Here is a 72,089-nt window from a genome sequence, read left to right as displayed (position 1 = left end):
TATCATGCATAACGGGCCCACACTCATTAGATTGGAATACATTGGCCTAATCAGTCATCAGACCGGAATACTAACATGTAACAGGTCCAATCAATCTTCGAACTGGAATACCCGAGGTTTGTCAGCATGCCGCCTTAACCCAACCGCTCTTCTCGAGCCTTCGTGCCTATGGCTTACTGTCGGCTCGCACCAGGTATCTTGGCCTACAACATATAGCAGGATCACCTCAACCTATCCCACCACCATATGACTATCTCACATAAGATATCGCGAGAAAAACCTAACTAAATCATTTATAAGTATTGAATGAGTACAAAAAATGACTTATTTTGCAACAAAAAAAAAATAAGGACTAAATGTATAAAAAAAATATTAAGGGCTAAATGTGTACAAAGTGAAAAATATATTATTCAATTAAGTCATTTATACCGGCTAATCAGGAACAACCGGTCATAAGGACTAAATGTGTACAAATCAAATAATATATTACCCTTTTAAGTCATTATATATATATATATATATATATATATATATATATATATATATATATATATATATATAGGTCAAATAAAAACTATAAATAACGTGACAACATAAAAAGCTACTTTTATATTATTATGTTGTAATGAATTTTGTATGCACAACTTTATATCATTATTTTGAATAAATGAACACTTATAGATTAAAACTAAAATTAGAATTTACTACAAAAATACAAATACATAAATTTATAATAAAATAATAAAATTCTAACGAATATATGAATAATCAAACGTTAATATTATATTAAAATTACTTCAATAATACACATATACAACATTCATTGCAGAATAATAGTATAAACATAATATTATTACGTTTTCACAGTATTTACTGTTATATATATATATATATATATATATATATATATATATATATATATATATATATATATATACACACACACACATACGCACACACACATATACACACTATGGGGACAGTCGATAAACACGAAATTTTAAAAAAAGGAAGGGTGAAACTCACATTTTACAAAGTTGAATGTGGGGATGAAAGAGATATTTTTAAAAAATAAAATAATGAAAGATATTATTTTACAAAGTAAAAGATTATACAAAATAGAGAGGTTAATATAGATAAGATGTTTAAAAATAAAATAATATTTATGATTCTTTGAGCGAGTCAGCGGTTAAAGATTTGGAAAATTAAAAAGCCAAGAAAATTCACTAGGTCTATAACCCGTCATAGACCACGCTTGCAGTCCTTATTTCCTTTCGAAATCGTAGCCTTCGTTGTACTGTGCGACAGTACCGATATCCTCCTATCGGAGCCGGCTTTCAAAATTGTCCATCCTTATAAGCCTTTTTAAAGGTTTATAAATTTGCTGTATTTGTATGCATAATTATTTTTCTTTTAATTTCTATTTTAAATAATAAAACAATATTAATTAAATATTGATTTAAAAAAATGAAAATATATTAGACACAAAGTCTATTATAAAAACCTTTAACAAAACATATTATATATTGGTCTTACTGGATCAACTATCGTTTTTTATTTTAACAATTTATGCACGTCCTTTTAGTATCTATCGGTGATAAGAGAAGAAGACTAGCTACACCGACATCAGGTTCGGTCCAAACCGATAAGAGGCTCATGGCTAAAGAGGAAAAAATACACCCCGCAAATTACAATTTAAAAGTTATATTACCAAAAATCATATACAAAATAAGAAAATATATGAAAAACTTACAATTGAGGTTCTTAGGCTTTAAAAGAAGATACTTGACTTGTTCAACCTTTGTATTTTTATTCAACAATGCAACTGATGTTGGTATAAAGATGAAACTACATAAAGTTACAAAAAATATTTGTACGAATTTTTATAGATGCAAAATCACTAATAATAGTATCAACTCAGGATCAACATTATCCAACATAACATGACAAAGATATAACATAGCAGAACTGTTTAATACAAATCAATGATTAAAGTTTATATATTCAAATGATATAAAAGAAATGAAAACACATGATGATTGACATTAGGCGGATGTTGATATTGTTCGGTTTTTATCTCATAACCACCGAGCATTTTAAGAAAAAATTTTATTTAATCTATTTTTTTTACTTTTTAGTCTGCATATAAGAATATAAAATAATATCATTATAGTATTAAACAAAACCATTTTAATGTTTTCCCAAATTATTTCAAACTGTATACTAATTCAAATATTTGATGCCCAAAATACTAAAATAGACTAAAAGTCTAAAACACATGTCTACAAGCATCCTTCTTAATAAATGAATTTTAATCTCATGAGTTTTGACACTTATCATTTTGAGGTATTTTTGAAACAAATATTATCCATTTGTCAAATTTTAATTTATTTCAATTTTAAAAATTAAAGTCATATATTTATATATGTAAAGTATTAAATATATATATATATATATATATATATATATATATATATATATATATATATATATATATGATATTAAATGAGATAATCTTATAAAAACTCAACATATTTTCATCAATGTCTTAAAAAACCACTATATTATTTTTTTTGTATGTTAAAACCCTTATATTTTTTAAAATGTATCATTTAAGGCATTGAGCTCGGTAAATCCTAGATAATCAAAAATGTTAGGTACTCGATTCTTAACGTTTCTATTGTTACAATTCATTAGATTAAAAAAAATTTAAAAATATGAGGGTTTAAATGCACTAAAAAATGATATAATGGTTTTTTTAATCCTTTCATGAAAATAGAGTAGGTTTTTCTAAGTTCTCAAAACCTTAAATAAGAATTTTAAAAAATATAAGGGTTTTAGTGTACTAAAAAAATAATATAGTGGTTTTTTAAACATTTGGTGAAAATATGTTTGGTTTTTCTAAGGTTTTCCCATATTAAATTGCAATAAATATGTTTCTTTCGTTCTTATTTTAAAGTTGTACATTAAAATGTATTTTTTGTTTACACTTTAATTTAATGTTTATTTTTTTTTTTAAATCAACCCATGTAATACACGGGTCTCATACCTAGTTAGCAAATAAGAAAAGACAACATGTTATAACTTTACAAGGCTTAGGTTATTTCCATTGGATTAAACCTATAGAGAGTTGTATAGATTGTCATGAGAAAAGAAAATATAAACATTCAATTTAATTTTAAAAAAAAAATCATAAATTTTCATTATAATTCTATTGCACCGTTCAATGGTCATTCAATTCTATACTCTCTCTCCTTTATATTATATTTACATTTAATGTATTAAACTCTCATACAATTCCCATTGATGGATGACCTTACTAACAACAAAAAGAATGAGCATGAAACCCATTGCCATTACTATAGGACCGCTAAAATAAAATAAAATAAGAAGAAATTAAACACAATCATTGTTAACAATAAATTTTTTTTTTAAATATCGAGACAAGTCCAATTTTGACTTTATTAACGAAAAATATCTTTTTTTTTTAATTTATAATTAAACTCGAGGTATAAGTAACTTTTGCAAAATGGCTCTTATATTCTGTTAACCCTCATGTTTACTGATTTTTTTGGGTTTAATTGTAAATAAAAATCAAAGATGTTCTTTTCATTAATATGATCAAAATTTAAAGTAATTTTTAGAGATTTCTCAATCATTTATTTTATATATAACGAGTAGATTCTATAACTAAACACATTTTATTTCATCATTGTTTAATACAATAAAACTATATAGAATAGAAAGTCGATAAATTAATAGTTGATATAATAATTCCTTTAAGATAATATTTTTAATGGATTTTGATTGGGGGATGCAATGTTAAATTAATAATTCGTAAAAAATTATAAGATCATTCATAGACCCTATATAAAAAAATTTAATAATTTATTATATACTACTTATTACATAAGGAATTACTTTTGGGGAAATGACACTTTAGCTTTCCGATCTTTTGTACATTTACTCATTCAGTCCTTTAAGTATTTTATATGCTTTATAAGGAACTAAACTTGTTTTTGTCGGGTCTATTTGCTCACTTTGCCACATAGACCCTACCCATCCACAAACATCCAATTTCTGAGGCATCATTTTTCTATAATATCTCTTTCTCCTTCCCATTCACCTTATGTACATTAATGGTGGCCTGACTTTTAAGGTCTATACCTGAACGATCAACAAGCAAAGCAGCCATATGACGTTCTTTAATTAGCTGATAAAGCTAGCGACTTTTCAACTACTTTCTATGGTGGGTGCAGTAACCGGAGCTCGTTGTCTCTCTCCACACCCATTTCAGTCAATCCCTCTTCTGCAACCACCGTACAGACCTCAATCAGCGAAGATTTTACATACATTTTATGCATGAGAATCGAGGAAAAAAGTAGTTGCAGCAAAATCATAAGGAGGAAGTTGGCCCTTAACTAGAAACAACTCTTACTTTTATCTTTTGGTAGCGACGATCGTCCGATGGAACTTCTGGTGACATCGAAAAGGAAATCCAAATGTGGCAACAGTGGATGAGACATGCAAGAGAATCAAAAGGAAGATTTGGAACTCCAGATGTAACCATACGGTGAAATTACTAGGTGTATTGCAAGATCTAGAAGAATCTTGGTAACACTATGTACTAAGTTGTATGATAAGGGCGAAAAGCTCAAGGGAACTATCCAGAGATACGAAGATGAACTTAAACGAAGAAATAAACTCCAACCAAAGAAGGTTTTAATCTTTTCTGCTCCCTTTTATATCAATGCAACCTTATAAATGTTATAAACCGCACATTGGGAACTAAATTTGATTACCATCCACCGACTGAGTATTCTGAAGTTGATATATTTGGTATCTATAACTTATTCCAGCTTGAAAATTAGCGATTTATTTAGTGGGTGGGGGTTATTGGTATTTTATGTTTATATGATGGTTGTATATCATTTTTTCTATGCATATACATTCTACTAAACTACTTTTTTTTGTAGGTGCTTCCAATAAATAAAGAATGGAAACAAAAATTGTGAAGATAGAGAATGATGGTGAAAGGGTCACAAGGAGGAAGAAGGGTTGATTTTACTTTTTTAATTAACTAAAAACCACTCCGTACATGGAACTATGGAACTGGTAATGATAGGTCATATGGACTAAAACGACAGATCACTTCACAGTTTATTTCATCATAATGCATGGAAAATACTTAACGGTCTAACCGGGGAAATGTGCAAAACATCATATGGCTAATGTGTCATTTCTACATTAGTTATTCATATTTTAAATGATGTCTATAAGTTATCTTATAAATTTAACGAATTATTAATTTAATATTCTATCCGCAAATTAGGACCCGTTAAAAAAATATTATCTTAAACAATTTATTAAATAACTGAGTACTAATTTTTGTCGTATATTACTTTTCACAATTATGCTAGCATCATAGATTTTTGGCATGAAGAAGTACCATAGGCCTCCAAGGTATGTTAGTTGTGTTTTGTGAGGTAGGCTATATCATAGATTTCATCATTGTTTAATACAATAAAACTACATATCATAGGACTCAAAGGTATGTTTGATGTCTTTTGTGAGTTAGGCTATAACATTAAACAAATTAACAATACTAACATAAAACTAAATACCATAGACCTCCAACATAAAACTACATAACATACGGCAAACTAACAACACCGAGATAGAATTACATATCATAGGCCTCCAAGATATATTCAAAGCGGTTTGTGAGTTAGGCTATACCATAAGGCAACTAACAACACTAACATAAATGTTTAATTTTCTTAACACCAACATAAATGTTTATGTTGGTGTTGTTAGTTTGCTTGATAATATTGTCTGCCTCAACAAACACGTCCAACATACCTTTGAGACATATGATAAATGTTTTATTGTATTAAACCATGACGAAAATCTATGAACTATCTTACAAAACACATCCAACAAACCTTGGAGATATATAGTAATTCTTGGTAGCAAAAATCTATGATGCTAGCTTAATTGTAAAAAAGACCTAGGGAAAAAATCTATGGCAAAAATAATATTCTAGTATTAATAAGTTTATTAAGATAATATTTTTGGTGTGTCATGATTTATAGATAGAATGCTAACTAATATTGTTAAATTATCAGTTAATTTTTAAACTTCATTTAAAATATGCATTAGTAATTTCTTATGTAGTATCATAGTATGTAATATATAAGAATTTATTAATTTATATTTTATATGAGGTCTATAAATTATCTTATAGTTTTAGCAAATTATTAATTTAACATTCTATCTCTGAATCGGGACCCGTCAAAAATATTATCTTATAGTTTTAGCAAATTATTTATTCACATTCTTAGTACATTTTTTTGGCATTAAAAACACTTTGCGGTTGGCATCATTAAAAGGAAGATTGTTGGTGTAAGTGTACATAATCCATATATAATTGTTAATTAGAACCAACTAAACCCATCTAATTCTAATTACATAAGAACCATTCGACTAAAAACTATTATTAACAATATTACTTAATTTTGTAAGTTACCATCTATGCAAGATGTGACTCAAGTGAAAGCTCATATAGATATTCTGGAGGAACTCTATATGATTCAAGATTCTCTTGTTTTTTCCAAAATTTTTGTTCGTTTTGTTGTTGAAATAATTTTTGTACACATTTTATCATTAAAATTATTCACGGTGTTTCAAATATATCATTATGACATTCGATACCTGATTATAATGATTTATTTTGAACACAATCTTTTCATTAAATTCCTCAAATAGAAATTTGTCTAACACTATAAAATTTTCCTATAAATGAGAAATGTAAAAAAGTCTTATATAAATTTAATGACTTTCTTATTTTTAAGAAATTAATATTTCAAATTAAATTATTATTACTAAATAGCTATTCTAAATAAATTACAAACTAAACATTGATTTCTTAACGTGTTAACAAGATAAATTCCACATTTAATAATACAGATAATGAATTGTAAAGAGGACAACCTTTATTCCATATACACATTTACTCAAGTTAAGTTTTTTTATGCACATTTTAGCATTGAATTATTTTTGGCGTCCTGAACATACCATAATCACCAGATATTGCAAGTCATAATAGTATAATTTAAACAAGATTCACAAGTTCAATGGCTTAATGAACTAAAATATACACAAAACAAATCATTATCTCTTTAAATTCATATAAACAACTTCTTTAGTATGACAAAACTGAACAGACGAGAATGCAAACATATAATAGAAAATGGCGATGAAAAATTGAGTAGATAGATTCATAACATGATTAGACTATCATGCCTCTAAATAATTTTGTCCATTGTGAAAAATGAACAGAAGTTCCTTAGTTTTTATTATTAACTTTTTTATTGTGTTTTTTTGGGATTAGATCACAACCATTAAATTCATATTCATCGAAGCATGCCATAAAGTGGAATATTGAAATCTATCTGTCAAACGATTTTATTAATTCCAACAAAATGGAAGACACAGGAATACATTGGACCTATATAGAATTCAAAGGATTTTATTAATTCCAACAAAACGGAAGATACAACAATACATTGGACCTAAATTGAATTCAATTATAGTTCTGTCAAATCCCAAAGATTCCAAGGAACATAAAACCAACATTTTAATATTGAGTTATTGATATAAAAGTCCTTAAGTTTTTCAGTTTTGTCCCTGATTTTAGGTGTGGTAATACCTAACATTTGGGCTCTTTTTGTCAAAATTTGCTTTTACTAGGCTAATTGAGTTCTAGTCGGCAACCTTGCTCCTCATAACCCTTCTCCTTTGAACCATTGTGGAAACCCAACTCCGATCACCGCCGTTCATCACCACCCACCCCAAGCAAGCTCCGGTGACAGTGTCTTTAGGTCTAGATGCCATCACCGCCCTTGATTGGTCATCACCATCATATACTTCACCTCTTTACTCTTTAAAAAGGTAAAAAATGAATCAGATCAAAGGGGTTTAGGGGAAGCTAACCTCCTCATGTCGTGATGATTTGATAGGAGGTGGAGGTCTCACCAGAGTAGACGACCTCCTCATGTCACTGATTACACACTTCACCTAGAAAATCGATTTCACAAACCTCACTAGAAAAGACGAGCTCCTCCTGTCGCCGATTGAACACACTTACCACCTCCTTCTTCATCTAAGGTACCATGATAGGAGATACAGGTGGAGTTCCGGATTGACCTAGTCCCTGGTGCGGCTTCGATAGCCAAGGCACCATATCGGTTGGCTCCTCCCGAGATGCAGGAGTTGTCTACACAGCTATAGTAGCTGTTAGACAAAGGATTCATTAGACCGAGTAGTTCGACCTGGGGAGCCCCGATCCTATTTGTGAAGAAGAAGGACGGGTCGCATCAGATGTGTATAGATTACCAGGAGATGAACAAGGTAACGGTGAAGAACCGTTACATACTCTAGAGGATTAATGATCTTTTCGACTAGCTACAGGGGGCATATTGGTTTTCCAAGATAGATTTATGTTTAGGCTACCATCAGATGAGGGTTAGAGACGAGGATGTTCAGAAGACTGCTTTCCGGACTCGTTATGGCCACCACGAGTTCGTGGTGATGCCCTTTGGGCTCACTAATGCTCTTGTCACTTTCATGGACTTCATGAACTGCATATGCAGACCGATGCTGGATCGGTCTGTGATCGTCTTTATTGATGACATATTGTTTACTCTAAGACGCAGGAGCAATATGAGGAGCACTTGTGAGACGTGTTGGATACCCTGAGGAGGGAGATCTTGTACGCCAAGTTCTCCAAGTGTGAGTTTTGGTTGCACGAGGTGTAGTTTCTTGGGCACCTCCTCAATCAGAACGGTATTTTGGTCGACCCGACCAAAGTTGAGGCTGTGATGAGATGGGAGGTTCCGAAGTCTCCATCTGAGATTCGGAGTTTCCTTGGGTTAGCAAGCTATTCCCGGAGAGTCATACAGGACTTTTACAAGATAGTAGTACCCTAGACCCGACTGACAAAGAAGGTCGTGGTCTTCTGTTGGGGGCCAGAACAACAAGCAACGTTCGAGACACTGAGATAGAGGTTGTGTGAGGTGCCTATATTAGCCCTGCTAGAGGCATGGAGGATTTTGTAGGATATTGTGACACTTCCATCTCGGGCTTGGGCGCGGCATTGATGCATAGGGGGCATGTCATTGCTTAGGCCTCGAGGCAGCTGAAGCCTCACAAGGCGAACTACCCGACACATGATCTATGTTGGGGGCAGTCATTTTCGCCCTCAAGATTTGGCGGTATTACCTCTATGGGGTTCGTTGTACCATATACACGGACCACAAGAGCTTTAGATACCTCATGGATCAGCTGAATCTAAACATGAGGCGTCGTCAGTGGCTAGATATGGTGAAGGATTATGATTATGAGATCCTTTACCACCCGGGGAAGGCCAACATTGTGGCCGATGCGCTTAGCCGCAAGGCGGCCTTGATCAAATACATTTGCTTAAGGATGACGGTGGTGACTTGACTGTTGGAGCAGATACGAGAGGCGCATGTTGAGAGTATGAAGGAAGAGTGCCAAAAGTGTGAGCGGATCATAGGCCAAGTGGCCTCATTTGACTACGATAGCTGTCGGTTGCTGACCCTGCATGGGAGGATCTGGGTTCTATACTAGGGAGGAGTACGACTGATTCTGATGGATGAGGCCCATAACTCTAGCTTTTCCATCCATACCGTGGTGACGAAGATGTACAAAGATCTTCGCCATGATTACTGGTGGACCTGCATGAAGCGGGACTTAGCCTGGTACATCAAGAGTTACCTGACATGCAGGAATGTCAAGGCAGAGCACCAGAGGCCTCACGGAAAGACGCATCCGTTGGATATCCTTGTGTAGAAGTGGGAGGATATTACTATGGACTTCATCACGAATCTTCCCAAGACCGCACGAGGAGTGGATTTGATTTGGGTCATTGTGGATCGGTTGACCAAGAGTGCCCATTTCATCCTGATCCATGAGAGAATTTCATCCGAGAAGCTGGCCAACATATACATCAGAGAGGTAGTAGCTCTACATGGAGTGCCAGTTTCTGTGATTTCTAACCGAGACATGCAATTTACTACCAGATTCTAGAAGAAATTTCATGACGAGTTGGGTACTCTTCTTCAATTTAGCACGACCTTTCACCTGCAGAAGGATGGTCAGAGCGAGCGGACCAACCAGACTCTGGAGGATATTCTGCAGGCATGCGTCATGGAATTTGGTGGTAGCTAGGATACCTACCTTCCCTTGGCAGAGTTTTCCTATAATAACAGCTACCACGCGAGTATCGACCGTCCTCCCTTCGAGATGTTATGTGGGAAGAAATGTAGAACCTTGATATGTTGGGGTGAGGTTGGACACAGTATCATGGGGAGTACCGAAGTGATACTCAAGATGACGGAGAGGATACATCAAGTACAGAGCAGGCTTTAGACTGCTTAGAGTCGGTAGAAAAGCTACACCGATAGACGCCGATCGGACCTGGAGTTCTAGGTCGAGGATATAGTTCTCCTGAAGGAGTCACCATGGAAAGGTGTCATTTGGATCAGGAAGCAAGGCAAGTTGGGCCGCAGGTACATTAGTCCTTTCAGGGTTGTAGCCCGAGTGATCAAGGTGGCGTATAAGCTGGATCTGCAGCCGAGCTTAGTCAAATCCACAATACCTTTTATGTCTCCCAGCTGCGGAAGTGTCTGGTAGATGACTCTGAAATGGTACCTCTAGAGGATATTCAAGTGGACGCTAGCCTAAACTACATCGAGCGACTGGTAGCCATTCTCGACAGGAATAGACGTAGGATCCGAAAGACGAGATGAGGGAGCATTACCCCGAGTTATTCCCGACAGCAGCAGCAGGCTTCCAAGACGAAGTCTATTTCAAGTGGGGGAGATTTGTAACGTACTAGATTTTCAAGGTATTATTCTTATCTATATAAGGTTAACAGTTCTAAAGACATTTGGGCTTAGACCTTTGGGCCCTTGTAATTGGGCTGATGAAGCACCCTACATGGAGCGTACCTTGCCATGTACACTCAGCGTACTCAGGAGATTGGAACGCGGAAGCCATGCACGTACGCCCAGCGTACCAAGAGTACGTGCAACGTACGCATGCAGAATCTAAAACCCTAAATTTTAGGGTTTGATCCCTATATAAACTACCTTATGCCTTTGGTTCAGCCTCCCTCTCACCCTTAGACAGCCACCATGAAAACCCTAACCCATATTTTTGTGTTCTTGTGATTTGGTAGCCACTTGAGAGCATTTTAGTGTGGTTTTGGTGTTCTGGAAAAGAAAGAAGTTTGAAGAAGGAGCATTGATTCAAAGGGAGCTTGTAGATCCAGGAGAATAGCACAATTTTTGACTCATTTGATGTATCAAGCTTCAAACTTGATCATTGCATGCTTAAATTTAATTTTGGGGTGTTTTATGTCACTTTTAGACTCCATTGTTGAGGTTTCTTGTATCTTGATAGTTTTAGACCATAAGAGTTGTGCTTTTGGGCTCTTAGAGTCATAGAAATCGGACCTATATGGTTAAGCCACAACCATGCAAGTGTTTGTTGGTCATAATGTTTGTTTAAAGACCAAAATCATGTTTTGATCCCCAATCATGCATGCAAGCACATAAAGTTTGTGACTTTATGGATTAGGAGGTCTTAAAGGACCTGGATCTACATTCTGGATGTGAATACTTAATGGATTAAATCACAAATGGAGCCCCAAGGAAGCTGGCCAGTACGCTAGGCGTACACCCTGGTACGCCGCGCGTATTGGGTCAACTTCCCGCCATTGGTCAATGCCAGCGTGGCCAGGCGTACATGCTGGGTACGTCGCGCGTAAGCATGCAGAGTGGCAAACTTGGGCTTTTGAGCCTTAGAAGTTTGGGCCTGGATAGTTAGGCCCCATGGCCCACTATGGAGCATAGTTTCTAGGCATAGGACTAAGACTTAAAGTAGTAGGCCTTTTGTGCCATATTGGGCCACTTGAAATTATTTATTTTGGGCTAAGGATTTATTAGGCTTGTGATAGGCCCATTTGAGGAGTTGGGCCCATTTTAGAAAATTGGGCCTTTAGTGGGCCATTAGTAGGATGGAAAGATTAGATGGAATTGGGCCTTGGGTATGGTCCAAATTAGACCAAGGGGTAAAATGGTCATTTTAACCTAAGAAGTATTATGAATTTTGACTAAGTGTTGTTATGATAAATATAGTTGGGGAGTCATTGGAGCAGCTGTGAGAGATTGCTTTCCGTGATATTCGATACTTAGCTTTATGAGGTGAGTTATCTTCCAGTAGAAGTGTGTCGAATGCACTAATGTTGGCCCACTAGTAGTTGATTATAGTAGAGATGATTGTCTTTGTGATAATTTTCTGGTATACCACTATCTATTATGTGTTGTGTGCTACTATGATATGTTTTATGTGATAGTGGTAGGACGGGTAAGATAGACACCTGTATCGGTTGTAAGGACCGACAGGGTAGGTCGGGCACCTAGGTATGCCTGACAGTATATTATGTTATGTTATTATGTGGTAGTGGTAGGGGTGAAATAGCCCCCGTAACCAGTTGAAATAAATCAGATAGTAGGTCGGACACCCAAATATGCCTGGCAGGGTAGGTCAAGCACCCAGATATTCTTGGGAAGGGATAGGTAAGGCACCCTGGTATTCTTGACAAGGGTAGGTTGAGCACCCATATATGCTCACAAGGGTAGGTCGGGCACCCAGATATACCTGGTAGTATATTTATTGTATTGTATGTGGTATGATGGGAACTCACTAAGCTTCGTGCTTACAAGTTTCATTTTTGGTTTCAAGAACTTCCCCCGCGAAGGGAAAGGAGCCGGCGCGGTAGCAGCGTGTGACAACCTGAAATGTATTCCGTCGCTGTAACCCTTTTCCATTAATAAAATTTATTTTTATTAAAATTTTCCGTTAACTTTTGCGTTAAGCAAATAAATTAATATTTTTATTTTATTTTATTTCAAAAGTGTTGAAACGAAATAAAAAATCGTGTAGCACCCTCGAATTTATTTGGAAAATTTTTAGTTTACGACTAAGTCGGATTACGGCCATTTAATCGGGTAAAATTTTAAACTCCGTTTAATAGCTGTATTGGGTGGATCCCCACCTGGCCGAAAACTCAAGCCCTATATAAGGGTGAGTGGACCTCCAATTGAAGCTTTTCCACCCTCATAACACACTCTCTCTCTACTCTCTCTCTACAACTCGAGTTTTGATCCAAAAACGCCCCTTTCGAGCTCCAAAATCATAAGTAATCTATCCTAGCTTGTTGTTTAACTTGTTAAGCATGCAAATCTGTGGTTAAATCATCCAAAACTCTCAAAAAATTGTGTTTACGGTTGGGGAACATCTCCCAAAACCGTAAACTCCCATAAGGGGGTTTTGAAGCCCCAAAACCCTTCCAAACCACTTCTAGTGCTTAGCTATGACTTAAGGACTTTCATGTACGAGTTTAGAACACCAAAATCTTGTCATTTGGGGAGTAAACATGAGTTTACAGCCCAAGAACATTCTTGGACCGTAAACACCCTTTCTTAGACCGTAAACACCTTTTAAGGTGTTAAATTGCCCCTTAAACACCTCCTATGGCTTGGAATAATGCATAGAACCTTGTATTCTTTCATTTGAGACCTTAAATCATGCAAGTTTGGACGAAGCATGAGTTTACGGCCATAAATCCATGTGTTTACGGCAGTAAACTCCCCAACTGTCCTTCAAGAACCGTAAACCCCTTTTCCAAGGTCATTTCAAGTCTCGATCACTTCCTAAGCCATTAAATCAACCCTAGAACCTTCCCTTGTGCAATGTAAGACCTTTAATCACCCAAAAACACTCCACCCATGAGTTTACGGCCATAAACTCATGAGGATATGGTCTTTGGGCCGTAAACACCCCTAAGGGTTTATACTTGAAGAGTAAACTCCTTACCAAGGCCCTACACTCCTTAGATGCAACCCGTATCGCTTCCAACACTTGAGATAAGGTGTTTTATCACATCAGGAGTGTATTATCTTACTTAATTAGTGGTTCAAAGTCTAATTAGATACAATTATGTATCTCCTCTTGTTACATAGGATCCTCGAGCGTGTTCAAGCCCTAAATTGGCACTTAGCATCTTACCCGGAGCATTCTCGTCTGGTGAGTTCATACCCCTACACTTTTTCTGAGGTTTTCATGTTTTCAGGGGGGGATACAAGCAACTCATAAAGGTTTTCGTAACTTAAAAACTGATGTAATTATACGATTTTCCGACAAACTTTAAATACTTTATCCCTTTTGTAATATGCGGAGTATAAGGGAGGTTTTTTTTAATATACTTACATGGTTTTCAAACAGCATGAGAACTTATCAAATCATTCAAATTATTATGGGAATAATTTGGGATCTTCGTTACTTGTTGTACGGATTCAGAATTTATGCAAAGTCAATAATATAAACTATGTCTGATTTAGTTTATCCATATTTAATCTAGAGTACCACGTTAAATAATTACTTTGTATTTAATTATTATTTATACTCTACTTTATTTCAAACGATTTCGAAGCTCAAGAACGATCATTTATCCCGTGAATTAGTTAATACTAGCTTGTGAGACTTGTCCTCGTTATACCCTTCGGGGTACCAGTAAATCCTCTCCGGAAGTATAACCAGAGTCTCCTGGAGGGAGAACGTGAAATTTGTAGATAGATCCATTCGGGACTGACAATCCCACACCTAAACTGCTAGCTACAGTTAGGCGGGCACGCCTGGGGTGACAAATTTTGGAAATCGATCGACGCCTGAAGAACGTCAAGGAGGTCACGGGTCAAATTAGTATGGTTATACGACTCACAATACGTATTAAACTAACTAACTTGGTTCACATATTTCTTTCTTTCTTCCATAGTTTTATTTATGTAATAAAGCTACCTACTTTCGTACTGGAGGGTATTCTAGGGATCTTAATCTATAGTTTTATGTATTAAAACTACCTACTTTCGTACTGGAGGGTATTCCAGGGATCTTAATCTATAGTTTTATGTATTAAAACTACCTACTTTCATACTGGAGGGTAATCCAGGGATCATAACTTATAGTTTTCTTAACTTACTAGCGATAGCCAGGGCTTTTCTTGTCTCACAGAAATCGACTAACATGTTAGAAAATATGGGATTTTCTGGGAAAACATGCATATGTATTTCATAACTCAGTAACAATGGTTTTCGATATTATGGCACTCTTTATCAAATGAAAGGAAGCATTTTCACAAGATTTATTAACCAATTTTCCTTAAGAAACATGCTTATGAACTCACCAGCTTTATGCTGATTTTTTTTTTTTAAAACTGCTTGTATTCTCAGGTTTCTGTTAGACAGGTACCCCCGCGTTCTTTTGGAGAAGACGGAGCATAAAGGAGTCTCGTCTTTACTATTGATTATATGTTGATGTACATAAACTATGTTTTCCATACTTGTAAACAAATGTAAATATTTCTATGTAATGTAATGTTTTGTGTTTACTATGCTTACTATGTACATTGGTTGTGATACTTTACATGACGTCCTCCGCCCGGAACGTTTCCACCATCGGTTTCGGGGTGTGACACAGCACATCACACACACGATTTCTACATATGAGATTTCTTGGGATTGTACTCTGACATTGTTACTATGTTATGACATATTTTTGAGACTGATGATCTATGGCTTTTGATGAAATGAATTAACTTGACGATGTTTTCTACAAATTCTTTTATGAATTGCTATATCGAAAATGAAATTTTTGGTCCGTATTTTGGGGATGTTACATTTGCATCTCCAATAAGCATCACTGGAAGCATTCTAAGTAAAATCACATCTTTATTTGCATTTGGGACCTTGAAGTAGTTAACAATGTCCAAGAATTCCTTGATGTTCTTTAATGCATCATAATGGTCTTTCCCAAACAACAGGATATTTTTAAGCATGGCAAATAATATGCCCCTTGAGTTTTAAATTTGCGGTTGCAGGAATTTCGGGTGGCACAAGACCCAGTTCGTTGTCGTTACGCTATAACGTCCCAAAATTTAAGACCAAAATTTCATTTTTTTTAAACATAAAACCATCATCCAAAATGTTTTCATAAAATCATAATCAAATTAGAATATGTCAATAATTATCCAAATACATCATAGTCAAGTAAAATGCGGAACAATATGGTGTGTGCGATACAATCATCCCGAGCTCTTCCCCTTTGATCAGGAAGTGCGTAAAACATAAACTAAAAACCGTAAGGATGAAGCTTAGTGTGTTCCCCAAGATACCCCATACCATACATATCAAACATACAATGGGACATGCCCAACAACCCTCGGGCCCCGCCTGGAATCGAGCCTTGTTTGGAACAGATCCATCAATAATATGAGATAGGCCCTGCCTCATCACAATCATCAGACTCCCTCTGGCATCGGGCCCCACCCAACATTCATACAGACATATAAAACACATGCAAGAATCACTAAGATAAATAGCATACAATACACTCATCTGGCCCCGCATGTCATCGGACCCCGCCGGTATAGATATCACATAACATACATGAAAGAGTCACATAGATAACTAGCATCCTAATCCTAATAAACCATGGCACAACATTTGTGCCTTTAACTCAAATAGCACAGTGAGGAAACTCACCTCAAACTGCTAAATATCAGATAAAAGCTCGGACTGCTGATCTGGGAAATCTCCGCATAAAATATCATTCGTTAATACCCAATTAATAATTGGTCCATCACCCATAACTAGAATACTAGTCCAACTGTCAAACACTCAGGGTAAAAGACCATTTTACCCTTTCTTTACTTGGCCGAAAATCTGAGGCCCAATCCAATAGCACCAAAAAGGCCAAAACGGCCCAAATCCCTAAAATATACCTGAAACCCCATATGAGCCCAAATCTGAGAAGGCCCAAATCCTAGAAATGGTCCAAAGTTAGAAAGACTAATGGCCCAACAAGGCCCAAAGCTCCATTAGTCCAAATATGGCCCAAACCACAAAGTTACCAAAAGTCAACAACAACTGAGTACGCCCGGCGTACTTAGACTTACGCGCTGCATACTCCATAAATCGCCAGTATACGATGTGTTCGAGCTAGGTACACCTAACGTTCTACCAAGTGTGCATGATCGGGGACCTGGCTGCATCTGTGCAATGTACGCTTGTGTACGCCTAACGTACTTGCCCATTAAACACTTTTCCCATTAAGTGCTTAATGCTTGCAACCAAACGTCCAAACTTCAGATCCAAGTCTTGTGAAACACCATAATCCATGAAGTTATGAACTTGGAGCCTTTGCATGGCTCAAAAGAACCTAGACCTTACTTTTAGCATTCTACTTTCAACAAAACAACCAAAACACATGCATGGTTAATCCACAACCATCAAGATGCTAACTTTATTGACTAAGGACCTCAGAAACATCAACAGAAGCAAATCCTAACTTCTAGAATGGAAGAAACCTAGTAGATCTCACCATAGGACCAAAAAGAGACCAAAACCTCATAAAGACTAGGTCTAAGCATACAAGAATCAAGTTCCAAGCTTTATACCTCAATGAAGCTGGAAATGATGTTAGAATTATGCATCTACAAGTTCCCCTTTAATCAAAGTTCCTTCCTCCAATCTCTACATCATCAACTCTTACCAACACAGATGAAACACACGCTCAAGAGGGTCAAACCTCTTTAGAAGAGGCTAGGGTTTCGAAATGGCAATCAAAGGGCTATGGAGGCTGAGGAATGAGAGGATGAAAGTTCATTAAGCTGTTTAAATAGGGTTCAATTGCTAAAATTTAGGGTTTGTCCCCTACATTCGTATGCCCTGCGTACTATGAGTACGCCCAACGTACTCTAACTTATCTGGAAATGGCAAAACTACCACTTAGGGACCAAATCTGCATAACATTTACATACCAAGGGTCAAAAATGAAAGTATCTTAAATCGGGTAATACACCTTTCCCCCACTTGAATCAGACTTCGACTTCAAAATCCACTGCCTCAAATAACTCTGAGTAATGCTCGCTCATCTCTTCCTCAGGCTCACACGTCTATTCGGACCCCATCTAGTGATGCCACTGCATCTTCACCAACTCCACAACCTTGTTCCTCAAGGTTTTCATATTCTTGTCAGGGATGGAAATCGGTCTTTCAATATAAATAAGGCAATCATCCACCTGAATATCCTCCAATAGAAGCACCACAGAATCATCAACCAAACATTTCCGCAGTTGAGAAACGCGAAACATGCTATGGATCTGCCTAAACTATTTGGGAAGCTCCAAGCGATAAGCAACCCGACCCACTTGGGCCAAAAAACATGAAAGGATCGATATACCTGGGTCCCAACTTGCCCTTCTTGCTGAATCGGATAACACCTTTCCAAGGTGACACCTTCAGGAGAACCATATCCCCAACCTAGAACTCTAAATCTGATTGGTGCTTGTCGGCATAAATCTTCTGCCTACTTTATGTTGTTTGAAGTCTACTCCGAACTTGCTGAATCAACTCAGTTGTCTGGAGTATCACTTTAGTACTCCCCATGACTCGCTGACCTACCTCAACCCAACATATCGGGGTCCTTCACTTCCTCCCATAGAGCATCTCAAAAGGAGGTCGATTAATTCTGGCATGATAATTGTTCTTATACGAAAACTTCGTGAAATGAAGATATGTATCCCAACTCCCACCGAAATCCAATACACATGCTTGAAGCATATCCTCCAAGGTTTGGATAGTCCATTCACTCTGTCCCTTAGTCTGCGCGTGGAAAGCCATGTTGAAATGCAGACGAGTACAAATCCTCATGAAACCTCTTCCAAAACCTGGAAGTAAACCAAACATCCCTGTCTGAAACCATTGAAACTGACACCCCACGCCATGCGAAAACCTTCCTGATGTAAATGCCGACCAAATTCTCAACAGAGATACTCTCCTGAATCATAATGAAATGCACTATCTTGGTCAATTGATCCACGATGACCCATATCGAATCCACTCCGTGCACTATACATGGCAACGTCGTGATGAAATCAATGGTAATCTCTTCCCATTTCCAAATGAGAATGTATAATGGCTGCATCCTGTCGTGAGGTCGCTGATGCTCGGCCTTGACTTACCTGCAAGTCAAACACCTCTCCACAGACCAAGCTACATCCCGCTCCATACATGGCCACTAATAACTGGAACGTAGATATCTATACGTCTTTTTCGCTCTGGGATGAATAGAGAATCTTAACTTATGCGCCTCTTCCATCATAATCCACCGCGCACCACCCCAGTTGGAACCCACACTTTCCAATGAAGGGTCAATAATCCTCGACTACAATAATCAAAGGAAGCCACTTGACCCACAATGTGCTCACTATTTCGGTGCTCTTCCTTCATAGCCTCAATCCAAACCTCTTGAACCTGATCTAAGAGTAGAGTAATCATTGTCATCCTCAAACACATATCCCTGATCGGATCTGTGACCACCTTGTGGCTGTGAGCATCAGCCACCATATTGGACTTCCTTGGATGGTAAAGGATCTCACATTCATAATCCTTCATTACATCAAACCACCAATATTGGCTCATGTTCAGTTTTGGCTGATCCATCAAATACCTCAGGCTCTTGTGATCCGTGTATATAGTATAATGGACCCAATAGAGGCAATGCCACCAAATCTTGAGGGTGAATGCCATAGCTCCAAATCCGAATCATGCATAGGATAGTCTGCCTCATGAGGCTTTAACTGCCTTAAAGCGTAATCAATAACGCGACCCTTTTATATCAGAACTACACCCAAACCCGTGATCAATGCATCACAATAAACCATAAAATCTTCAACACCCTCAGGAAGGGTTAAAATCGATGCCGCAAACAATTTCTACCTCGGTGCCTCAAAAGTTGCCTACTGCACATGCCCCTAGAGAAAAGTGACTGTCTTCTTCGTCAATCAAGTCAGAGGAACCGCTATCTTGGGGAAATACTTAATAAATATCTGATAGTAACCTACCAAACCAAGGAAACTCTGAATCTCATATGGAGACCTCGAAACCTCCCATCATATCACTGCCTTGACCTTGACCGGATCAACCACGATACCATTCTGGTCGACAAGGTGCCCCAAAAACTACATTACGTGCAACTAGAACTCACACTCTGAGAACTTAGCATACAACCTCTACCTCCTCAAGGTCTCTAATACCTCCCTTAAATGCTCCTCATGCAACTCCTGGGTCTTGGAGTAGGCCAAAATGTCATCAATAAATACAATCACAGACCGATCTAACATAGGCCTGCATACACGATTCATGAGGTTCATGAACGCGACTGGAGCATTGGTGAGCCGAAAGGGCATCACCACGAACTTGTAATGACCATAACGAGTCTGGAAGGCCATCTTCTGCACATCATCCTCTCTGACCTTCATCTGATGATATCCCGAATGCAGATCGATCTTGGAAAACCAAGATGCACCCTGAAGCTAGTCAAACAAATCATCAATCCTTAGGAGTGGATAACAGTTCTTCACCATTAGCTTATTCAACTCCCGGTAGTCGATACACATATGATATAACCCATCATTCTTCTTTACAAAAAGATTGGTTCTCCCCAAGGTGAACAGCTCGGCCGAATGAGTCCTTTGTCTAACAACTCCTACAGTTGTATAGACAACTCATGTATCTCCGAAGGTGCTAACCGATAAGGAGCTTTGGCTATCGGACCGGACCGGGAACCAGGTCAGTCCAATACTCTACTTGCCTCTCTGGCGGCACTCCACAAAAGTCATCCGGGAACACATCAGGATATTCGCGAACAACTGAAACATCATCCATAGTTGCCTTACCCTTCTCTTGGGTATCCATAACATAGGCGACAACAAACTTGCTGAAGATAGCGCCTGACCCTAGCTGTTGAACATAAAACCAGCCAATGCTAAACACCCACTCCCTGAATCACCAACTTTCCCCCATGGGTTCGGATACGCACCAACTGCTGCTCACAATCAATCATTGTCCCATTAGGGCTCATCCAATCCATCCACACTATATGCTTGTTCTCAAGCAGGGAAATGGGAACCAAATCAATCGTATATCGCTCATCGAACAACTCCAGGACACAACCCTGATAAATCCTAGATACTTGTACAGGACGATCATCATCAACCTCAACCTCTAATGGACAATCTAGCTCCCCCGAAGCATAGATAAACCTCTTACTAAGCGCAAGAGATACAAAAGATTGGTTAGCCCTGAATCAAACAATACCAAGGTAGAGATTCATTCACAAGGAATGATCCTAAAATAAAACACACAAATATAAGAAGAAAATCAACATAAATAAAGAGGTAAGGAGAAGATACATACCTCTCACCACATCTGGTATTGCATGAGCCTCCTCGGCTATCAGCTGAAAGCCCATGCTCCTCACGACAGGCGCATCCGCCTTGCCCAGGCGATCATCAGTAATCCACAAAGTCACTGGAGCAGATGTTACCACTACTCCCGTTGCTGCTAAACTTATGCAATTGGCCTTCTTATGACCCCTTTGATTTCAATGGAAGCAAATCTGATCATATAACTGGGTGTTGGTGGTGGTAGTAGTGCAATTCCTACTAAAATGATTTGTCATACCACACTTCAAGCAACCAAAAACACCTACCCTGCACGCCCCATCGTGTGTCTTGCCGCACTTACCATAGTGGCCCTGACCCTACTGGCCTCTCGATCTCGAATAAAAAACCTTTAGCCTCTTAACCAAAGTCTCTGGACCCTAAACATGATCCAATTTCCTCTTCTTTCCATTTCCAAGTCAATCTCTCTCTCTCTCTCTCTGTATCTCTCTCTCTCTCTCTCTCTCTCTTTCTTTCTCTCTCTCTCTCTCTCTCTCTCTCTCTCTCTCTCTCTCGCTCTCTCTCTCTGGCTCTCACTATCATATCCTCTAGTATCTTGCAACTAGGTCGGCTCATGAATTGTGTGATATCGCTCCTCAACATCTCATGGTATCTCGCCTTCTTCATTTCCTCATTCGCCACCTATTGCAGAACCAATAACTCCTTCTCATGGAACATAGCGGTGACCTCCGCTACCATTTCAGTAGTCTGGCGAAGGTCCTGGAACTCCCTCGTAAACTGCTTAACCTGTATCACATGTGCGAACTCAACCCGTAATCTTGTCATAAAATGCCCCCAAGTCACAGAATTAACCGCCTTGCCTCCTAGGGTATGTCCAACGTCCTGCCACCAATCTCGGGGTCTATCTTTCAGAAGACAACATGTAAGTCGGACCTTTTCCTCCTCAGGACAAAGGCTAGATCGAAAGGCGTTCCCGACATCCGTCAACCAATGCCTACTTGCTATCGGGTCCTTCTTCCCAAAGAAATCTAGGGCTCCACATGCCTAGAACTCACGAAAAGTCAAAGTACGAGCTCCCATCACCGCTACCATCTCAGAACAAAAAGCGCCCAAGAGCTCATCCAAAATCTCCATGATACCCTCCTTGAAAGTGTCGAAGATCACAGGAGTCTACTCAAGAATACTATGGGTTATCTCTGATGAAATGAACTACTGCATCTGATCATTCTCCTCAAGTAACCACCATACTGAATATAGACCATTCAAACCATCAGAACACACACACACACACACACACACACACACACATATATATATATATATATATATATATATATATATATATATAATCATCAAGTAATCCCATACTCTACAAGCTTCATGGTATCATTGCAACTTTCCTTGACTTGAGTATGGATCCTCTGCTTCCAGTAGTACGGGCCCATTCTACCTTCCACATATATTCGTACTTTTCTTAAGGATTGCTCTGAATCCTCCAAGTTACTCCTTTATCCACACATACGACTCTCAACAAGAAAATGTTCCCAGCACCAAGCCTCTTCCTAGGTTTTCCTAAGGTGAACCCCACAATACTCTCCGCCGTCAGCTGTAGAAGGAACTCCCCCTAACACCCTTTAATCAGCTCACGATTATAATTACATATCACCAACACCATATAATTCTTAAATGAAAGGCCTCACACTACAACGGTTGGACTTAGACAAGAGCTGCGCAATAGAGTTAAAACCTAACCTTCTTTAATTATCTAGTCTCAGTAATATGTAACTTAGCACATTCGCTTACTAGTGAGCTGAAGTTAATGAGAACTCCTAAAAGGACAAAGCAAGAAACATTCGAGCATCGAGTAGTTGGAAACAAGCATAATCTAAATAGGCCATCTTATCACTGACTAATCAGTACTAGCATACAAGTCTACAAGTCCATAAAGCAGGCATATAAAGGCATCTCTCCTAGCATTCTATCATGCAATCCTAAGCAGATCCTTAGCCCTAATCTAGCATATGATTCACAGGTTCACAAATAAAGCATAGCATAAAACATCTTTGGGTATTTTGAGAAAACTTACTTGAGCTCGGTCGATTACATGTACCACACCCCTTTCTTTTATTAGAAAACTCTTTTTATAAAACATTTCCTTTTTTGAAAATCTACTAAGTCTTCAGTTTGAGTTCAGACACACTTGAGAGTATGACTAAATCTCTCAAACCAAGGCTCTAATACCAACTTGTAACGTCCAAAAATTTAAGACCAAAAATATCATTTTTATAATAACAAAACCATCATCCAAAACGTTTTCATAAAACCATAATGAAATTAGAGTATGTCAATAAACATCCAAATACATCGGAGTCTAGTAAAATACGAAACAATATGTTGTGTGCGATGCGATCATCCCGAGCTCTTCCTATTCGATCTGTAAGTACCTGAAACATAAACTAAAAATCGTAAGCACGAAGCTTAGTGAGTTCCCTAAGATACCCCATACCATACATATCAAACATACAATGCACCATGCCCAACAACCATCAAGCCCCACTCGGAATCAAGACCCGCTAGGAATAAATCTGTCAATAATATGAGATGGTCCCCGCCTCATCACATTCATCGGGCCCCGCCCGACATTCATACAGATACATAAAACATATGCAAGAATCACTAACATAAATAGAATACAATACACTCATCAAGCCCGGCCCGACATCAGGCCGCGCCCGATCTACATATCACATAACATACATCAAGAGTCACATAGACAACTAGCATCCTAATCATAATAAACCATGCACCGACATTGGTGCCTTCGACTCGACAACCACGATGAGGAAACTCACCTCAAACTGTCAAATATCAGATAAAAGCTCGGACTGGTGATTCGGGAAATCTCCGCACTAAACATCATCCGATAATACCCAATTAATAATTGGGCCACTATCCATAACTAGAATCCTAGTCCAATTGTCCAACACACATGGTAAGATACCATTTTACCCTTTCCTTTCTTGGCCAAAATATGATGCCCAATCCAATAGCACCAAAAAGCCCAAAACGGCACAAATCCCTAAACGATACCCAAAACCTCATATGGGCCCATTTCCAAGAAGGACCAAAGCCTAGAAATGGCCTAAAGTTAGAAAGGCTAATGGCCCAACAAGGCGCAAAACTCCACTAGCCCAAATATGGCCCAAACCGTAAAGTTAACAAAAGTCAACAGCAGCTGAGTACGCCCAACATAATCAAACTTACGCCTTGCATACTCCATCAATCGCCAATACATGTTGCATACGAGCTAGGTATTTCCAGCATTCTATGAAGCATGCATGATTGGGGACTTGGCAACGTACACTTGCGTACACCCATCGTACATGCCCATTAAGCACTTTTCCCATTAAGTGCTTAATGCTTGCAACCAAACTTCCAAACTTCAGATCCAAGTCTTGTGAAACGTCTTAATTCATGAAGTCATGAACTTGGATCCTTTTCATGGCTCAAAAGAACCCAAACCTTACTTTTAGCATTCTACTTTCACCAAAAGGAGCTAAACACATGCATGGTTCATCTGCAACTGTCAAGATGTTAACTTTATAGACTAAGGACTTCAGAAACAACAAAAGAAGCAACTCCTAACTTCTAGAGTGGAGGAAACCCACTATATCTCACCATAGGACCAAAAGGGTCCAAAACCTCATAAAGACTAGATCTAAACATAAAAAAAGCAAGTTCTGAGCTTTATACCTCAATGAAGCTGGAAATCATGTGAGAATTCTAGATCTACAATTTCTCCTTTGATCAAAGCTCCTTCCTCCAAGCTCTTCTACTTCAAATCTCACCAACACACACTAAACACACACACAAGAGGGCCAAATCTCTTCAAGAGGGGCTAGGGTTTCGAAATGGAACTCAAAGGGCCATAGAGGCTGAGAAATGAGAGGATAAAGGTTCATTAAGTTGTTTAAATAGTGTCTAAACCCTAAAATTTAGGGTTTGTCCCCAGCATGTGTACGCCCCGCGTACGAGGAGTATGCCCAACGTACTGCAAATTTTCTGGAAATGGCAAAACTGCACCCTAGGGACCAAATCTGCAATACTTTTACATACCAAGGGTCTAAAATGAAAGTACCATAAATCAGGTACTGCATACATAACCTTTGCTTGTACTCCCCCATTGTCATGTCTACTATGTCCACCATTTCTTCAACCTCGCCTTTTATGTCTTCCTATGATTCGTCTTCAGTTTCTGACTCGTATCCTACTTCCTTCTTGTTTGGAGTTTACTCAAAGTATTTGTTCATGTCTGATTCAATAGTGCTAGCTGATTCTTCGACCATTTATCCTTCTTTTTACTGAAAGTTGATTCTGAATTTTTGAGTGGTAGAAGAATTGGAGTTTTGGATCCCCATGTTATAAATCACTATAACAAAAAACAAAATAAAAACAAAACGCATAAAACGAATAAAAAGTAAACTCAATGTTAGGTGACCACGAGGTGGTCAAATATGCCCACGACGTAGCTTCTGAATAGACAAAAAATTAAAATTTAATGCAGAAAAATAACTTTTTACGATTTTTACCCCACAAAAGGATTGAATAACTAAAAACAATTAAACTAAAAATCAAATAAGTCGTTCCCAGAGAACGACGCCAAAAAATTGATATGCATGAAATATATCTATCAACTTTTAAATCTATAACCTAACTTAGCTAATTTATGCACCAATAGGGAGTGTACCTAGTAGGATTATAGAATAGCTTAGGTAAGTCAGGTGTTGAACACAGGACACATAATTTAATTAATAAAATAATTACTTTTAAGTAAACTTAAGAAAACAAAATTAAATTGGGGGTTTTAATTATTTTTCAAGATCAGAAGAACTTAAATCAAACTACTGTCAACTAAATAACTATTAAAACTAAACAAGTAAGAACACGACTTTTACTTCAAGATTTAAAGAGTACTTTTGTTCAGTTCTGATTTCCCCCTCTCCTACGGTTGATTTCAAGTGGATGCATTATATTGATTACCAATTCATTAATTTAGTAGTTATTATGATCAAATACCTAGATGTACCAATTTATGAATTACCATGCAATGATCAAGCACATGCTAAACACAAAAATCGATATAAGAACAAATTGGACCATGAATGATAAATCTAATAGTTACTTTCCTATGATCATAAATTAATAATAATTATGCTCTCTAACACAATTAAAGTTACTAGCTTTAATTACCTAATCTAACACGTGATTAATCCTAGCTCTAGCAATTTAATGATCATAAATCACTAGGTAAACAAGGTCATGCACATAGAATGATCACCTACTACACTAAACTCATATCAAGGCATTCAAAGTCAAGAACTAAAATATGATAGGGTTTGATTATCAAACACAAATAATATCAACATAAAACATGCATAATTCAAAATGAACACACAAAATTCGGGTTCATCTTCAATAAATAGAAGTATGGGATGATTAGCCCATAACTAACGCTGAAACAAACATAAAATCTACGTTAACTAGAAAAGACATGGTAAAATTTAGCAAACAGAATGATTCAATGTTCATCTTCTTTCATTTATTTTCAAAGCTTGAGTCTAATTCGAAATCTTCACTTCAGAGGGTTTTATAATGGTTTTTAGTGGTAATACCTAGCTTAATCCTCAAGCCATCTTCTCAAATTCGACCTAATGTCTGAATATATATAGTTTCCTAAAATCTGGTCGTTGTGGTGTGGGAATAGGAGCCACGTCGTGAGCATCTTTTAAATCTGGTATGCGGCAAGTCATAGAAAGCTTCTAAGGCAAGACAGGTGGTCACGTCGTCACCTTTAGATCGCCACGTGGTGGGAATTAAATTATGCATGACCTCTCTTCTTTTTCCATGTTGTTGCTATCTTTGACCTCCAAGTTTTTAGCTCTTGTCATTTTTGGTCCTTTTCCTTCAAGAATGTTCTGTTTTAGCTGTAAAATATAATTTAATTCCATAAGTACCAAGTATCTTTACATATTACCAAATAATTGCTTAAACGTATTATGGATAAAAAATCAAAGCATATTGTCTATATTAGAGCAAGACTAATGTATGTTGCTTTTTGGAATTTCACTTTACTTTTATCCATGGGTGTAGAACTCGTTACTCGGTACTTGTTCGGCCAACTACTGAGTAGCAAGTACTCGGGAGTACTCGGGGAGTACTCGGATTCGGTAATTCATGTAGAAATATTTTTAGGGAAATTATATATGTCAAAATCATAAGTTAAAATCATAATTTAGTTGAAATATATAACAAAATTAGATACATGTGAAGACATAAAACTGAAAAACACATAATGGTCTCACTTCGTGAATAATTACTAAAACATTTAGGATATATATGTAGTAATAATCACATATATGTGTTTAAATAATAAATCATTGAGTATATTATACATATTAATCACCGAGTTGACCGGGTTTTAAACACTGCTAAGTCTAGTAGTGGACCGGTCGGGGAGTACTCGGGATTCTGTAACTCACCTCAGTAGGGTGCCGAGTAGTGAGTATTCGAAAGAGTAATCGACCAACTCGGCGAGTTTTACAACATTGCTTTTATCATATGATAAATGATTGTTTATATCTTTTAAAATTTTGGAATTTATGTTGATTACGAGCATTTTGGTAAATTTTTATAAATGACCAAAGACGGAATGCAAGAACACCTTGCGATTGTTGTAATGGGCCAGCTCAGTATGATATGGAACTTTCAAAAAGTGAAAGTGGGTTGCATAAATTCTATAGCTAGCATATATTCTTGATTCTAGATAGGGACTTTAAACGAGAGATAAGAATTACACTTAGTATGTAAACTTCCTATTTCATGAGTTATTTCCTTTTTTCATGCACACATATTCGATTCGATTTAAATGCAAGAAAGAGCCGTTTATTTATCTATTATAACATTCTACTTTGATACCTTTCTATTACGTTATTGTACATCCATACGATTGTATTTGCTCAAAATTTTTAACATGAAAATAGAGTGAGTTTCTTTTTTTTTTTTTTTTTTTTATTTTTATTTTTTTAAAAACGCAGTCCTCATTTTGTTGTTTCATAACTATATTACGATTTTATTTGCTCAAAATTTTTAACATTAAAATAGTTTTTTTTTTTTTTTTTTTTTTTTTTTTTTTTTTTTTCTCGCAGTCCTTGTTTTGTTATTTCATAACTATATATATTGATCTGTATTCCAAATAAAATGGTTTTATAAGGAGTTTTTTTTAACCATGGCTTATATCAATTTACCATGGGTCTAGTTTTTTTTTTTCTTTATATATAATTATTTGGTGTTTTGAATTTTATTTACGATTTGGATTCTTTTCTATGTGTTTTAAGGGAGAAGAAGAGAGTGGGGTACTGGTGAGAATCGAGATGGGAATGGGTTGGGGAATGTGTTGGGTTGGGATGGTGGTTCCAAGGCCCTATGATAATATTCTAAAATTAAATTAAATAATATATTTTTATAACACAAATATAAAAAGTGTTATATTGTAATGGAGTATGGACTATATATCTAATAAATACCTTAAAGGTAGGGGTGCAAACGAGCCAACCTACTCGCGAGCTACTCGGGATCGGATCGTTAAAAGCTCGACTCGAAATCGATTTTAAACGAGCCCGAGTCGAGCTCGAGCTTAATATTAAGCTCGTTTATTAAACAAGCTCGAGCTCGAGCCTATGTCATTAAGCTCAATTAGGCTCGCGAGCCTTAACGAGCCTTTACATAATATAATTTATTATTATTTATATATATTAAAATAAAAATATATTAGAGGAATTACGGATTTATGGTATTAGTAAACGAGCTCGAGCCGAGCTTAAACTTATTTAGGCACGTCAGATAAAAAATGAGTCGAGCCCGAGCCCAAGCCGAGCTTGGGTAATTCTTTATGAGCTCGAGCCGAGCTTAGTACAAGAAAACTCGAATCGAGCCGAGCTCGAGCCTCATATAACTTAAACGAGCCCGAGCCGAGCCTGGCCAGGCTCGGGCTCGGCTTGGCTCGTTTGCACCTCTACTTAAAGGGTTCGTCAATAGTTATACCAGGGGTTCTTCGACGAAACAGTGGCCGTAAACGACAAGGTGAAGACGAATTTCCTTAGATATTAGCAATGAAAATGACAATGACAATGAAGACAATGTACAAATTAGGGTAAGATGACATAAAAAAATGGTCACTTCTTTTATTTTTCCATTTTAATAAAAATCACTATCATTTTGTAAATAAGTTTCAATCCACATGTATAATCACACTATATGGAAAACTTAAAAAATATGGTTACAAGCCTTTATTCCAAATGTTAATAGCTTTTTTTATTATCTTAAAAAAAACTAAGGAGACTAGCTTACCAAAATTTAATTAAAAAAAATAAAATAAAAATAAAAATAAAAAATAAAACTTGAGAGTTTATGTATTTTTTATCAGTTAATTGTATGAATTGTTTTATAGGTGTCATAAGTTCAAATCAAATGTATTTAGATAGAATGAATCCAATTTAATCATTTGCTCGATTTTGGATTTTGTCTACTGATGCGATCCAATTTGGTATAAAAAACGAAACTTGTCGAATTAGATGTTGGATTGGATCGGTTTTATCCATTGAATATTTTTTATTGCTTTAATCCATTGGTATCCATTATCGACCAATTTCGAATCCCTTTCTATGGTATAAGTGTATAACCAAATATAAGTATGATAACTAAAAATAAAATCTCACATAGTTTCTAATCCCCCTTTATATTCTTTTCCCTCCCCCTTAATTGTTGATTTTGAGTTTGATGGATCCTCAATTGGTGGTGATCCTTGAAATAGGGGTAGGGGAGGCGGTGTTGTCATTATCAGTGTTGGTTTAGGAACAAGTTGCAAAAAAAAAAAAAAAAAAAAGAGTGGGAGAGAACAGTAGGAGGATGGCAGATTCTGATGTTCTCACTAGTTGTCTTCTTTGACGATTGAAAAAGATAGTAGGAGAAATAGGAGACGTGGTTGGTCTTTTCGGAAAAAAATAGGAAGATGAGGAGGAGATGTTTAGGTGGATGTTGGGAGTGGGTGAGAGAGAGGGAAAGAAAAGTGGAGAAAGGGAAGGAGTGGTTGGTGGAGATATTTATTTATTTTTTTAATCTAAAAATGATAAACAAATAAAAAAATTAAAATTGAAATTACTAGGGGAAAAGTAGTCTTCTTATGACCAAATGGATGAAGTGTCATGTTTTAAATAAATGAGTGAAGTTCCGAGTTAATATTTGAAAACAAGAACTAATCCTGCATTTTGACAACTACACTTACTCTAGCTGTTATACATATATAATCACCGAACTTTTTTTATGTACTTTTTAAATATTATATATAAATCAAATATAAAAAATTCACCGTGAAGAATTAAAAAAACTCAAACTTATTGATATTTTTAAATCATTATCCCTAAACTTTAATGTTTGAAGAATCTTATACTAAATTTATATTAGTTGAAATTTTATGTTGGTTGGGAGATCATGAGGTATGAGTTAGGCAGACATAGTAAGTTTGCAGGTTGAAGAAATTAGGAGAGGTACCTCGAAACTAACTACCCTGAGCAAAAATTGGTCCCGCACCAATGAAGGATAGTGGGTTAACCCGTTACTGTGTCTGATACGGGTACGACCCAAGAGAGAGACCCGTCGACCCACCCGTTACCTTGACTGATGAAGACTTGGAAGCTAAGCTACACTTCAGTATTTTTCTGCATGTGATATTCATGCATGGTTTAGTCAGTTCCTATTTTTGTGGACGCATGATGACTTTGTTTTCATTATTTAGTTTGTAATTTGTAGTGAAGGAAATATATCAAAAATTGCTCCAACTCCTCTTCTCTGTGCTTAATCTTCTGTGGAGATTGACCCTCTCGAATAAGGTCATATCATTTGGTGCTTTCATTGGTTCTTAATCATGCCTCCCAAACCTAAAACTTCGTCTTCCTCACCATCTGTTGAAGCATCCACGGCTGCCATGGTAGATAAGCCCACCCACCTCGTCACCTATTCCAACACCAACCCAATCTTAGCAGGACATTATTATGAAGCAACTAACAGCACAATATGAAACACCTAAAACCTTTAACTCTTTTCCCAAAATCACCCCCTTTGTTTAATGGCACAAACCCGCTTGATTGGCTTTTTCATGCAGATTAATACTTCTCATTTTATAACATTCAACACCCAACACGACTCAACATGGTCGCCTTCTTCCTTTCAGGAGACGCTTTGAGTTGGTACAAATGCATGTTCAACAATAGCCTCCTCAGCACGTGGGAAGCTTTCACTAGAGATTTGGAAACTCGTTTTGGACCCTCCACCTATGACAATCACCAAGCTGTTCTCTTTAAACTACGCCAAACTTCATCTGTCACATATGCATCCTACCAAATAGAATTCGAACGTCTGAGCAATTGCATCACGAGCCTGTCCCCCGACGCGCTCCTCAACTGTTTTGTTATCAGGTCTCCGGCCAGACATCAAACTTCATCTCTTTAAACTCGTTTTGGTCTTTTTCGATGATATCTTCGTTTATAGAAAAGATCAACTGATCAAAAGAACAACATTATTCCTACTTAAGGAAGGTCTTTTAGGCCTTGGCGCATCACAAATATCACCCCCAGGATATCGAAGTGCACATTTGGTGTGCAAACAATTCATTATCTACGGCATGTGATGTCCCATGACGGTGTAGCCACGGATCCAGACAAGCTCCATGCCATCCGATCGATTGTCCCACTCCCACCACGTTAACAAGCCTTCATGGGTTTTTGGGCTTAAAGGGCTCCTACAGATGCTTTGTCCACAACTACACCTAGATCACCACTCCTCTCACAGATCTGGTACGCCATCCCAATCTACAGTGGACAACAACGGCCACAACCGCCTTCACCAATCTGAAACAAACGATGTCCCACTTACCTATTTTAGCCCTTCTAGATTTACAACAACCATTCGATCGTGACCACAGACAGTGGCGGATCGAGAACTAGATATAAGTGGGGTCCATTTTTATAAAAAAATATATAAAAACATAAAATTCAAAACTTTTTTGGGTTTTTCAGGTAAATGAAATGTCAATTGGGGCAATTTAATGTACAGATAGGTGTTAAGGAGGGTGTTTTTAGTAAAAATATGATTTTTGAAGGGTTTATTTATAATAAAAATGGTGGGACCCACATCTAAATGGGGCCCATGCACCCCACGAAATGGGGCTGCATCCGCCACTGACCACAGATGCATCTGGTACCGGTATTGGTGCCGTCTTATCCCAAGGAGATAAACCCAACTTATTATTTAGCAAGAAATTGTGTACTCGCATGCAGAACGCTTCCATAAATGTTCGAGAACTGTACACCATAATGGAGGCTGTCAAAAAATGGCGGCAATAACTTCTTGGTCATCGTTTCTGAGTCTACACAGATCAACATAACCTTAAAACCCTGTTAAATCAAGTAATCCAAACTCGGAACAACACAAATAGGCTATGAAGCTCCTAGGGTATGACTTCGAGGATATTACAAACCAGGTAAAGAAAATCGCATAGCTGATGCCAGTGGCAGATCCAGGATGGAAATTAACCGGGGTCCATCATATTAAAAAAAAAACAAATAAAATTACAACACTTCGAAATTTTAGGATATTTATAGTTTTTTTTAGTAAAAAAAAAAATTCAATGAGGGACTTTTCTTGTAAGAGTGGGTGCCATTGAGGGTGTTTTTTAGTAAAACGAAAATTATTTAAGGGTATATATGGTAATATTATGGCTCTAATCATCTTCCAAGTGGGGTGCTTGGACCCCACCTCTAACAAGCTGGCTCCGCCACTGGCCATAAGTCGACAACACGAGCCTCACCTCCTTACCCTATCTTTTGCCACTTTCCTATAGCTACAAGAACTCAGAGAGTATAACACCAATAACCCCGATAGTCGCCATTGGGTTCACCGACTCACAGCTCTATCCTACTAGCTTACTTGGATACCATAGCAAAGATAGCCTCCTGTTCTTTAGGGACCGTCTCCTCATTCCGGCCCTACCCCAACCACAAAACAAATTGTTGCGGGAATAACATTCACACCCCTTGGGTGGCCACTCGGGTATCACAGCCACCATGATCCACCTTAATGCTTTGTTTTTCTGGCCACACCTATGCAAAGAATTCACAAAGTTCATATAACAGTGCATAACCTGCCAACAAACGAAATACTCCATGCAGTAACTATATGGCCTTTTGCAATCTCTTCCAATTCCCAACCATGTATAGGAATAAATCTCAATGGATTTCCTCACCCACCTACCTCTTTCTCAAGGGAAATTTGCGGTCTGTGTGATTGTCGATCGCCTTTTTAAATTCACTCACTTTTTTGCCCTCCCACACCATTATACATCAGTCTTGCTAGCCACACTATTCCTTCACCAGATTTATCGCTTGTATGGAATTCCCAAAACTATTCTTTCAGATCAAGACCCGATCTTTTTAAGTCACTTTTCATAACATCCATAAAATTTATGAAAATTTTAAACTTTTATAAACAACTCATAAAACCTCATCGTTTACGATTTAGTTTTCTAATATCATTTAATATCAGAGTTTTCCCAAAATCATGAATCAAAACATGATGAGGTACACAATCACGTCTTCGCCTTCCCGCGATCATCTGAGGTACCTGAAACATAAACAAAAATTGTAAGCCAGTGTTTAGTAAGCTTTCCCCAAAAGTACCAACACACACAAACATATAACAGTAATAAACAATGTGACAATAGTCAATTTCGGGTCAAGTCAAAGTCGAACGAAGTCATCGAGTCAAACCGATCAACTCAATTAAACCTTATATATTAGGGTTTGTGTTATGTAATTACTGTATAACTCACTATTTTAATGAGAAAACATCACTTGGAAAAATTCGTGTGTTTAATTTTCCTTAGCCTTAGTGCTAAACAATGAACAAAAACAATAAAACAATGTTGCATACTCATCGGGAGTGTGGTAAGATCCTAAAACCTGGCTTAACGGGGTTCACGGACCTTGCGTTGCGGAACCATACACTCGCAATTGTCACACATGAAACCTCTCTCAATCGTTTTCACTCTATCTCTCTCTATTTTGAAATCTCTCCCAAATCTCTCCAAGAATGTCAAATCTCTCCCAAATCTCTCTTTGTATGAGAAATCTCTCCAAGAATGTCAAATCTCTCCCAAATCTCTCTTCGTATGTGAAATCTCTCCAAGAATGTCAAATCTCTCCCAAATCTCTCTTCGTATGTGAAATCTCTCCAAGAATGTCAAATCTCTCCCAAATCTCTCTTCGTATGTGAAATCTCTCCCAAATATCTCTCAAAAGTTCCTTTAACTTTTTGAAGTCTTTCAGGTCATTCCGACCCTTAACCGGGTCAAAAATCGCTTAAAACGGAGTTAGAACGGGTAAAATACCCTAAAAGACCCGAAACCCTTTAAGTGGGGCCGAAGCCTCTTAGGGACCGAAACCAAGAGGACCGAACATATCTGCTGAACCGAAAGCCCTCTCGGAAACGAAACCCCCCTCTCAGGAACGAACCTCGTAGACCCGAACCCTCCCTTTCGGGCCCGAACCTCGTACATGCCCGAACCCGAAGTTCCTGTTCATTTCGGTCCATTTCGCTCCTACTCGCCTCTCGGTTTATTTCGCTCCCTTCGGTCTATTTCGCTTCTGACGCTTTCAGACCGAACTGACTTTCGCTTCTTGCTGTTTCGCTTCATTTCGCCTCTCGCCCAGCCTCAGGAGGACCGAACCTCCGGCCAGGACCGAGAGGTCTCGCTGGAAGATCAATTCTTTCCGGTTTTCGACTACGACTTCATTGTAGCTTCGTTTTTCATCATTTTAACGCGGGATTTTCACCCAAAACTTTATTTTAACATATAAGACCCCTTAATTAATGATTAATCACAAAGGTTGAGTGTTGACTTTTCTTTGTATTATGACACAAGCAACCACCATACCCACTCCATGACTAACCCACACTCCTCCCCACCATACCTTGTCACTTACTTGTCCTTTTTACCTCTATGATAAGTCATTCCCATGTTTTTAGAGCTGGATATTCATCCTCTCTCCTCATATTCTTTCACTGGCTCTCATTTAACCAAAAATCAAACACAACTTTTCTCTCAAACTTTTTCTCTCTATTTCAAGACTCCAAGGCTGAGCTTCAAGCTTCATTCTTCTATTGGTAAGTATAATTCATCCTCCTTGTGAATTTGTACACTTCATTCTACTCCAATCACGATTGCTTACACGAACTCCATCACTTTAATGTTAGACTCTCGAAAATCTTCAAGGCATCTTCAAGTGTTCTTGGGTTGAACACTTCCATTCTTCAACAATCATCTACTGAAATCACTCAAGGTGAGTTCATACCCCTACATTTTCATGTTTTCTCAAGTTTTTAGGCGGGGGGGGGGGGGGGGGGGGCGGGAATACAACTTTAAACACCAAGAACATAACTAAAATTTTCTAACAACTTTCATCAGAAAAGTTGGGCCCTATTCTCGGAGTATTTTGGACAACTTAAACATTTTTTTTCAAAACTGTTTTAGGTGTAAGTAGTTCCAATTCTTAGCTTTAAAATGACTACTTGCACATCTCCATACGATTTTTCTATAATTTATGGTGATTTTTACAAAACTACCTATCATTTCAAACATCAATCCGGACCAGTCTGTGATTATGGACTTGTTCACACAAGTTGGAATTCATTAAAACTCATAATAAAAATTATGAACAAACTAGACTCATTTCCCAAACTCTTAGAATTTATGGATTCTAATTTGGACCTTCGATGATTTTTCTATAAATTTTCTAAGAACAGTAAATGAAAATATTAATAACAGAAAAATGCTTTCAATTTCATTTCACCTTGTAACATGTTGAGCAAGGTGTATATCTATATGTGATTATATGTTTTTGCAAATAAATGAAATTTTGACTTAGTATATAGTCATACATCAGTTAACAAATGGAGTTTGCTAGATAAAGCATAGAAATAGCGATTTGTTATAATCATAGCACATCTAATTACATACAAACATTTGAATAAACTATGTTAAGTATAGTTTATGTACATTACCACTTTTACCCTTGTTTTGATAAACTATAATAGGTATAGTTTATGATTTATCACATAGCGCACTCATACAAAAAGGGTACATTCATACAAAAAGGTTTTACATTCACGCACACCACACGTAAACTTGTTAACTTAAATTGTGAGACATTCTCCTTCCGTACGTCCGAGTGCGGGATCTAAATTCCTGGTAGCTATATCCAGAGTCTCTTGTAGGGAGAACGTGATAGATGTGTATAGATCTATATTAGGTTAGACACCCCACACCTGAGCTGCATGCAACAGCTAGACCGGCAGGTCTGTGGTGACAAATGTCATATCAGTTTCGCGGCGCCTGAGAAACGTCGTGGCAGGTTCATTCAGTCATAGTATGGTTATAGAGACTCACTTAGGAAGTTAACAACTCATAAAGTTTACAGGAATTTTTATAATCAAAAAGGGTTTTATGCCAATTTAAAACCATGGTTATATCATTAAGTAGGGAAAATACTTGTTCATTCTTGGTTCTGGGATTTAGGACTACATATACATATTAAAGAAAATATTGGATCACGAAGGGGGTAAAATGGTCTTTTACCCTTCTGAGAAGAGCATAAGGGGGGGGGGGGTTGGTCTAGCTTAATGAGTGTTGTTATTAAACAAGAATTTCTATTTATGTATTAGACGGAGGCTAGACTGGAGATTTGAGTCTGAGATAATTTCGAGATAGTTCGAGGTGACTCTTCTTACTATACGTTACTTAGAGTGAAATTTATATGTGACGAAAGGTCTTATGTATGGATATGTGTTATGTGAATGTATGTGATATGTATATGTTGTACGTCAGGGACCGGAAGGTCAGGGCTGGAAGTCAATCAAAGTTATGGACGGAAGGCAATCAGAGTTATGGCTGAAAGGCAATCATAGTTATGGCTGGAAGGCAGTCAGAGTTAGGCCGGAAGGCAAATCATGGTAGGGCCGGAAGGTCTACCAGAATTATGGGACCGGAAGGTCGCACTGAGATACATTGACCGGAAGGTCTTACAGAGTCATAGCCTCGTGTGGCTAATTTATATGCATGTCGTATTTTGGGGAACTCACTAAGCATTCGTGCTTACTGTGTTATGTGTTATGTGTTTCAGGTACTTCCAAGGATCGTGGGAAGGCATCGGCGTGATTGTACACACACTTTGGACATGGAGCTATGATTTTGGATTCTGGATTTGATATAATGTTTTGAAAACATTGTTGATTATTTTGGTGTTTTATATAAAATGATATGTGTTTTGATGAAATTAAAAATGAAAAATTTATTTGGAAATTATGTCGTTTCATTCAGATTGGAGGAACTTTTAATCTTTCTGCCCGTTTGATTCCTTTTATTCGTTTTGCTATACATTGAAACTTTTTCAATGATTCAGAATCACACCTAATCTTATAAGCATAACCATATTTACCGAACTTTTAGTAAATCATAACGAATAGTCTTATTGTTCTTTGTGGTGGACCTGACCAACGCACAACCAAGTGTACCCGATCCCCTTGTCTTTCACTTGACTCATATATACATGTGAATAAGGAATTAGTCTTATTTTCCCAAAGACAAAGGTTCTCATTCATCATACAATACAAATTGCATGATTCCAAGTTTCTATCCAATTGAAACTTGGGTGATGAGAATCTTTCCTTATTTTGGTAAATTTTGACACTACCACAAACGAAAGAATCAAATCCATTTTCCAATGTTGCTATCAATAGAAATATACAAACATCAATTTTCATAAATGCCATTGCAAGGATAAATATAAAATAAGACAAAAGTTAATTTTCTTTTATTTATAAATCGAAGAAAACTTGTCCTTACAATGCAATTACAAATGAAAACTATGTTATTACATATTCCTAAGCAACCTATCATAACTCCTAGTAGCAACTCACAAATCTGATCATCGAACCATGCGATCGTAATCCATCTCTTCGTGACCAGACTCAACTTGCTCTTCCTTTAAGCCTCCTTTCTTTTTTTCGATCCTACAAACACATCAAAATGCAATCTTCTTGCATCATGTATTAAGAATCTAAAAAATAGGAACTTAATAGAGTTAGATAATGGACTTACCTGAAGCAGATTCAAACATTTTGACTTTACCATTCTTGTGGTCCTTCTGGTAGATACGGCAGCTTCGCAACCAATGCCCCTTCTCTTGGCAATAGAAGTAAACAGACTCTTTCAGAATGACACATGGAACAATCTTAGACTTAGCCTTTCCCTTTCCCTTGGAAAGAGAAATCTTTTCTAGACTTTCAATGTTTCCTTTGTCATTGTCTATGGAAGTTTGTGAAGTAGATATTCCAATCAAATTTGCTTTTGGAGTGTGCTAAATCATTATTGATTCAGAAACAATTAGCAAATAGGTAAGATCGATAAGGGCATGTCGCGGTCTGTTATATAGTAATCTTTAATGAACACACTATATGATTTAGGAAGTGACTGAAGAACCAAGTCAACAGCCTACTTCCTCGAGACAACAACTCCTAATATTCCCATCATGTCAATGTGTGACTTCATCTCCAAGACATGTGCACACACAGACTTTCCATCTTAGTGTTTGCTTGCCAATAGGGTTTGAGTGACCTTGAACTTTTCAAGTCTTTAAACATGAGGGTTTGGGAGAATTGTTAGAGGAAGTGGAGGAAGTGAAACATAATAACCATTTCCACGATCCAATCGTAGGACATCATCTTCATAAGGAAAGCTTTTTCCAAAAGATTTGGGAGGACCATAGTTGTCAGAACTAGACATCTATAAGGGAGAAATTCAAGTTAGTTGATCTAAGTCTTTAATATAACACCCAAAATAAAATATTAAGGCTAGGATCCAACACAATATTTTACAATTCAGAAGAGGGATGCCGTAATCCAATTGCAAAATATTTGAAGGTAGGTAACTGATGATTTACTAATTTCCACCATTAAAAACGAAAATGAATTTTAGGTTTTAAATGAATTGAAATTACTAGATTCATTGAGATTAATTGAACTTTTCAATGGCATGTTTAATCTCGATTATGACCTTCAAGTTTGTGACTGGAATGTCGGGGATCACCAACAAGGTGTAAATAACCATGAAAATGAGCTTGGTACTCTCGATGTTACATATCATCTAATCAATGTACCAGTTAACCACACATGCTCCATTGATCCATGATTAACACCAAGCTACCCTTTGCCACCCTTGCGAGTCCCAAATTAGTGTGCGGGTTAACCATACACGCTCTACTAACGACTTATCAAGACGTAAAGTGCAATTTCATGGGTTAGCACGAAATTCACATTTTTCCTAAGTAACTAAGATTGGGAATTTATAAGTGTTTGGTTACTTAGTATTTTATAGTACTTTTAATGAGGATTTAAATGTCCTGCCACCCTTCCGAGTTGTAAATTAGCGTGCCGGTTAACCATACACGCTCCACTAACAACTTAGCAAGATGCAAAATGCAATTTCATGGGTTAGCACCAAATTCACATTTTTCCTAAGTAACTAAGATTGAGAATTTATAAGTTTTTAGTTACTTAGTATTTCATTATACTTTTAATGAGGATTAAAATGTCTTGTCAAACCTGTTCGGTTAGCAACCCTCCACTTGTCAAGAGTGCGGTGGGTAAGAATGTATACCTAACGACGGTCATTTTATAGGTCTCATCCTTAAACACCTCTTATAGAACAATTTCGTGAATGAGGTCTACTAATGGTAAGACAAACTTTTAACTTATACATATATAATATATTAGACTTTTAATTTTATATAGTATAATGGTGTGTTTTAAACTTTTAAAATACTTGATGGTTTAATCTATTATTAAATTATACTCTTAATTTAATTAAACTTAAACCGTATGATTATGGATTTAATGATACTCTTTTAATTAAACATTTAATTAACTATTAATAAAGTCCATAAGAGTTAATTGAATTATTCAAAGACATCAAGATGCTAAATCAAATTAAAACTGTTTAATTAATTTTAAGTTATGAACCGTGAGTTACATTTTTTAAAACTTTTCAAATTCCTAGGGTTTCTATGAATTCAATGTTTCTTAATTGAGACTTTTCAACTTTTAAAATTTGAGGGCAATTTTTGTAATTGTTGAAAAACTTTTGAACTCCATAACTTAAGGAGTTAATTTGTTTTATGAAGATGAGACTTTTTAAGTTTCATAACTTATGGAACTCTTCAAAACATTAAGATCTATTTAACTAATATTTATTTGTAACTCCTTAAAAAAACTTTTTGGGTTTCAAAATTTGAAGTCAAGATTTGTAACTCCTTAAAAACATTTACATCAAATTATAAAGTTATAAAATAACCATTTTTATCTGTGACTAATTTGATCATAATACAATTCTGGTAGTAAGATAAATTCAAATAAAAAATTAAAAATAATTAGCTTTATCTTATAAATTAGTAATTATCTTAAAATTTGACAATTTATCTTTTCATTGGATGAGAATAATCAGAAAATTAGGTTTTATGATAAAAAACGGTTTGTGGAAATGATTCTAATCCAATTGAGGCCAAAAAACCCTGAAAAACTACCAACAGATGATTCAACTCGTCGAGTCAGATAATGGACTCGGCGAGTTCATCACTTATGAGCATGGACTCGACGAGTTCATGTATGGACTCGTCGAGTCCTCCTATCAGAGTGCAGTTTTTCGACTTTTCCAACTTTGAACAATTAGCTATGCATCTATATAATAGAAAACTACCCATGGCTCTGATACCACTGTTGGGTTTTGTGTAATATGACACTCCTATGGTGCACGTACAACCCTAATAACTTTGGATCTAAGTTTTCTCTAGTTATACATGCAACAAAATTTCCAAAGCTTGAAACCTACAACAAAATTCCCCCTCCTAGTTAACGAGGTGCCTAAGGGAATGAACCTCTCGTAACCAAAACTCACACTTTGAGAACTTAGTATAAAGTTGTTATTACCTCAAAACCACAACAACTCGTGAAGATGCTCCTCATGCTGCTCTTTGGACTTGGAATATAACAAGATATCATCGATAAACATGATAACTGAACGATCGAGCATCGGCGTGCATACTTGATTCATAAAATCCATAAACACCACAAGCGCATTGGTGAGACCAAAAGACATCACCAAGAACTCAAAGATGCCCATATCGAGTCTGGAACGCGGGCTTCTCCACGTCCTCCTCCCTCACTCATACCTAGACCTCATATATATCTTAGTGAACCAAGGATGCACCTCTACAAATAATCGAAGAGGTCATCAATCCGTAGGAGGGATTAAGAGTTCTTCACCATTAACTTGTTCAACTCCTGGTAATCAATGCACATAAGGTGTGAAACATCCTTCTTCTTGAAAAATAGAATCGGCACTCCCCACGGAGAACTGCTCGGTTTGATGAACTGCTTGCCTAGCAGCTCCTTCAACTGAGATGACAACTTATGCATCTCAGGTGGTGCTAAGTGGTATGGCGCCTTGGCAATCGGGGCCGGACCTGGTATAAGGTCAAACCTGCCTCTCGGGAGGCACACCGGGTAACTCCTCCGAAAACACATTTGTGAATTCCCTGACAACCAGGACCTCTGAAACTAAAATCTGATCCTCCACATGTGTATCCACCACATAAGCCAAGTAGCTCGCACACCCATGCTGAATATATTGACGAGCACTAGCCGCTGAACAAAACCTTGAGCCCATCGTTATGCCCTCCCCATAGATAACCATTTCTCCCCCACTTCGGGTTCAAACTACCACTTGCTGTCCCTCATAATCAATCATAGCACCAAACTGGCTTAGCCAATCCATGCCCACAATCATGCAAACATCCCTCATGGGAATAGGGATCCGATCGATTGGATAAGTCACCCCAAAGATCTCCAATACACAACCCTGATATACTGACGATGCAAAGACCCCATGTTCGTTAGCGATAGAAACCCATAATTGACACTCTAACTCCCCAATAGGCATATCAAACTCTCTAGTGAATGAACGAGATACAAAGGACTGACTTGCACCCCAGTCAAACAACACAAGACCAGGCAAAGAGTTCACTAGGAATGTATCTAACAGGGGCTCATATATAATCATAGCACAAAACATAATAAATAGAACAATGAATAGATATATACTAGTCACAACATCTGGAGCTACTTTGGCCTCCTCGATGGTGAGCTGAAAAATGCAACATCGAGCCCTCGAGGGCTCTGCACTCCCTTGGCGTCCATCGGTGATACTCAGAGTAGCTATACCCAGGGCCTACGCTAGTTTGGCGATGAGAAAAGGACGGTTGACCTTTATATGGATAACCTGATGACAAGGATGGCATATCCTAAAACTCAGAGCTGGAACCAACTTGAAACACTCCCTCACATACTTTGATGGGATTAAAACAACCTTTAATCTATGAAGATCGATTAGATCTTGAACAAGTATATGAATATAAAAACAGTAAGAACGCAATAAAAAGAACAAGACAAGATTGAATCAAACGAGTCGAATGATTAAAACAAAATCCTCAGAAGAGCTCGATTAAGAACATCAACTGTAGAGGATTGATAGGTTACAAAAACGATTAAGAAACCTGCTGTACTCTAGATGAATCACTATTCGTAAATCTCTATAATCGTAAACCTCTATCTCGCTGTTAACCTAATATGCATGCAAGCATTGACTTATATACTATACATAAAAGGCTCTCGGTTGGACAGGCCCAAACCGGAGTGTACATGGCTAAACTATCGAGCCCAAAAGACGCAACATCAAAATAAAACTTCAGCCCAACATTCTCCCCCTTTGCGTCAATTTGGAGCGAGACCTTTACTTCTTACTTGGGCCGGCAGCTGAAGCTGGTACCTTCTTCTTCACGGTGCTAAACAGACACTTGGTTATGGAGAGGATGGTCTGTCTAAACCGGATGTACCAATTGATCATATCATTGAAGTACTTGATGTCATCAGCCGAATTCTCTTTACACCGCTTGATAATTGATAAGACGTGCTCCAAGCAAGCTGTGGTGTAAAGGTGTTTGTCAGCTAAAGCGAAGAGACATTTCTGTCCTTCGGCTCTAGTGAACATCACTGAGTTACGCCTCGGATCAATCTTGCCCATTTGCATTTGGTTTAGATCACTGGCCGATCCCACAGGTGCGATCTTCGGTTTCTTTTTGAAAACTGTGGCGACCTCCTGATCCATTAGGGCAACCTCCATGATATAGCAGGCCAACATCCTTTTGACATGGTCTATGATGGGACCATATTCGGTTTCATCAGTCAAAAGGATATTGTATAAGACAATCCAATCATGAGGATTTAGATTGGGCAGATCCGCCAGGGAGATAATGTGAGCAGTTCTTGCAGATCCTCGAATGAGCTTGAACTTTACGTTTGTGAATCTCCCCACGGCATAAGGCTTCAGCACCCGAACGTTTACAATCTTCTGGGCACTCCAGGTAAGATATTGAGGGCGAGCGGCCTCCAGGTAGAAGTCAATAAGCTCCCTGTCAAGCTCATCGTTCGGATGCGGGACTTCAAAAATGTTAGAGAAGGCGTGGAAGATGAACGCCTTTCGAGTCAGCGGCATATCAAACTGCGAATCGACAGTGTTGTTGCAGTCGAATGATATAACCGGCTCGAGCCATAATATGCTTGGAGTTTCTATGGCCTCTTTTATCATACGATCCCTGGTCTAGGCAGGGAAGAGCATCTTTCGGCTCTCAAGGAGATCGTGTGCTTCTTTTTGCTTGCGTTCGGCTTCTTCAGCCTCACGCGCCACACGACTGGCATCGTCTTCAGCATTGCGACTGTTCTTTCTTTTTAACATGTCGGCAATGGTCTCCTTGTCTTCATCTTTATCTTCATCTTCCTCAGCTATGTTTTTACCCTTGTTCTTCACACCCGAACCCGAAGCATGATCAGCAGAGGGTGGTTCGGTTGTGTGAGTAGATTTGGAGGAAGGAGGTGGTTTCGATCCTTTCTTCTCATCTCCCCCTTGTTTCGGAATGGACACGAAACTCGATAGGCCTTCAATCTTGCTTAAAAGGTCCATGGCCGGAGAGAGTTTTTCAGCGAGGGTACGCCTCACCGAATGGTTTAGGATGGGGTCGTGTGCTTCCAGGATGTTTGATAACGCTGCGTGGACATCCGAAACACACGTCTTTATTACCTCCCTTTCGGATCGAAGAGCTTCCAATTGTTGCTGAGAGTTGGAAAGCTGTGTGCTCTTGACCTTAAGGGCGATTGTTTTACTCGCCAAGACGTCCATCAGAGAATTTTCAGCTGCAAGATCCTCTTGTAGCTTAGCTAGGCGGGCATCGATGGAGGCACGGAGTGCCGAGTTGTCGTCGCTTATATTATGGCGTAAGGTAGCGAACGAAGACAGCTCCGTCGAGACAAACTTGGCCAATTGTTGAACAATCGGTTCCAGAGTTGTCTTGGTGGCGTCGGCGCTCTCCTGCAAGGACTTCAGCAGGACAAAAGCGTCGGTGAATAGTTTATCGACTTTTTCGGTCGCAGCCTCACAGGCTCGGGTGGGGGGTTAAATTTGGGTGGTGGTTGAGTATGGGTAGTTTGGGTGGTATGGGTTTCGGTTTGTGGTGGTTCGGTTACTGGAGGGGTTTCGGTAACTGGTGGTGTTTCGGTTGATGTGGTGAATATGGGTGGAGGAATAGGGAAAGAGGTTGAGGGAATAGTGGGGTTTATGGTGGGAATGGAAATAGGAATAGTTGGTGGAGGTGAAGGAACTGGGGATTGATGAAGTTCCATCTCTGGGGTTGGGGACCGAGGTGGTGTGTTGCCTCGTTGAGGAGATTCGTCTCCTTGAGATCCTTCAGAGTCCGAACTTCCACCCTCAGATTCGCTTGAAGAGGAGGGAATAACTAGCTTTCGCTTCTGTTGGGTCTTCCTTCTCTTCGGTTGTGGGGATGAAGCAGCCTTCGGTTGTTTCCTTTTTTTGGGAGAAGGTCCCTTTGGAGCTTTGGACACTTGCTTCCCCTTCTCTGCCTTTTTGCCCCTGCCCACCGGTTTGTCGGCATCATGAATCGATCTTAGCATGTCCGATGTCAGTTCCCTCGGACCAGTTGGCCTAAACTCCTTGATCGTCCGGATCAGTCTGCTGTCGGAGGGCACATTAGCGTACATTGTCTCCGGGATGGAGCCAATGAAGGAAAATTTTGATGCATCTGAGATGATGATCTTCTTGGTATGGAACGTACCAATAGAAGACATCGATGCACCATCAGCAGTTGGAACATCAAACTTGTCCATGGCCCATCTTGTTATCAAGATCCAGAACCGGGCCAACGACACCTCAGAGTGTCGGGATGAGGAAGAGAGGCTCTGAATCAGCTGTTGCCATAGGACAAACCCATAGTCCAACTTTATCCCGTTGTACACCCCATACATTATCGATAGGAAAAGACGACTTGTACCGTCAGATCCTGAGCTCCTCTCTGACAGGCCCTTGAAAAGAACTGTAAATAGACCATTCCACTGGGGCGGCAGACAAGACTTCTTAAACTTGGTGACGGAGGTGAGAACCTCTGTGTATCCCATGTTGTAAAACATGTTATACAAATGGCCGATCGGAATCGTATCCGGATGAACTCTTGAAGGGTCAACGACAAACCCTAGCATAGTGCAGAACCTTTGTCGTGAAACGGAGGTCTTGTGTTCTGCAAGCTCGAAAAATACCCGGTCGACGACCTTGTCGTAGTAAGCCGTCGCGTAGACCTGCGATAGAGCCACCATAGGCACAGTTTCAATTCTGGATAGTGCAGGTGCAAGCTGGGAGTACTTTAGGCATTCTATGACCGGTGACATGTAGGAATCATATGCCAGTGGGTTAAGATCAATGACAAGACATTGTTGGGGTCGGATGGGAAGAATCTGTGAAGTTGCATGAACAGAAGAAGATTCAGCCATTGTTGCAGGTTTGGAGAAGAAGATGAACGGGAGAGTGTTTGGGAGTATTTGTGTTTTGGAAATTATGGAGGCAGTAAAGAGGTAAAAGGTGGTGTAGACGGCTTTTTATAGTGGGTGATAGGAGAGAGAAAAAATCGTTTCAAATCTCTTATGGAAATACGAAGCGGGTTTTTTGAGTGACTGATTGGTGACAGTTGGGGCGTGCGATGATCACGTAGGAGAGAGAGTGTCAGTTTCCTAGGATTACGCCGCCCAATGAGCGCCGGTTCAGAGAGAGGAACCGTTTCCATTTCCACACGCGCCTTTAATGCCAGAGTGATGACGCTTCGATATCGCACACGCGTCCATAAGTGTCAGGAAAAGCGCGACCGATTCAAATTTACGCGCGCCTCCTTTTTACCGTCGTTTGAATTTTTATCCCTTTAACTCCCGCTGAGTCAGCAACTTTTCGTCTTATCCCTTTTAAACGGCAGTTTTGAATTAATGACCCACGTGGATAGTTTTTGACCACAACTTCATTATTAACCATCCAGTAATAATCCAGCCTGTAAATAATTAGTAACGGAATTTTGGAAAATCTAGGATTTTCGTGCAAAGAGTGTAAAAGAAAATGAAATAAAGCAACTCTTTTAAGGATATTCTGTGATGTCAATAATGACACGAAACTGATGATCCCGGGCACGAATCTCTTCCTTCAAGGTCAAGAGAGACCTCAAAGTGTTAGTGTGGAATCCCGTTGAATTACGATCAAACATTTATTAATAAATGTTGAAAGGCTTCTTTTAATTAGGCTAAGTAAGGGTGGTTTCGCTTTGATTCATCAATTCTATTCTTGATATAAGAAAGAAAGTGAACAAAGTACTTGTGAGACTGGTGTAGTCTGTTGAACAAGTAGGTAGGAATTGATTTTGTATTGGCTTGGATTAATATAAAATCTTAGATAAAAATTTAAAACTGGATCCCTTGGGAAGAAATGTTATGGTGTGTAACAATTTCATGGGAATCACGCAAAAGAAAAATTGAGATTTCATAAAGGTACATTCGTCAATTCATTGGTGAAAACTTGAGCAAATTAATTGGTCACCGTCAATTCGTTGGTGTTGAATTTTGGGTTTCACTCAGCTCGTAGTGGCACGAAACTAAGATCATAAACACAGATGTTGTGTAACCATAAACCTCAGTGGTAGTTTCTGAGAGTCTCAAGGGTTACGATAATGAAACGAATGTAGTGGAGAAGAGTTATGGAGATGGTGTAAGAAAATATAGTACCTCTGCTGCGAAAATAAGGACCAAGCAGGAAACTCTTAACTCATGTGAGAAAAGAGTGAGGTAGCTCACGATGTGAATAAATGTGTTAGCCTTATTGGGAAGACAAGGTTTGTGTATACCAGGTCATGAAGGCTATTATTCAAAATCTTATGAGGCTTGGGACACATACAGCAGCATGCTTCTAGGGACACCTAAGTAAGTCATCAAATATATCCCCATCAACGAATGAGCACACAAAAAAAAAAAAAATATTTTTAGAGTTTTTGAAATTTATAATAAAAATAAAAAAATAATAAAAAAAAATTAGAAGAAGAAAAAAAATAAGACTTAAAAAAAACTTTGGAGAGAAGAAAAAATGAAAAACCGAACCCGAACGTTCGGTTGGTTTCGGTTGGGAAAAAGTTGAAAAACCGAACCCGAGTGTTCGGTTGGTTTCGGTTCTAGAAGATTTTGAAAAACCGAACCCGAACCTTCGGTTGGTTTCGGTTTAGGAAAATTTTGAAAAACCGAACCCGAACCTTCGGTTGGTTTCGGTTCCACAAAATTTTGAAAAACCGAACCCGAACCTTCGGTAGGTTTCGGTTTTGGAAAATTTTGAGAAACTAAGGAATTTAGATATACAAGAGATAAATACTTTTAACACAAAGAAAAACAAAATTGTACAAGAAATATACAACACAGAAAAACTACCTTTGAAGTAATGAGCGAGTCAGATGGTTGAACCGAACCCGAACGTTCGGTTGGTTTCGCTTCTTACGTTTGAGGTTGAGAGGTAGTGTGAGGTACTGACTCTGATTCCATCATACCTAGCCCTTGCAATATTTTATTGAATGATGCTTCTGGAAGAGCTTTGGTAAAGACGTCATCCAGTTGATCAGTGGTTCTTACGAAGTGAACTTCGACATTTCCATCTTCCACATGATCTTTGATGAAGTGATACCTCAGTGCTATGTGTTTGGTTTTAGAGTGTTGCACTCGGTTATGACATATCCTAATTGCACTTTCAGAGTCACAATATAGTGGGATCTTCTTCATATTGAGTCCATAGTCTCGAAGTTGACTTTGGATCCAAATCACTTGTGATGTGCAGGATGCAGCGGCAATGTATTCCGCTTCGGCAGTAGACAGCGACACACACGTTTGTTTCTTGGATTGCCAGCTGACCAACTTCCCGTCAAGGAATTGACAGCCACCAGTTGTGCTTTTACGGTCGAGTCCACATCCTCCAAGGTCAGCATCAGAATAGGCTTGAACGAAGAAGCCTGAGTTGGATGGATACCATAGACCTAAGGAGGTGGTTCGCTTGAGATAGCGTAAGATGTTCTTCACTGCAAGCATATGAGGTTCACGTGGGTTTGCCTGAAATCGAGAACAATAACACACAGAAAACATGATATCAGGCCTGCTAGCAGTTAGATACATCAGTGAGCCTATCATTTGACGGTAGAGCGTGATATCGACAGCCGGTTTGTCTAGAGATGAGGTAAGCTTGGTGCCGAATGCCATTGGGACTTTGACTTTTGAGTCTCCCATCATGCCAAACTTCGCTAGGAGAGTCTTCGTGTAAGCTTCCTGATTTATAAAGATGCCTTCGGGTCCCTGTCTTATGTTTAAACCAAGGAAAAAGTTAATAGGACCCATTGAGCTCATTTCAAACTTAGTCTCCATCAGCTTTCTGAATTCAGCTGTTAAGCTGGGATTCGTGGAGCCAAAGATGATATCATCGACATAAATTTGAACTATCATAAGGTGGTTACCTTCCTTTTTGCGAAAGAAGGTTGGGTCAACCGAACCTTGTTTAAATTTAGACATCTTTAAAAATTTTGTAAGCGTTTCATACCAGGCTCTCGGAGCTTGTTTGAGGCCGTACACAGCTTTATCCAGAATATAGCAATGATTTGGATACTTTTCGTTCACGAACCCAGGAGGTTGCTCCACATACACAGTTTCTTCGAGTTCTCCATTGAGAAATGCACACTTGACATCCATTTGGAAAACCTCAAAGTTTTTGTGAGCAGCATAGGCCAGGAATATTCTAACAGATTCTAGCCTAGCTACTGGAGCGAAAGTCTCTTCATAGTCTATCCCTTCCTCCTGACAGTATCCCTTGACCACCAGACGAGCCTTGTTCCTTATGACATTACCTTCCTTGTCCATTTTGTTCCTAAAAACCCATTTGAGACCAACAACCGAAGCATCTGGAGGAGTTGGAATGAGGCGCCAGACTTTGTTCCTCTCAAATTCATTCAGTTCGTCTTGCATTGCTTGAACCCAATCAAAGTGATCGAGGGCAGTGTTCACTGTCTTCGGTTCAACTTTTGATACGAATGAGTTAAACATATAAAACTCAACCTTTGAAAATAAGGATGTCTGTTTTGCCTTCAGTTGTGATCGGGTCAGAACCTTTTCAGATACATCTCCAACTACTTGAGAGATAGGATGATCTCTGGTCCATTTGGTAAGAGGAGGGTAATTCGGATCAAAGGTTGGGTCTAGTTCAGCATTGATCATTTCTTCTGGCTCAGATTGGCTATCATAATCGAGTGTCATATCGTCATGCTCCCCCTCAATTGATGAGTCTTGAGAAACATGAGGTTCAGGGGTTTCTTGTGGTGCTGGGCTTTCAGGCGTTGAAGCACCTTCGTTTGGAGAGGCATCTTCGGTTGGTGAAGGACCTTCGGTTGAAGATGTAGAGCTTGGCTCCCCCTGGACTTGTGAGCTTGGCTCCCCCTCGACATGAGAACTTGGCTCCCCCTCGACTGAAGCATTGTTGGATGGAGATTCATCAGTGGGCGATTCTCCTTCATGCATTCTTCTTGCAGCATCTTCGACAATCTGCTTCATATGATCAACTTTGTTGTCAGCTGCACCTGCTTCTGAGAGAGAAGCTTTTTCCGGTTCGTCAAAGAGTGCCAGAAATTTCTCGTATAAATTGGCGATCGAGACTGTGACTTGGCCAGTTTGAGGAAAGATTTCCCCGGCAGTGTCTTCTATGGCCTGTAGCTTCTTGACATAGCTATCGTCAAAGGTCACATAGTATGTCTCTTCAATCCTTCTTGAACGTTTGTTTAGGACCCTGTACGCCTTGGATGTGAGTGAGTAACCCAGAAAAATTCCCTCGTTGGCTTTGACATCAAACTTGTTGCGGTGTTCTTTAGAGTTAAAGATGAAACACCTTGAGCCAAACACATGGAAAAATTTTACATTGGGCTTTCTGTTGTTTATTATCTCATATGGAGTGAGCGTGAATCGCTTATTGAGATAGGACCTGTTATGTGTAAAACAAGCAGCAGAAATAGCGTCAGCCCAAAAATAAAGAGGTAAGGAAGCGAAACTTAGCATAGTTCGGGCAGCTTCACACAAAGACCGGTTTCGCCTTTCGACTATTCCATTCTGTTGTGGTGTGTAGGGAGCTGAGAAATTGTGACTAATTCCCTTTTCTGCAAGAAACTCTTCAAACTCCCTGTTTTTGAATTCAAGACCATTGTCGCTTCTGATGTTGCGAATGACCTTCTTGAGCTGGACTTCAATTTGCTTGATAAACACTTTCAGCTTTTGAGTCGCTTCAGATTTGAGCTTTAGAAAGAACACCCATGTAAATCGTGAAAAGTCATCAACAATAACAAGAATATACTTGCTACCACCGATGCTTTCGATAGATGAAGGACCACACAAATCGATATGAAGCAATTCGAGTGGTTCAACAACTTTTGTGTTGATTACAGATGGGTGACTTTGACGACTCTGCTTCCCCATTTCGCATGCAGCACACAAATGCTCTCTGTCGAACTTGAGCAATGGAAGACCCCTAACATGACCTCCAGTGACAAGTCGTTTGATATCTTTGAAATTGAGATGAGAGAGTCTTCGGTGCCACAACCAGCTTTCGTCGGATTGAGCTTTTGATAACAGGCATATGGCTGGGTTTCCTTTGATGGGTTTCATGTTTAGAGGAAACATTTCACCCTTTCGCTCTGACTTGAGAATCACTTTCTTTGTCTTTTTCTCTATGATTTCAGAACCTTCATCATCGAATGAGACTTTGAGACCTGTACCTCCAACAAGCTGAGATACACTGATGAGGTTGTGTTGGAGTCCTTCCACATAGGCCACCTTCCTTATAGTGAAGTCTCCATTTGTTATCATTCCATATCCCTTTATGGTGCCAAAAGAGTTATTTCCAAACTTGACGTTGCCACCATTTGCAAGAGATCTGTATTCTCTGAGCTCCTCTTTCCTCCCTGTCATGTGACGCGAGCAACCACTATCGATGTACCATTCTTCGTCAAACTCCTCGTCACTTATAACCTGCAAAAATTAAGCAGATTTAGGAACCCAAAGTTTCTTGGGTCCATGTGAGCTTTTCATGGGAACGGGAATTGTAAGAGAGATGTCAACTAGATATGTTCGTTTTATGAGAGTTGTTTCATCTTTCTTTTTTAATGGTAAAGACTTTTATTTTGTTAGGATTGGGTGAGTTCGTTTTGGACTCTGGTTTGGATTCATTGACCTTCTGCTTTCCCTTTTGTTCAGCTGATGAATGAGATTTTTGAGAACAAGCAGAAGTAGCTTTAGAGCAAGATGGAGATGAATCGGTGGAAGTAGAAGAATTAGAAGAACGAGAAGAATTAGAAAGAGAGGATTTGGATGGAGAGGACTTCCTGGTTGGTGACTATAGGTGACCCTTTTGCTTTTGATCATTGGAGGGACTGACCTTAGAGTCTTGTTCTCTTTTGACTTCAGAACCGAACCTCTGCGTTCGGTTGGAGTTGTTCTTGGAACCGAACCTTTGGTTTCAGTTGAAGTCCTTTTCAGAACCGAACCTTTGCCTTCGGTTGGTATTTTCTTGTGAACCGAACCTTGGCTTTCGGTTGTTGGAACATTCAGGATTTCTTACAGGATTGTTTTCATACTTCAGATTCTTGTCTTGGTGTGAGTAGTATGCATTCTGGGAGTGCCATAATTGTTTCCTTTCAGAAAGGTTTTTCCTGTATCTTTGGTTCCTTTCTATCTTCTTATTCCTCATCTTCTTAGGTTGATGATGAACGTTCGCTTTCGTTTTTGTTGTCTCCTTGGCTGGTTCCTTTTGAACTTCAGGAGTTTTACTTTGAGCCGAGGGAGCAGAGGGAATATCCGAAGAAGATCCAGTTTCCACTGAGGGAGTAGAAGGAATGTATTAAGAAGTTCCACTTTGAGCTGTTGGAGTAGAGGGAATGTCTTCTTTTGCTGAACGATCATCCTCCTGAGGAATATCTTTCGTACCACTGGTACTTGGCTCATTGAAATTATCCGGCTTGTTCAATGGTTCAGGGATGTATCTTCCTTTGCTCATCCAGGAGGTTCTTTCAGACAAGCTAATGGTTTCGTTTGCATTATCAATTGGAGCTTCCCAAAAGTACTCATCACATCCATCAGCATTGTCTTCGTTAACAATAGCTGTGAGTTCAGCTGTTTGATGTTCGGTTACTCCAGTCACCTTGTATACTTGATTCGGAGTGGTCCTGACCTTTTGATACACAACTGCTTTCTCTACTAATTTCGGGGACTTTTGTTGGGACAATCGAGCGAACTCCACAGAATTTTCAGAAATTAGATTTTTGTGGTTTTCAGTTTCGCTTTTAACAAATTCTGAGCAGTCAACCGTATCCTCTACAGAAATTTCACTCATGTTTTCGTCCTCGTTAAGCTCAGATGCATTTTCAACATCAATTTTGTTTTCTGAGCTTACGTTGGCGTTTAGAGAGTCAAATTTTTGCATGGTTTCGGTTCTCAGTTTAAGTCTGTCATTTTCATCCAAAAGATTTTTGAGCATGTCCTTGTGGTCTTTGGATTTAATGAAGGACTCGATTTTGTCCAGTCCATACATGTAGGTCAGATTGACATCATCAGACGATATCACACTCTCACAATTGTAGGCTTCGGCATCGATTTCATCCTCCTTAAACTCTAGGAAGGGCAAAGTCATGCGATGGATCTTTTGGCCTATCTCACTGTCCAAGTGAAGTTGAGTAATATTGGAATATAAACGTTTAGCAATTAAACAAAAAACATTTCGTTGTTTTAACAATTTTAAATTGTCTCTCTGCAAATAAATGTTTTCGTCTTTAACTTTAACTAATTCCGACTCTTTTAACTCAATCCACATTCGCCGCTCCTCACTCTTCGACGCCACCCTGCTTAATTGATCAGTCAGGTTAGAATTAGTGACTCGAGTTTGAGTTAAGCTACTATCTAAATGAGAAATTCTTGTATTAACATTTTTTAGTTCTTTCTCATATGAGGATGGTGGTACTTTAGATGAAATAAAAACAGATTGTACCTTCTTTATCAGTTCATCGAGCTCATTGAACTGCTGGCTGAGTGGTTTGGCCGTAAAGCACATATCCTCCTGTACCTTCGGTACATCGCTTCCTCCATCGGTGTTGTATCCCCTCATTTGAGATACGTCAGTCACCATGAAGCATTTTCCTCCACTGCTTTCCTCCTTAGCCACATACGCCTTTCCATGGGTAGGCTTCCTCACTTCTTCGTATTCTGAGTCGGTAGACCAAACTTCTGTGCTACCGAACTCATCGTCATTAACCGAACCCTGCACAATAAGAGCATTAATAGAAGGGTTAGCGGTAGACTTCTTCTTTCTCAACTCATCCAGTCTCTTCTGCAGCACGGCTTCCTCATCATTTCCATCGTCCTTTTCAGCCATCTTCTTAAGAACACAGTCCTTAGCATAGTGGTTCTTGCCACCACAGTAGAAACAGCTTACTCCGGAATCTCCATCTGCCTTCGGTTCCTTCTTGGGCTCCTCAGCCTTCGGTTCATTGTTCACCTTTTCAGAGCTGTAACTCCCCTGCCAGTTTCGGTTTTTGTTGCTGGGGAATCTCTTCTTTATGAACCTCTTAGGATTGGACACCATCATGGCATAATCCTCAGACGTGAGGTCATATTCCTCCAAGTTGAGCTCTTCATCCTCCATCACAGCTTTACTTTTAGATAGGAGGGCCAACGAACCAAGACTAGAAACAACGTTCTTCTCTTGTACCACAATCTTCTCTTGGGACTTTAGAATACCCACTAGTTTCGCCAAAGGGTATGATTTAAACTGCTCATGGGCTTTGACTGTGGAAACCACTGCTCTCCACTCAGACCTCAGTCCGTTCAAGAAAGTAACCTTCTGTTCGATAAGCTTCCTTTCAATGTCGTGTTTGATCATCTTGCTGAGAAGATGATTGAAGCGATCAAACGTCTGGGTCATCGTTTCTTCGGCCCCTTGCCTGAATTCTCCAAACTCAGATAGAAGCAAGGTTTGGATAGAATGTTCAAGATCTTCGTCTGTGGAATACAGTTTGCGAAGTCTATCCCATACTTCCTTCGCCGTAGTACTTGAGCTGACCAGTCTGAATGTGTCGGACTGAAGGGCGAATCTGATCAACCTTAACGCCTTAATATTGCACTGGAATTTGTCTTTTTCATCTTGTGCAATATCCTTCACGTCCTTAAGCAGATCGTTGTACTCTTTTTGTGTCTTAATGATTCTGGATGTTGCAGAATGAGAAAACGGTCCATTGATGATGGCTTCCCATATGAGGTAACCATTGTCCTCCGATCCAATCACGTAATCTTCAAAATGATGCGCCCATACCTCATAGTCATGGGTGTATAAGATTGGAATCTTTGTCGTCGAACCGATGCTGTTGAAAATATTAATAGGGTTTGATTGCGTCGCGTCCATTACGATCGTAAAAAACCTGTTCAAAGATCAGACTTGTAATAAAGCAGATTAGGGCAAAACAATAAATATTAAGATACGTCAATTAAGATGACGGCTCAATAAATATCGATGATTGCGGAAAACCCTAATGGAAATCTTTTTCACAGAAAAGATGTGTATCGATTACACAGCCTCCTGCTCTGATACCAATTGATGGGATTAAAACAACCTTTAATCTATGAAGATCGATTAGATCTTGAACAAGTATATGAATATAAAAACAGTAAGAACGCAATAAAAAGAACAAGACAAGATTGAATCAAACGAGTCGAATGATTAAAACAAAATCCTCAGAAGAGCTCGATTAAGAACATCAACTGTAGAGGATTGATAGGTTACAAAAACGATTAAGAAACCTGCTGTACTCTAGATGAATCGCTATTCGTAAATCTCTATAATCGTAAACCTCTATCTCGCTGTTAACCTAATATGCATGCAAGCATTGACTTATATACTATACATAAAAGGCTCTCGGTTGGACAGGCCCAAACCGGAGTGTACATGGCTAAACTATCGAGCCCAAAAGATGCAACATCAAAATAAAACTTCAGCCCAACATACTTCCCCTTATTGCCATATTTATGACATCCGTTGGCTGGGCGACAAGCCCCCTCATGAACCTTGCCACACTTTCAACAAGTGTGGCCCTTTTGCTCTCCCGATCTAGAATCAGTGGCCTTGAACCACTTCAGTGCCAGCTGCGACTGCATCGGGGCCATCCTCTATCCCCTCAATTGAAGCTCTATCAGAATCTCACGTCGCCTGGCGACCTCCTGCAACTCCAACAAGGTATCATAACACTAGGAGGAAAAAAATGCATGATATCCTTCTAGATCATGCTTAACTAATCGGTCATCTTAGCCTGCTCAGAAGCAAACTCATGACAAAACATGGCCCTCTCTGTGTACATCCTGGTGATCTCTGTCACCAAGTTTGTCCCCTACTTTAGATCCAAAAAATCCTAGGCCAATCTCTAACGCTCCACCAGTAGCACATATATAGCACTGAACATCTCAAAGAAATGCCCCTAAGGTACATCAACTATTTGCTCTGGAGAATACGATCTCGTAACAAGCCTCCACCAATATTTTGCTCCGGACTTCAAAAGGTTCAACGTTCACCTGACCTTCTGGTCAGCTAGGCATGAGCAGGTGAAAAAGCATCCCTCAACATTAGATAACCACCTCATGGCTATGATCGGGTGCGAAACTCCATCAAAAGTTGGGGCTTCATATTTTAGAAGTCCCGTCATTGAAAAACCCAGCCAGTACCAATCCATACAGTTGCTACGACAGCGGTGGCTGCAGCAACAACAACCTTAGATAAAGCAGCATATCTGCCATAAAACAACTCCATCATCTCGGTCTAGATAGAACCAAATAGCTTCGGTATCTGACCTCTGAAAATGGCCACAACCTCCTCATCGAGAATTTCCCTAATCCTGTCTTCTGACACAGGTGGCCCACCCTGATTGCCAGCTTTCGATCCAGATCCGGACCAAACGTCAAATCGTCTCGTCGTCACCATACTGAAAAATATACCAGGGAGATATTAGATAACATACACATAACAATAGGGGGAACCAACTCCCAACAAAGTCCTAGGGGTTGTAACTTCCTTGTTACGCATACGGGTCCTATGCTTTTAGTAGTACGGGCCCATACTACCTTCCACACCTACTCGTATTTGTCTCAAGGATCATCACAATAACTCTAAAAATACATACTAGCATACGCACATATGAAATCCTCACACCCTAGAGGAAAACTACATCTCGATACTGGTCGACTGACCCTACATAACTCATCGTACCAATAACTGCCCCACGAACCTCCATTGGTGCCAAATAACTATTGGATGAATACAATAACATGCCACACAGTTTAAACAATCTTAGACTAAAATATTTAATCCTACAACGGCTGGACTCAAACAAGAGCTGCATAGCAGGACTAAATCTCTTATCCTAAGATCAATTAAACCATGTAGCATCTGACTTAGCGTATTCACTCAACGGCTAGTGCACACGCGAACGGGTCATACAACAATCAATCAAGGATTTTATAAAAGATAAGGCATCATATATCAAGCAATTCTATCATATAATTCCTGAAGATCCCTATCCTAATACTGGTATGTTGTTCTAACATATCAAAGCATAATCTCAAATAACTATGTGGTAATTTGGTGTCTACTTACTGGGTTCGGTTGATCGTAGACATTGCATCCTCCTCAGTTATTTTGAAACCCGTTTGAAAATTGTTTTAAAATCTTTTTCCTTAGTGTGAGTCTGGATTTACATGAGTGTTCCTTCAATTCCCTCAAACCACAAAACAACATTGTTTACAATTTAGTTTTCAAAACATATTTAATATCAATGTTTTCTCAAACTCATGAATCAAAAAACAAGGAGGTGCACGATCACGCCTTCTCCTTACCGCGATCATCTGAGATACCCGAAACATTACCCAAAACTATAAGCCAATGCTTAGTAAGATTTCCCCCAAAGTACCAACACATACAAACATATAACGGTAACAAAAAACATGCATACATATCCTTCAACATGACTGAGCTGCCTTGGAGGGCCTACAACTTATCTAGATTGCTCTCCGGTCGTTTGGGAGGACTGGACCGCCATGTAGGGCCTACAGTCTATCATGTTTGTCCCGTGTGTCTTGGCCTTTAGCAGAAAGTAGGACCGCCTCAACCCAACCAACCATGACATGTTGACATACATATAACTAAAAACATTTAACTAGACATCAAGCAAACATGCAGATTCACAGATCACAACTGCATGCTAACACCCTATCTACCTGGGTACATATCTAACAGTTCCCTATAGTACACGATCATACAATAAACTAGGATAACAATCCAAAGGGTCGGCCTTGGTGCCTTCAACCCAAAAGTACAGTGAGGAAAACTCACCTCGTAGCTGAACAAAACTTATGAGTCCCAACTCCGAATCTCAGGTTTGTACATAATACCTATACCCCCAAGTGACCAATTACATCAAAATCCCAAAATACTCAAAATGCCCTCAAATTCAAGCTTGGTTAAACTCAAAGTCAACTGATCAAACTCACTAAACCAAGTTACTCAACACAGTTGAGTCAACCAAACCGAGTTAACTCAACAAGGGCTGACTCATGCGAGTATGTGGGGCGTATTCTAAGTGTACGCAAAGCCTCTCATTGACCAACTTACGGGGTGGTTGAAGAGTATGCAGGGCGTACTCCCACCTACGTGGCGTGTAACCTCGCAAACCCCAAAACTCTATTAAGTGCTTTAATGTCTTAAGCACTCAAGCTTACACCTCATATCTACAGTCCAAATGCACCCTAGAATCATAAAGTCTCCAACATTATGACTTTACACGTCAATAAAGTCCTTAACACAAGGTCTTAATCTATTAAGACCTTCTACATGATGCATGGGACAATTGTAGCCATTGGGACCTCATTTTTATGGCTTACGACCCTTCCTAGGGTCTAGAAGGACAGCTCAAAATGATAATAACCAAACATGCATAGGATGGGAGCTTTAGAACAAGAAAAGAAACATAAAACTCCCAAAAATGGGATCTAACAACCAAGACATTATGGTATAGACTTTGTACCTTCTGGAGCTTCATAAGATGGCAAAGATCTAATATCCACAAGCTTGCTTCCACTTCAAGGCTTCGTGATACAACTTCTTCTTCCTTTAACACACCAAAAACAAACTCTTGATCTCAAAACACACACTAAGGGGCTAGGGTTTTGCAATGATGTCTCAAAGGATGTGGAGGCTGAAAAGGTGGAGAGAAATGCGCCATAAGGATGCTTAAAAACCACCCAAACCCTAAAACTTAGTGTTTCCTCTTGACACTAGTGCACCCAATATACATAAGTGTATGCCCAACATACTACGACGCGCCGTAGTATGCTCAATGTACCCTCATGTATGCTTAGCGTACTCCACTTGCCGTAAATTACAATATTGCCACTAGGGCTTCAAGGTTCCTTCTCTTGGACTTAGGGACCAAAATTTCATATAATAAAATTATAGGAATGAACTTAGAAGTACCTGAACCTCGAGGTGTTACACTTTTGGAAAGAACTCTTTAGCAAACTAGGTACCAAGCTACTCTAATCTAGTGCATATCATCCCCAAATAGATAGACAATAAGAGGTTGTTAACCAATGTTTAGAGTCCTACCTTAGTTGCTTCACTAGTGATGAGCCCACCCTGCGGAGTAATGGTACAATACAAGCTATCATAGTTGCATTGAACTGTATCCGTTTCAAGCACTATATTATAGACCCCTGAGTTTTCCCCCACTATGCAGTTGGAACCTCCAAAGTGGCATCAAATGACGACACTCTCACAGCTCACCAACAACTACTATCAACACTAAAATCAACATGCCAACGCACATGACAAAGAATGACATAACAAGCCTACAAACACCGAAAAGACAAAGAATTTCAAATCGAGAACTGGTGCATAAACACCTCTATATCTACCGTCAATCATCAGCCAAAAAACTAGAATCCCACAAGCTGTGTATACGTTTTTTTGGGCCATTCAAAATTGTGGAACGGATAGGAAAAGTCATGTATCGCCTTGAAGTTTCACCGGAATTATGAATACACTCAGTCTTTCATGTTTCGCTACTTCGTCCATGCTATGGGGAATCAACTCCATCTGCTTTTCCGCTATCGACTACCTTCATCGAATAATTACTTGTAATGGAAATAAAATCTATTCTCAACCATCAGAACATCACCATCAACAACAAAACTGTTATCCAAGTTCTTGTAAATTTGAAGATCGAGACATATCAGAAGCTAAATGGGAAGAAGCAGAAGAAGCCGTCCTTCCCATTTCCACCTTGGACCTTGAGGACAAGGTCCCTCTCATTGAAGGGGGAATTGATATGGGTAAGACTCACAACCGACCCAAGAGAGAGACCAATTGACCCGCCCGTTACCTTGACTAATGAAGACTTGGAAGCTAAGCTACACATCAATATTTTATTTTGCATGTGATATGCATGCATGCTTTATTTTAGGACCCATTACTTTAATTAGAATAAGTATTTACCATGTTTATTCAATTACTACTTTCGTGGATGCATGATGGCTTTCTTTTTATTATTTAGTTTGTAATTTTGCAGTAAAGTGTAACATTAAAAAATGTAAGTATCTCATTTAGCCCTTGATGTATGTAAATTTTGGCATTTGAGGATCCTTCGTACACTGGGCGTACATGTGTGTACGCTTAGCATACACAAGCCGTTGCATCAGGTGGATTTGGCTCGTACACGGGTGTACAAGCTGGGACGCTCTGCATACGAGGCTGAGGTCCAAATCCCTAATGATCAGACTTGTGCCCTATTTAAATTCATTTATGACCTTGGACCCCCTTCATTACCAGCCTCCATTGCTTTCAAACATCTCTAAAACCCAAAATCTATTGTGAGTGATTCTTGAGCTTGAAGTGCCCAAGATACCCCTTTTTGGTGTGCTAGCAAGGATAAGGAAGTGGTGAGCAAGCCTTGAACATGGGAAGAGCTTTTGGATTCTGAATCTAGAGGATCTTGGGGAGGTTGTGGAAGTAAAATGCTCATACCTTGCTATTATTCTTTCTGTTGGGTTTTGGTATACTACAACATCCTATGGTGCACATACAACCCTAAATACCATGGATCTATTTTTTCACTAATTATACATGCAAATGGTTTCCAAGGTATTAATCTTACAACTAGCATGCATTTAACATAAAAATATAATATACTAGTTAGCATGACATACCTTTTGATGGAGCTTGAATTCTTGGTGTATTTGGCCTTAAAGAGCTTAGCCCCAATAGTGTGGAAGCCTCAAATGGAATCACAACACACCATGGACAAAGGATGAACTTGAGAGAGAATTCCATGCACACAAAAAAAAAACACCATGAACTCTAAAAAGATACAAGTGGCGATTTTGGGCAATGAAGTATCTATTTATATGTGGGATTTCTAGGGTCATGGATATAATCCAAATCAATACCCATGGGTTTTATGATCCATGGTTCATGTGGCCCAACTCTTTATGTATCCATACATAAACTTGGTCCAACATGGATCATAAGCCCAACACATATAAATATAACTAATTATCATAATTGGTCCACATAGATTTAATTAGTCTCTTTCGACCACTAAATTAATTCCAAATTAATTCTTGATCAATACTAATTAAAACATATGATTTCATATTAATATATTATTACTTATAATATATTAATAAACCATAAATAACTTTCTCTCAAAAGTCCATCCTAACAAATTGTCCTGATGATATGCAACCCAAATGGACCATGCTACCTTGGGTCGAATACATACCAATAATAGTTATGGGCTTAGACAACTAATCCAACAGTCTCCCACTTGGATAAGTCTAAAACTATTATTCAAGTATGACTCCAAGATCCCGACTAGCAATCATAGCTCTTAAAGCCGCTATCAAACTCTGAACAAATCAAATGACATGTCCATTAGATAAGGGATCATATATTCCTCCATTCTAGATATCATATGGACTGAGACATGGATTATAATCATTCTCTCTGTCCATTTTTTGTTTCCCCATATCTGATTTATGACGACTGACTAATTGAACAAATCAAATCAGTCCAGGCCCGGCCGAGCACTTACGTTTGTCATCACCAAATCATCGAGGAGCCCACATATATCGCTGTTATCCCGAAGGTAAAAGGAATGGATAAAATTCGAATCATATGGCTTGTTCTACTACTTGTTGAATCATACACAAAGGCACGTTTTACAACATCGAGTTACCAATGCGTTTTCGTGCAATCAATGTATAACCAACTCATAGTAACAACTCATATCTCTAGGTTTAAAGAATATAAGATATTATCGTCTCATGATCACTCGTGATAAAATCCATGAAGTGATTCCAATGAGCGCGGGTTGAATCCAATACTCAGAACTTATGAGCACTCATGAGTGTTGTAGCCCTTTGTCCAACATCTTAGACCTCTACAAGCCAACCCATGACAGTCTTAATTCATATCTACTTCCAACATATGATCGACTGTGGATGGTTTGAATAACTTAGTCATCCAGAACAATGACCTAGTTTATTCTGGAAGTCAAAACATGCAAAATGAAACACAAGAATAATTGAATCGAATATGGTATCAAAACTTATGAACATAAATAAAACATCTTTTATTTATCACCATATGATTACACATTATTCATTGTATACTGTTTCAGCTATCAACTTTATTCTTGAATTTAAAACAATAGTTGTCCCATGCTCCAAGCATGTACACTATATTTTCTAAACACTAGTCATGCCATACACCAAGTATTCATACTATGTTTGTCTATGATCTTTACTTTGTGAAATAGATCAATTAAACATAACTCCAATGATCCTTTTTTCATAGTCCCAAATCCTTACTGCAAATGCAAAAATTCCAAATTCATGCCATTTACTGAAATCTGTTAGATTCTAAACTTATATGCATTGATTCTCTTGTAATGATTATGCACAAAGTCAGAAAGACTTGACAACAAACATTACAGAGCATTCCAAAGGAGATCAACTCCTTGGAAACATCCTTCTTGCATTAAGTATCCTAATCTTATACAGATTGAATAATTTCTAACTTTGAAACATTTCCATATTCCATTTTGACTATCACTTCTGAACAAGAGTTGCCTCCTTACAGATTATGTCAATATGGTCCTTCCAGAATTATCACTATACTTCCAACTGTCCTTGAGCAACCAATCTTTGGTAAACCTTAGATTGTCCTCGACAATTGTTTAATCCTTTTAGTCATATCCAATTCTAGACCTTTTCCCTTCTTAATGCCCCAGACATTTGGAAAATTTTAGAAAGGATGAATATACACATGCAATCGATCCTATATCCGAAGCATATGGGACACGATTCATGATGTGTCACATAAAGACTAAACCAGTCTTTTCTATAATATTTCCATTGCAATTTGCCAAGTTGTCATAATTCAGATTATGAAAAGGGATGTTGTAATCATAATCGAATTTTAGAACACAAATAATGGACCCATATATTAGAATTTTCTTATGTTGAGCCATTTGAGCCATTCCAACATAATATTCATATATATACTTGACTAAATATGATTAAAACCTCAATCTAAGCTTTTAGATTTGAGATGAAGTATAATTTTCTCTCCCTTAATTATAGCAAAACAACTTTTTCCTAATTGAAACCTTTTGTTTTCTATAATTAACATTGCTAACTTGCAACCTTTATCATAATTATCATGCTCCCACTAACATGATGATTATTAGCATAACACTTATGCTCCCACTAGCTTTGACATGTACTCCGAAATCAGCTGAGCTTCTAGAAAAATAAACAATACTTTATTGACTTTCTTACCAAAGTTCAGATTTTTGATACTGGATTGCCTTGATAAAACTTTATCAATATCATACACCTTATCTTAAATAGCTCACAGGTGTGTCTAAACAATTTCAGAGCTATGAAAAGGGATTCCATAATCATAGTCTCAATTGTTTAGACCTTTGCTACTTCTCACAAGTCCATGTTAGTGTGTCGTTTAAGCACACAACTCCACTAACGACTTTGAGAATGCAAATATCACAATTACTATTTACTTCAAATCTACTTGGTGGAAGTGTTTCCTCACCATCATTTTCATGAATCAGAGAGAAACCTTATGACCCTTAGATTTAATGGTGTATCTGTTCTTATCCATGTGAAATGTTAAAACCATAGTCACAAGACAAGGATAATGACAAATCCAAACTCATATGGACTGAACTCAATCTTAATTTCTTGCCATCTGGCAGCTCAAGGGCCTGCCATTGCTTCCAAGTTGTTGTGCAACCAATTGAGAACTCTAAGAACTCATATGCAAAGCCAACTTTAATTGGAATGGGCACAGAATATGTCAACACAATAGGTTATAAACCTCAAGTCGTGTGCTAGTGAAGAACTTCAAGTTTTATTCTTGATTAGTTCTTGAGACTTTCAAGACCTTTAAGACTCCCACTGACCTCTTGACATATAAGAATTTCTTGTCAGATATTCAAGAGATAGTGTGGATTCTAATCAAGAAAAACACTTCACACACTTGGCCTTAGTTGGTCTTTGTTTTATCCAAAACATCACAACTTACCAATTTCAAATGTACAAGAGTAGAAAACTTTTATTATTACATTTGATAAGTGTTTTAAACCTTATTTAATACATGTCACTCAAGTTACAATCTTAGAGTATAACTCTAAGAATTGTTTTTGGAACGAAGTATGAATCATCTTCTTGATTTAACCACTTCAACAATTCATAACTCCTCTTCTTAACTATCAGAATGCATTTAGAGGATGAATTGTGATAAGGTCTCAATATCATTAAGATGGTCTTAAAACATGATACTAAAGTACTCTCCCATCTTTTCAGTTTTGAAAAACTTTTATCTTTCTGCCTAAATTGATTCTTCTTATTCGCTCTGCCATACATTGGAACCTTTTCCAATGTCTCCGAATTACACTTAAGCTTGTAAGTATAACCATATTTACTGAGCTATAGTAAATTATGATGAATAGTTTTATCGATCTTTTGTGGTGGACTCTGACCAGTACACAAGAATGTGTACCATATTTCTTAGTCTTTCACTTGACTCACACATCCATGTGAACAAGTAGTGAGTCTTAATTTTTCCAATGCTCGAAAGTTCTCATTCATCATGCTATACAACTTGCATGATTCCAAGTTTCTATCCAACTGAAACTTGGGTGATGAGAATCTTTCCTTATTTGGTAAATATAGACAGTACCACAAATGAAAGAATCAAATTTATATTTCCACTCTTGCTCTTAATGGAATCTTATAAGCAACACAGATTTTCATAAATGCCATTGTAAGGATATTTTAAAATAAATAAAATCAAAAGATTTACCTTTTATTTTAAACTTTGCGGAAAAACATATCCTTACAATCCATATGAAAACTTGTTATCTATTCCTAAGAAAAATATTATAACTCCTAAGAAGTAGCTCAAGAATCCGATCTTCAAACTATGCGATAGAAATCCATCTACGCGATCAGATTCAACATATTCTTTGTTTAAGTCCCTTCACTTTTCTTTGATTCTTAAAACATCAACATGTGACCCAGTCACATCATGTATCAAGAATCTCAGAATACAAACTTAGCAGAGTTAGATAGTGGACTTTACCTGAAGTAGAGTCAAACTTATTGACTTTAACATTCTTAGGTAAATTTGGCAGCTTCGCAACCAATTCCCCTTTCTTTGGCAATATAAACATATGGACCCTTTGGTAATGAGGCTATCTCAGACTTATCTTTTCTCTTTACCATTTGGTCAACCGAGTTGACTATGGTCGATCCCTTTCCATTGGGAAGAGAATGCTTTTTCTGGATTTCCAGTGTCATCATTGTGAATGTCCATAAAGGTCGTAGGAAGTTGATCTTAGCAAATAGATAAGATCATTAAGGGTCTTGTCATAGTCTGTTTCATAGGTGTTCCAAAAGAACTCACTATGTGACTTAGAAAGTAGTTGAGCCACCAACTTTCTCAAGACTTTGACACCCAACTCTCCCGGCTTGTCAATATGTGACTACATCTCCAAGATGTGATCACACATAGACCTTTGCTTGCCAATCGGGCTTGAGTGACCTTAAACTTTTCAGGAACTTGTGGGTTAGGGAGAATAATTGGAGGAGGTGAAAGAAGTATGATTTCCAAGGGACATCATCTTCATTTAGGAAAGCTTGTTTCAAGATATTTGGGAAGATCATAAATGTCTAAACCAGACATCTTTTGGGAGATATTCAAGATAGGTTATTTAAAGTCCTGAATATAACACCCAATATGAAATATTAAAGCTAGGACCCAACACAATACTTTTATAACTTGGAAGAGGGATGCCGTAATCCAAGCTATAAAATATTTGAAGGTAGATGAATGACGATTCACCAATTTCCATCATGAAAACGAAATATATATTATTAGGTTTTAATTGGTTTTTGAAACTCCTAGATCTTTGAGATTCATTGAACTGTTCAATGGCATGTTTCAATCTCGAGTGTGCCCTTCAGGTTTTGTGACTGGGATGTTGAGGATCACAAAACAAGGTGTGAAGTAACCATGCAAATTACTTGGTACCCTTAAGTGTTTACCCCTCAATCGATGTGTCGGTTAACCACACACACACCATCGATACTATGATAAACATTAAGTTACCCTTTGCCTACATTGTTAAATACGAGTTAGTGTGCCGGTTAACCACACATGCTCCACTAATCCACTTAAACAAAGTGCAAAGTGTAATTTCATGGATTAGCACCTTATTCACTTTTTCCTTAGTATTTATCATTAATACTTTTAATGAAGGTAGAATTATAGTCCTTGTCCTACCCGTTCGGCTAACGACCCTCCACCGGTCAAGGAAGAGGTGGGTGAGAGTGGACACCCATTAAACTGCCATTTTATAGGCAGTAACCTTATACCCCCTTATAGACCGACTTCGTGAATGAGGCCTACTAATGGTAAGACTAACTTTGTTCTTATACATATATATAAGTATTAACTATTAATATTATAATAATATAAGGGTGTATTTTAAACATTTAAAATACTTGGTGGTTTAATCTATTAATTAATCTATACTATTAATTTAATTAAACTTAAACCATGTCTTTATGGAATTATTAACTCTTTCAATTAGACACTTTAATTAATTTAATCAAGTCTATAAAGTTTGAACTTTAACTTTTAAAATTCTTGTGTTTGGAATTAAAGTGTATATGGGGTTTGACTTTACAAATTCCAAAACTTGAGGACAAGTTTTGAACAATTCAAAAAACTTATGGTTTCCATAACTTATGAATTTTAAAGTGGTTTAATGGAAAAACCCTTCAAGTTCCATAACTTGTAGACAAGTTATGGAAGACTTTAAAAGCATTAAAAAATGTGACTTTTCATTTTTTTCATAACTTATGGAAATTTTATGAGTTTTAAAATTCATAAATGTGACTTTTCATGTAACTTGAGGACAAGTTACAAAAACACATATTATGAACAACTCAAGATTAATTTGGATTGAAAACAACTATCTCATAATTTTTCCTATTAATCTAAACAAACTCATAAACATGAACATTCATAATCAACATTTTTCAAGCATCGTATAAACATGTATAAAACTTGAAACTTTGATTATTATCCTTTATTTGGATGAGAATAAACATTACCATCGTATCAAAAAACAAATTTTATGAACAAAAACACTTTGCGGTAATGATTCTAATCCAAAACATGCCAAAAAACTCGAAGATAAGCTGTCAGGGGGTTCAACTCGTCGAGTGCATGAACCAACTCGACGAGTTGGATGAATTTGTTCATGGATTTGTCGAGTCTGCTGTCCCGACAGCAAAAAAGTCGATTTTTTTCAGGTTTTTCCAGCAACTTGCATCAAGTATAATTGAAAACAACCCATGGCTCTGATACCACTATTGGGTTTTGGTATACTACAACATCCTATGGTGCACATACAACCCTAAATACATTGGATCTATGTGTTCATTAATTATACATGCAAATGATTTCTAAGGTATTAATCTTACAACTAGCATGCATTTAACATAAAAATATAATATACTAGTTAGCATGACATACCTTTTGAAGGAGCTTGAATTCTTGGTGTATTTGGCCTTAAAGAGCTTAGCCCCAATAGTGTGGAAGCCTAAAATGGAATCACAACACACCATGGACAAAGGATGAACTTGAGAGAGAAATCCATGCACACAAAAAAAAAACACCATGAACTCTAAAAAGATACAAGTGGCGATTTTGGGCAATGAAGTATCTATTTATATGTGGGATTTCTAGGGTCATGGATATAACCCAAATCCATACCCATGGGTTATTATCCATGGTTCATGTGGCCCAACTCTTTATGTATCCATACATAAACTTGGTCCAACATGGATCATAAGCCCAACACATATAAATATAACTAATTATCATAATTAGTCCCTATAGATTTAATTAGTCTCTTTCAACCACTAAATTAATTCCAAATTAATTCTTGATCAATGGTAATTAAAACATATAATTTCATATTAATATATTATTACTTTTAATATATTAATAAACCATAAATAACCTTCTCTCAAAAGTCCATCCTAACAAATTGTCCTGATGATATGCAACCTAAATGGACCATGCTACTCTCGGGTCGAATACATACCAATAATAGTTATGGGCTTAGACACCTAATCCAACACTTTCTAGTTTAAGTTAGGGTCTGGCTTTAAGTCCTTTCTTGGTCCATGAACGCTCTTTTGCAAGTTTGGGCAACTCTAGAGGGTTGAGATGTTAGATCCAAGCTCTTTAGTCATGTTGAAAGCATAAAAATATTACCTTGATGATTATTAAGACTTCATGCATGAAATTAGGGTCTTAAAAGGGGTATTAATGGGTTAAATGAGGTGTTGGGTTCCCATGGGGCATGCAAGGGAATAAAGTTGCCAACTTTATGCCCTAGGACTTCTTAATCGACTCAGATATGGTTTTAGACGTTCAGTTTTCACATATTAAGTACTTAATGGCTTTTGGTGCATAAACTACTTATATGCTAAGTGTACTACCTGGTACGTTGTGCGTACTATCTTAGAACCAAGTATTCTAAGCATACTAAGGCTGTACGTTGGGCGTATGCCTTCAGTGGGTGTTGGCTTTCGGTGGGATTTTAAGCCATTTAGGCTTTTTTTTAACTTGGGCCTGGATTGATATGGTAATTTGACTTTGGATATTATTTTTGGGCCATGTGAGTCAAGGGTGGGCCTATTGGGCCTTTTGGCCCATTATTGTTTTGGACCTTGAATGCGGCCCTATTTAGGAAGTAATTTATATGGGCCTTAGTAGAGCATCTTAGACTTATGATTTTGGGCCTTTTGCTAGGTTAGGTGATAATCCAAAATAGGGTAATTTGTATGTTTATTCAGTGTGAGACCTTTGGATCGGTAGACATCAGTTATTGTTTCAACAAACTGATGTGAGTCTTCTCACCATAACTTCGGGTCTAAGCCACCAAGGCCGGACCAATATTCTTTATGTTACATGTTAGTTGTTGTATGTTATACGATGTGATTGGGTTGAAATATACCCTAGGGCGGTGGCCCAGTATGACATGACGGGTTGAAATATACCCTAGGGCGGGACACACTATTATCTGTTGGGTTGAAATATACCCTAGGGCGAGGCCCCAAAGTGGGGGCCCATACTTGTTTCAGGTTTAGATTGAACCCCAGGGCTGGGCCCATTTGTATGAATTGCATGTGTTATTTTGGGAAAATTCACTAAGGGTTTGCTTACAGTTGTATGTTGATTTCAGGTGCATCCGGTTCCAAAGGGAAGGGCCCGACTTGATGGCGCATCATGCACCCTCCACTATTTCCGCACTTATTGATTTGGATAATCTAATGATTTTGTATGATAGTTTTTATGTACTAATTTTTAGTATCAAACTTATGGTTGTAAACATTATTTATAAATGAATTTTTTTCTGTATTTTTGGGTTGTTACAAGTTAGTATCATAGCCTTGGTTTGAGAGATTCGGACACACTCTCGGGTGTGTCATAACTTAAACTGAGGAAGTTGTAAATTTTAAAAAAAAATCAAGTTTTTTTTTTAAAACGGTTTTCTTATGCAATAAGGGAGAGTGCAATGTGCGAAATCAACCACGCTCAAGTATTTCCTAAAAATTTAACCATGTTATAAATGTATTCTCAGAATCAATTTTGACTTTGTTAATTGCTAATTGTATGCTTTCAAAGTTGTATATGCTTAGGATTATATAGCCCTAGAATGATGAAGTTTGCCTTATTTCCTGTTCCTTGTATGGTCGTGGTATTAGGGTAGAAGCTTTATTTGATAGTCTATGTGATTCTGTTTGTGTATAACTTGCATGCATAAGGCAACCTATAGTGTTGATTGAGGTTTCTTGTGCTGTAAGGTCTGTCAAATCCTAGATGAGTTTAGGTTATTCGTATGTAATGCACATTGTAGGTCGAGTTTTCTTTATGGTTGGGTGATCTAGAGGTATCAGGTATCGCCTTGAGGAAGGTACATGTAGGTATGGAGGGTAGTATTGGGCCCGTACTACTGAAATCATGGGACTGTACCCGAGGAAATGATAGACCTGGAACTCTAAGGAGTCTGGTGGGGAGGTATCACTTCGAACTTCCTTATCAATCGTTTTTTATTTTGTATTTTAATTTGAGGATGGTGTTAGATGCACTTTATATGCATCTTTTAGCACAATTGCCTTGGTAATTTGTCATAAAATGATAACTAATTCCCGATTATTATTATCTATTGTGTGTTTTTTGATTATTTTGTAGAATACCTGTACTGCTCATGTTTTTATGATTTTTCAGGGTAATTTGGAGCACATGGATCATTACGCGAGTTCGAGATGCGTTAATGGATGCTTTGGAGCTTAACTAAAGTCTAGACTATGGAAGGATGGTGAGGAATGATAAAAAACTGCTTGGAAGGAGGAACGACAATCAAAAAGTCATGAAAATGACAACATGTGATCGCATGTTGTTCCTATGCGATCACAGCTTTGTCCTTGCGATCGTAGGTTTGGTCGCAACTTCGCTTCAAAGATTTTTCTTGCCAAAAATTGAAAAAATCCATTTCATGCGATCACAGGTTGTCTCTATGCGATCGCAACTTGGCCAAAATGCATAGAAATGGTATTGTGCTTCATTTAAAAGGCCCGTGACACGTTTTTGGAAATACATGTGATCGCAGGTAGTCCTTATGCGATTACATGCACGGCGTTTTTACAGCTGGACGTATAAATAGAGCCACAGACATGTCTAATAACCCTAATTGGAAAATCTACAACAATTTTTAGAGATGTTTGCGTGGAGAATGTAGATCTGAAAGAGACGATTCAGTTTCTTTTCATTATATAGTAAGATTTATCGTTTAGACTCCATGTCAGGCTAAAAACTCATATTTCACTTTCACAAAGACGTAGCCTTTCATATGATTAAGCATTAGGCACTATGTTTTACTATGATTGCTATTTAGTTTGATCAATTTTATGATAAATTGAATGTTCGATTTTGATTTCAATTTCTGATGGCCACTTAGATTGTTTGTGGATCATTCTAGTTATCTAATTGTTTAGATCCAAAATAGTCTAGATTAATTGATAAAGTAACAAATACTGGATTAATTTTGTGATTAGGGTGAACTCCAACATGAATTGATCAAACAAGTTTTTACGCCTCCGAGCTTATGAGAGGTATTGGACTTTACTGGGAAATTACAATGTGTTTAATGCAACTTTTCTTTCTTAATCAAGAGCTTGTTTGGTTAATTTGGTAAAAGTTAGGATTAATTCAAAGAACTCATTTTGATTAAATAATTTTTGTTATAGAGGTCATTAGAGCTTGTTAATGAACTTCAGTGCCAGT

The sequence above is a fragment of the Lactuca sativa genome, chromosome 4 (assembly GCF_002870075.4).
Source record: "Lactuca sativa cultivar Salinas chromosome 4, Lsat_Salinas_v11, whole genome shotgun sequence".
NCBI classification, from domain to species: Eukaryota; Viridiplantae; Streptophyta; class Magnoliopsida; order Asterales; family Asteraceae; genus Lactuca; species Lactuca sativa.
Note: the sequence above shows the minus strand (reverse complement) of the source record.